Genomic DNA, 72,089 nt, shown 5'->3' with positions numbered 1-72,089 from the left:
TACATGTTAGAAAAGAGATGAGTTCATTTCCATAACTGTAACTGCTTGAGTCACATGTGAAACCAAATTTAAGCCCTGTACAGCTATTTTAAGGAAGTTCACTTTTTTATTCACATCATACTTGTAACAAGCATTGACACTGATTTTTGAATATTGTATGGAGAAAAAGATTTATCCGAACTTCACTAAAAGGCAAGCCAGGTATAGTAGGGGCAGCAGCACTCCTAGTTTGTGTGTAATACTGAGTGTGAGAGAATGTTTGTGTGTGAGAGTATGTTAGTGTGTAAGTGTATGTGTTATGCTTGCAAGTTTGTTGCTGGTCTTGCACACTGGATGTTATTCTTGCCTTATAGACAAGTGCACTAATGGCTTATGGATGTGAGGTGACCACACTTACTGGTTGTAAACCCTCTGATTTACCGAATTGTATGGTTTGCGACTAAAATGCTTTCGAACATCTGGCCCAAAGTTGTTTAAAGTGACCTTAGACTAGTCTGAGTGTCTCCAGTGGTTCTTTGAAGCTAAAATGAGGGCACTTCTTGGTGGAAACATCGAGAGTCTAAATGTCTGCCACATTATTGCAGGAGGAGCACATCCGTAGAGGCTGACTATGGTGTGCCGTAGGAGACCATAACCACTTCATGCGTGGAGCCAAATTTGAGAAGAAAAACAATTGCATATATTAAAATAAAGAAATAGAACAAGTTGGGTAATGGATTGCATAGTTCACCCCTGAGCTTTTTGTTTGCTGCAAATCTAGAGCTGTTAATGTTAATGGTAATCAAGCTATCGCCCTCGGAGAGTTGTACGTTGTGTGGAGTCTGTCTGATTCAGCTTTGTGGCTTGCTGTCCATAACCAATGTGAGGGATTAGTGTTTAGCACATTGAGCTGTGCCTGCTACAAACATAGTCCAAGGAGTACCATACATGGATCAGCATGTGTTCATTGTGCAGCCTATATAGGGAGTTGTTTCATGTCATGCGTCACCACCCGAGTTATGTTTTGTGTCTATGCATCTGCTTACATTTAAAGAGAAAATGAGAGATAAAAATACTTAACCATTAGATTGTAATTGAAGGACAGAAGCGTGTGAGTGCTATCTAGCCTAGGTTTGAAGTGTTTTGGTGTGTGGATATTGCTAAAACGGCTGAAACTGTGTCATAAACAAGTATGTAGCTGTGCTTACTCATGGGTGTAGGAAAAACATTTGACGATAGATGCGGTTGCAGTAGCCAATTGTAGAAGACCAAAGGTCTTAATAATCCAGAGACTCCAATGTAGAAATAGGAGTAAGTTTATTTCATAGGTTACAACCACAGGAGGAGCGCCTCATCAGCCCGGAGTCCGACAAGCAACTGACAAAGCCCATCGAACCCCAGACCACAGAAGGCTCCCTGCAATCAAAGTAATCGGTATTTACCGATTCGGTAAATACCGATTGCAGCAAGGGTGCAGGGGGTGTCACCTCTAGCACCCCAAATACAGGCATGTGTGCATGTGTGCCATGTGACACACAGACATGCCCTAAGGGCATGTCTGTCTAACACATGGCACAGGTGTACATGCACAGATGTGCATGTACACCTGTATTCGGTATTTTATCACCCAATAGGATTGGGTGGTAAAATACTGAATTCTGAAGGCCTGTAGCACTGTAAACTGTGCTACCTACATCTGGAATTTACCGAATCGGTAAAATTACCGATTCGGTATTTTACAGAATCAGTAAATTTACCGATTCGGTAAATTTACAGATTGTGCAAAATATTGCCTCCTACATCTCAATCACCAAATACCGGTCGGTAACGGCCGAATTCGGCCGTTACCGACCGGTATTTGGTGACCTACATCGGGCCCCAGATCTTTAAACAAAGAGTCCATCAGTCTTTAAAAGACGCTGGCTGCCGACGCTAACCCAAACGGGAGTCTCAAAAATTTTAAAGCGCCGAATGGGGTAACAAAGGTAGTTAGCTCCTGAGATTCTTTTGACAAGGGGACCTGATGGTAAGCTGACTTTAAATCCAATAGTGAAAACCATTTGGCCCCACCTAAATTTGCCAACAATTCATGGATCTTGGGAAGCGGATGACTGTCCACCTTTATATTTTTATTAACTCCTCTGAGATCCGCACATAATCTGATCTCATTATTCTTTTTTCGGGCCACGACGATGGGGGCGACCCATTCAGAGGTCTCAGAGGGTTCAATAATTTTATCCTTACACAAATCCTCAAGCATTTTTTTTAGTTCCGCTCTGACACTCAAAGGAACTGGACGTACCTTATGAAATACTGGAGTTGACCCAGGAATTAGTCTAATCTTGTGCTCAGCACCTTTCACTAAACCAATTTTATTGCTGAAAACATTCTTAAATTCATTTAAAAGATCTAAGTGATCTATTTTCGCGCCTTCAACAAAACAAACAGAAAACTCACGTACTTTAATAGGGTTCTCATCACCTGGAACAAGATACAAGCCCATCTTTGCTAGGTCCTTCCACCCCACAATATCTTTCCCTTTTATTGCTACGTAGATCTTTGTAACAATTGACCTTTTAAGAACTTGTAAATTTCCCATGAAAAAGCCCAACATATCGATATCTTTCTCCCCAAATGCTTTTGGATTTACATCCGTTTGTGTCAATTTGACATTTCTTCCCCACTTCTCAGAAAAAGTAGTATCCCGAAGGATAGTGATAGGCAACCCTGAATCTGCCATTACATGCACATCAATTTCATCAATAGAAGCATCGCATAAAGGACCCTTGATAAAGATTGCACCTTCATCTGCTTCCACCATCAATAAAAGATTGTCGAAGTTCTCACAACAATCTTCCATGTCCACATAGTTAACCTTAACTGGTTTCTTTTGAAACCTACAAACCTTCTGAAAATGACCAACCTTGTTACAAATGGTGCAGCGTTTATTAATAGCTGGACAACCGTTAAAATTCCACATGTGAAATTTACATCCAAACCTGAAACAGTAGTTCTGTTTGGCTTAATTTTGGTTTGGCTTCCTCGCCCATTTTTCCTTCCCACCGACAGCGTATAGACCCTCCTCCCCCATTTCTTCAGAGACCAAATTCACTTTAGGAGAGGGATCCGCCATCACTGCCTTTGTAGAAATTATAGATCTTTCAATACTAAGACTTAAATCTACAACTTCAGATAAAGAAGGATTTTTACAACTGAGAATCCTCTCTTTAACCTTAGGGGAAGCACAATTAAAAACAAACTGATCCTGTATATAGTTGTCAAGCAGGGGACCAAAATCACAAGTAATCGCTAAAACTCTCAATGCAGAAATATATTCATCAATCTTCTTGTCCTCTTTCTGCTTCCTTTTATCAAATTTATGCCTCTCTAACATAATGTTAGGTGATTCCTCAAATTGTTTTTTAGCTTTGCAATGGCCGCCACATAGACATTCCATTGCCTATCCCCTGATTGACCTGAAGGGGGAGGAATAGGTACTAAACTGTTAAAAATGCGTTGAGCGGCCAAACCCAAACTGCCAAACAATAAAGCAAATTTAAGAGGGGGGGAATAGTCAGCAGCATCAATAGCTACACTATGGTTTTCAAATAAACCAAACCACTCAGACCATAATAAAACTGGTTTTCCAGGTTTTTCTAAAAAAGGAGGAGGCTGTGTGCCCTCTCTCACTGCGGACATTTTGAAACAAAATAAAATAATACTCAGCACACAATATAAGTAAGCCCACTCCTCCAGAAATTAGAATGTAAAATAAAATTGACTTAACTAAATGTGCTTAACAATTAACTTCCAATTCAACACTGTTGCACTCCAATTACTGAGATGTGTGAATCACCGTCTCACCATTCGCACAATTAAAACTCTCTATATTTACCTAAAAAGGAATAAAAGATTACAACTAAAAGGTGTGCGAATCACCGGTAAATAAATCGCACAAAAGGTTCCTTAAGTCATAGGAGTGTTCCGCTGTTTCACCAAGTGACTGCCGAAGTACGTGACAACATTTAATGAAATACGCTGCACGTTCCGACGAAAGTCACTTCAAAGTTTTGCCAAAATGGCCGCCGAACAACGTGCCAGCGTCAAACGTCACACGCAGCTCACTCCCACAATGCAATGCGGAACGTCACAGCAGATAATGTCGAAGAGAACTTCGAGCAAAGCCGTGAGGAAGGTTCCGAAGTCGAATCTCCCTGGGGATGCTTACTTACAAAATGCAGGTGCGTGCTGGCTGCTGTTAAGGTCAACGATATTACAGCTCACCGCGCTAACTTGTATAAGCTTAAAACATGAACACCCATTTCGTAAAAGTCACGACAAATCCCACTTTCCGACGAAACACTTCCAAGACATAATCCAAAGAAGAACAGTTTAAATTTGACCTTCAGCTCCGATAATGATCAGATCAAATCCATGTATCAAACCAAATGAGCGAAGATCCCAGAGGAAACGCTTCCATTTACGATAACCTCAATGTAGGAAGGCAACAGGTAAAAGCTGTCCACAAACATGCCTTTCACTGTACTCACAGGAATTTCCACGGATTAAACAGAGTTAAATTATTTTCTGTTGCGTGGGTCGGTGGTTGAAACAAATCCCGATCGTCGCCAATATGTAGAAGACCAAAGGTCCTAATAATCCAGAGACTCCAATGTAGAAATAGGAGTAAGTTTATTTCATAAGTTACAACCACAGGAGGAGAGCATCATCAGCCCGTAGTCCGACAAGCAACTGACAAAGCCCATCGAACCCCAGACCACAGAAGGCTCCCTGCAATCAAAGTAATACATTCTATACATGACGTGTAATACATTCTAAACACCACAATTACATAACCACTACACCAATACTTGCCATCTGTGGAGTGGTCTATACATATACAGTTTGCACCAGATAGAATGCAGGGCTGAGAAAGTGCACAAAGGTGAAGGGAGCTATTCTTGGGAGGTGCAAACTCAGGGATTCATGAGGTAATGAGCAGGGCCGGACTGGGAAACACAACCGGCCCTGGCAAAATGCTCGACCGGCCCCTCCCTCCCCACTCGGGGGGTTGGAGGTGCCGCCGAGCTCTTTGCCGGGGACGGTTTTCGACCATTTTTGGTACACGGCCCTGTAACAAAAACAGCCCCCAGGGGCCCAAAACCGACCCCCACCCATGCGGCACACCGGGGGATTGCCCGGTGCCCGCTACGGCCAGTCCAGCCCTGGTAATGAGGCTTGAGAGTGCATTCAGTCATCCCCCAAACAGCCTCTGCGGAAGGAAAATCCGTATGGGCTTGGCAGAACAATGGGGCCTACAGAACCCACACTACACTTTGTTTAAGGCAACACCTGTGATCAGGAAAGAAGATTGGCTTTGGAGGACTGAGGTGTTAATAGGAATCAGTGATCAAACCTGATGGTACAATATTTTTGGGTTAATTTCTGTTAAATAGTGCCTGATTGTATGAATGTGCCCAAAGCACTGAGAAAATAAAACAAAGCAACATATCAATGATGTGGGTCCCTCAAGGGTTAGGAAAGTGCCATACAAATGACGATACAATACACTATCACTACTTCTTTCAGTTACATCCTGACTGGATTCCTGCAATCTCGGTGTTTTATTGAGTTTAAAGTGTACTGAAGTAACCCTGCTATGTATTTTTAAATGTAATGCATCTGATAAGTGGTCATTTCATTCCTGCTGATCGATTTCCTGGTACTTTAAGTAGCCCATCATGGCCCGTTTTCACGTTGTACAGTACCGAAGTGTGCAAACAGTAATAAGATGGTACTGTACGGTAAAACTCACTAGTATTGTGCAATTTTGAGCTAAAGTCCAAGGAATTTGGAATTACCTGTGGACCCGGATTTTACCAGAAAGGATTGCATATGTTATTCCTTTTTCCTTGAAGTTTAACACACATATTTACCACCTGCTTGATGCAGGTGATAAAAAGTGTGCAGGGGGGCGGATAACAGTGTGTAGAGGGCTGTTGTAAGGCAAGGGAGAGCAGAGGGGTTAGAAGGGTGGAAGAAGGTCTGGAGAATATTACTTGGTAAGTTGGAGCATGTAATACATCCCAGTACCTTGTCTGAGGTTCGAGTAGGGATTGTGAAAGGGGGTCCGAGCAGCAGCAGCGTCTACGTTATGGCGGAGGAGCATTGCCCCACTGCAAGAAAGCATGTCAATTAAATTATAATAAAGCAATTAATGAAACTGCTTTATTATCATTTTATTTTACAGTACGGAGCTGGAGCCGAGACTTGAGGGAGGAGCCATGCTTTGACAGCAGCAGGATTAGTGGTGGGCACAGGGCATTGCATTCGCACATGACATTTTGGCCGGCTGTCTTAGGATGGCCAAACCGACAAGTGCACATAGCTATCTAAATGCTGTCGCATGAAGAGCAGAAAGCACAGGCTCCCAGTGCTTGTTGGAGCATAAAATCAGCCCGCTCCGCCGAATCCCGGCGCTTCTCTCATGCTGGGTAGTACCAGCATGAGAACAGGGTTTGGATTGGTGCAGGGGAGCCTGAGAGCCTATGCATTGGGAGCTCGGCACAGAGGTGGCAGGTAAGTTTTCTTTTCTTTTTCTTACTTTTTGTCCCCTGTGCTGGCTCACCACTTTTCCCTGCTAGCAGCCGCCACTGGATCCAAGCAACAATGTAGCATTTTCTCAAAGTGATTTTACTGGATGGATTTTCTGGCCGGTCAAATAAGGCTTGCTGTTCTTGCGCCAAGTAAATTTGGGTGCTAGTATTCTGGACCTTTTATAAGTACATGTAATGAAATTCCATACAGGAATTCCTCTCAGCGTAATTTCCAATCGGGGCCTTTGCCTTTTCTGGGTGCCTTACAACTCTGATGATTTGGCAGAGAAAGCTCAACACCATGAGTCACAAAAAGGAATGGAAAAAAAACTGCACACTACCTGTAAATCGATTTTGGTGGTTGAAGTGGGCAGATCTTTTGGAAATTATATTCCCAACCCTTTTTAATTTTACAATAACAGTTTCCATACTTTTTGTTAAAAAACAATTGTTCCATTATGTATAAAGCTGACCCATAGCTGCCAAGTCTAAGCGTGATGTGCTGCTGAAGCCCAGGTTTTTTTCTTTGAATTCTGGGGCTTGTAGTCTCGTTTTATGGTATCAAAGAAAAAAAACCTGGACTGACGCACCACATCAGGGACGGACTTCCGATTCAATTTTATAAAATTACTAAAACACACACTGTCCCAATATTGGTAATTTGGATTTAATAAAGCTTTGCATCTGAGACATTCACCTTGTGATTTTTTAAGAGCTTGAATTGCAGTAATTCCTAAACCAGGTAAAGACCCCATAGAATGTTCTAGTTAGAGACCACTTTCATTGAGTAATTCAGATGTTAACATTCTAGCTAAAGTACTCGCACATCGCTTTGGTTCAGTAATCACCTCCTTGGATACATCTTTCTCAAGTTGGATTTGTCCTAGACTGATCCTCTACTAATTATCCTCACTCTATTTCGCATTTATAGTGGCGATTACGGAACGGCAAAGAAGCAAATGTTCTTATTTCATTAGATGCCGAAAAATATATGTACACAAAAGCACCTCCCACTCGACCAACACTGAATAAACTATGGCTAGTTAAAGCCCTATTGGGCGATCCCTAGGTTTTAGATCATCGCAAATAATGAACAAAAACATCAATACACATGTGTGTATTATTTTTTGATGTTTAGTTTTTCATCCTTTTTTTTTCTTTTTTTTTCTTTTCGGGGAATACATTTTTTCATGATAAAAAAAACCCATAGACTTTCTTCTTTTTTCATTTATACAATACAAAACTAGAATGAAGCAGCATTGATCCAATCCTTATTTAATGTGCAAATTTAAACAAATAATGCATTAAATGCATACATAGTGTCTAACTTAAACTTGCCCCATGCCATAATGACATTTGCAATCACCTTTCATACAATCATTGCATAACAAACATATTCATACTCACTACACAACACATACATTAATTTACAGCTACAGAATGGCTTGCAACTAAAGCACTCATGGGGAAATTTCTTCCTTAATTTCCATGGTTATGCCGCCAGCTGGAAAGGATCAGGCCGACGCACGTTTCAGTGGATACAAATTGATTCAATCCACCTTCATCAGGAACGCTTGCTTTCTTTTATTTAATGCAGCGGAGGTATACAAAGGGGATCAATAGGTTTGTACCTGGCTATTCTTCTCTTTTCTCAATGTCATGCCCATATGTCCTTCGAATGTTTCACTTAGGTAAAAACTCTGTCTTATAGTTACTAGTGCTCCAACATCTTGTATTTACTAGAACACTTTCGTTTTCTGTGTTGTCCTTTCTGTGGCAAATAAATTTGTCGTCACATTAATGGAGTGGGTGTTTTAAACAGCTATGCGTGGTCCTCAGTTGTGTTTCAACTCTCTTATTTATACACTATCTTGTTTTATGTGGTATGTAACGTTATCCGGACTCCTGACTGTCTGCTGACCCATTTGCCAGGAACTAGATGCTGAAAAAGCCTTTGACAGAGTAGAATGGGGATATTTATTTCATGATTGAAAGGATGGGCAATCTGCAAACGCTCTAATTTCACAATTAAACACATTTTCAACATTTTCTGGTTATAAAATGATTTGAACTAAGTGCGAAGCCATATCACTAACTCATGTTACTACGGATGTATGTCATTACTACGCATGGTTTTACAACGCATGCCTTTACCACGCAGGTTTTACAACGCAAGTCGTTACAACGACTTGCGTTGGGGGGCGCTGGATAGGGAATAGTTTAATTTACTATTCCAACTCCAGTCCCCGTGGATAGTAGGGAGGGTTTTGGATAGTAAATTAAACTATTCCTTATCCTACAGCGCCCCCCAGCGCAAGTCGTTGTAACGACTTGCGTTGTAAAAGTTGCGTGGTAAAGGTACTGCGTGGTAAAAGTTGCGTTGTAAACGCTGTTTACCGTTACCACTATAGCCTCTATTGTCGCATTGCCATTTAAGTGGCTACATTCGAAATGAAAATATATGGGGATTTTCCTTAATAGCGGACTCAAAAATATGATTCTGGATAATGTCAATCTCATAATTGATTAAACTGAAAGACATTTTCAGTGTTGGACACTTTCAAACTTATCCTTCTGGGGAAGGATACAGATTATAACAAGCATTGGAAATGCAATAGGTCTCGCATTAGGAAAGTTTGAGTTATTGGTTTTATAAATGACTTTTTTTTAATTTATGTGTTCTTTTTTAAAATATCTAAATTAATAGCTTTGTCATTTACAATGCCAATAGTTTTAACTTTCGCAAATGTGACACCTATAACAGTGGGGAAGAAAGCAATGCAAGAAAGTGAGAACAACAAAAGAAAGGAGACTGGGAGAAAGGGAAGAGAGAGAAAGAGGAATAGTGAGAGATAGGCAAAAAGAGAACTGGAGAGTGAGAATAAGGATGTAGGGACAGGTGCAAAGGAGAGAAGTAAAGAGAGGTACACAAGAGAGTGAAGACAGTGCGGACACTAGTGAAAGAGAAAGTAAAATAAAAACGGAACACGATGTGGAAGGTATGGGAAACACCGAGCCAAAAAATAAATGGGGGCACGGAAAAGGAGAAAAAAGACTTATCAAGAACAATCCATAGGGTGCCTCTATGTCACCTTGACAGCATGCTTCCTGTATGCAAATGCTATCTAACATATCAGCGCATTCTGGGAGATGTAGTCTTTCCTTGGTTGAAAGGAAACCATACGATTTAACGAACCTTGTAATGATGCCACCTAAAAAGGAAAGGCCAGGGCTGCGACAACGTTGGCCCCTTGGCGTGTTGCTATCCGGGCACCCTAAACATACCTGCACTGAGTCATGCGTGTAGAACTGGAGGCAGGCGGTGCCCTTTGATGCAAGGCATGCGATAAAAAAAATAAGGCTGTGGTTTGGAATGCCAATAAAGTTTACCAAAATGGATCAATTTGTTTGCTTTGGAATTCCCAAAAGTCGACGTAATGCATCCCTCGCTTCAAAGAAAAGTGCACTCACAGTGGGAGAGCTGAGGGACTCACAATAAGATACAGCGTGCCAAATTATAATAAATAACAAGATGGAGGGAAGGCAGAGAAGGGGAGGGGGGAGGAGCGCCTGGAGAACAGGAAGAAAGAAACGACTGCGAGGCACCGGGTAAGAGAGGAACGAACCGCTTGTTGTATGCGTCTGTTTTGCCTGCATTTGGAAAAAAGTCCGATACTGAGTGCCTGGAAGCGAGTAATAGCGCCCCGTATAACAGTGTACCAACACTGCCTATTTTCTCTCACTTAAAAACTGAATGTGTTACCAACGACATAAAGAAATAAATAACAAGACGGAGGGAAGGCAGAGAAGGGGAGGGGGGAGGAGCGCCTGTTGAACAGGAAGAAAGAAACGACTGCGAGGCACCGGGTAAGAGAGGAACGAACCGCTTGTTGTATGCGTCTGTTTTGCCTGCATTTGGAAAAAAGTCCGATACCGAGTGCCTGGAAGCGAGTTATAGCGCCCGTATAACAGTGTACCAACACTGCCTATTTTCTCTCACTTAAAAACTGAATGTGTTACCAACGACATAAAGAAAAAACTTGCCAAATTGAATAAACAGTGCACTCACAGTGGGAGAGCTGAGGGACTCACAATAAGCTACAGCGTGTCAAATTATAATAAATAACAAGACGGAGGGAAGGCAGAGAAGGGGAGGGGGAGGAAAAATGTGACACGGCGGGCAGGCAGGGGAGTGGGCGGAGCGGGGAGAGCGGCGATGAGGGTGTGAAGCAGCAGGGGCCTTTGAAGTGAAGCTAAGCTTCACTTCAAAGGTGTGGGAGGAGTGCTGCTGGGGAATAGATGGCAATTTGATGATGTGCACGCGCACGGGCACAGCACCAAATCGCCAGTTGGGATACTAGTTGGGTAAAGTCTGTTTAAGTCGCTATAGTCTCGCTCTGCTCAATGCGTATGCGCATTGAGAGGCGAGACCTAAAAAGCAGTGTGACAGGCCACCTACTAATCAGAGCACAGAGATTAATTTGTGCCGGTGACTACGGGTTGTGGACACCTGCACTTATTTTAAGGACAAGAAATTATTTTTTACATTCAGAAATTCACTCAGAGCAAGACAGAGAAAGGTAAAAAAAAAACATTAAATGAGAGGGCATCTCACGCCAGTGAAATAGTAATTCAATTTGATTAAGTTGCTACACGAGGGTTGACAGGTGGCGTTTAAAGGGACATTTTTTATCCAATCACACCACTCCTGCAAAAGATGGGGTAGTTTGGCTTAACGTATAGAACCTGCCCAGTGATGGAGCAATAACTTGCAAGGGACACATGGGAGAGACTGGGGACATACAGCGAAGGAAAAATGCCCTTCTGAGAACAGATCCGCACAGAGACGTTTTAAGGCATAGGCAAAGTGGGTAATTGCTCAGGGCCCCACTTTTTGTAAGGGCCCCTGATAGTGATCATCCTCCCACTCTGTCTATCAGAAACTCCCTTGGCCTATCTCTGCTTCTCACTTTCACTACCAACTGTAAATTGTTCGGAATTTTTTGATGCGCCAGGAAAAACTTCCAGCTGTTTTTTGTATGAAAGTTATAGTACAATTCAATACTGTTTGGAATTAATTAGGCTTGAATTAGCAGAAAATTGGTAATAAAATTCATATTTCATCCCTAACTAGAGGTCCCAAAATATGTCTTACCCAGCGCCCTGAAAATTCTTTAGATGACACTGGGTCTGACATCGCTGTGCTTTGAAGTCCTAATTCTGAAACACCAATAGAATCTAGGGGCGATCTGGACTCTTCACCTTTCAAATTTCCCATCTGCTGTCAGAATCATGTAATCGCGCAAACCATTTTGGAGATACCATTTCGAACGACCCAGAATGAAGGTTTAAGTGGAAAAATAAGAATGCTCTATTGAGAGGCAAATGCAATAGTGGCCTCTGAGGCTAACAGAGCCTGGCTTTGTATACACCTCCTGAGATCCCTTCAACTGCAGCGTAGCTTGTGCTCTGTTCAGTTGGTGCTACAATCTACATATATTTACAATTTTAGACAGAAACTGCCTCTCCCCGTTTTAGCAATCCATATCTACACATTGAGGACCAATGGGTTCAGTCTGGTGTCCTTTTTTCAGTTTCCAGAGTCCAAGTCACCCAAAGATGGCCTGATGACTCATTGAGGTAAGCGGTATGTGACTATGCAATAATGAAATATCAGAAGATAAGAAAGTTCTTATCTGAAAGATAATGTAGTCTAGCCAATCGCATGAGGCTCCCTGTCACACTCATTCTGAAACCTGCTTCTAGTTGGGGTCAGTCTGAAGATGGTAGCAAAGATCAATCACTCTTCCTTGGAGAAAGGAACCTCACAAAATGTCTGTGCATCAAAGCAAACTTGTAGGCACCATTGATTGGTCAATCCCAGCTAAGGTTCTTTAGATTTAGTAGGAGTTCAGAGAACAATGCTGGGCACTCTTGTACCAGAGGGAGTATGACCTAGCACGTCATGATCTGCATAAATCATCAAAGATTTGGGGGAAATCCCAAAGATGATACATCAAAAGTAATACACAAGGATGTATGAAAACCTCGAGTACTGTTAAACAAGCAAATAAAGATATTAATTTCTCAAGTTTGTTAGAAGTGGGAAACTGTCCTAGAAAACTGCCCAAAACTTCACAAAGCAAGGATCACAGATGTCAATTAGCTTGTTGATAACACACCCGGCCTGTACGATGCTTGAAGAAAGACTTGGGTTTAGGACTTGCTTTTGTAACTAGATAAAACAATCCATCTATTCCCCTTCTTAACAGCTGCTCAAAAGGAATGACACCATTATTGAATAGCCCAATAACATGTTCAGCAGGGTCCAGGCTGACTTTGCTTCCACTGCGTTAATATTTTTGCATCATTATTTCATATTACATAGGGTTGAGCAAAACTTGGGTTAATGGTTGTCCAATCAAATTGATATTTCGGGCATGGTTTACTCTAATTACGCAATTTGGCAAATCATTAGTGTCAATCATGAAGCTGCAGCTACATAAAGCTGGCTTTGTGGGTACATGCAATGACACATTTGCATATGAGAAACAATGTTCCATTGCTATCCGAGTGCGAATAAGTGCACTATTTGGACTGCAATTCGAGGCACTATTGAATATCTCAAGAGAGCGCTACTAGCTACGTTTAAAGAAAGGCATTAGCACTGCTCGCAGGTTGAGCATTGCATTTTTCACTTAAACGCCAAAGTAGGTAAAAAAAGTGCGATTTAACATTCTGGGGACTCTTACTACATGCTAAATCGGGAAGAAGTTAATCTCTCGGCAATGAATATGAAATTATGATACGTATATGTCACTAAACAACAAAAGGCGAGAAGAAAATACGGAATGAGCAAAATATAAAAGTAGACTTAAGAAACATGCACGTGTGCAAGCAAGTAACTTGAAAACATTTGTAAAACAAGTACCTGGAAATCGCTTGAGTTCCTGGCAAGCCACCGGCCCGATCTGGCGCGAAATCCGGAAGTCCAGCAGCGTCATGCTTGCTGTGGGGCGGGACTTCCGCCATAAGCTCGTGCACGAAGTGACTCGCCGAGATGGAAGTGGTGACGCGGGGCTCCCATGCCGGAGGGGGAGCCCGGCGGTGGCGGCAGAAAAGTGGTGAGCCACGTCAATGGAGGCGGAGGAGATGACACCCGGTGAGTGGGACTTGGTGCCTTGGGGGCTCGTGCACAGGCTCGGGCGACTGGTGCGTGTGTGCGCGCCCAGGACGGCTGGTGCGTGTGTGGGCAGCTGGTGCGTGTGTGCGGGGCTGGGGTCGGCTGGTGCGTGTGTGGGCAGCTGGTGCGTGTGTGCGGGGCTGGGGGCGGCTGGTGCGTGTGTGGGCAGCTGGTGCGTGTGTGCGTGGCTGGGGGTGGCTGGTGCGTGTATGGGCAGCTGGTGTGCGCGCACGCGCGACTGAGAGGCATGGCTGACTACCTGAGATGTGCACGGCTCGGGAGGCGGGGCTGGGCATGCGCGTCCACGAGGTGCAATCGGCGCTTGTGCCCCGGTCTGTGGTCCCTTCAGAGCTGACTAGGCAGCAATAGGTCTTTCGCTAACGCGAGACCTAACAATAGGTCTTTCGCTAACGCGAGACCTAAAAATGAATATGACTCCCAAATTTAACTATGTTTTTGGAATGATTCCACTCTCCATTCCTAGAAATATCTTCAAATCATTGACATCTATGATTTCCGTTTTGTATGGGGTGATGTCAGACCTTGATTAAGAGGTTACAAATGACACTCTTCTTCAGCGAAGGGGGGCCTGAATCTTCCTCATTTGGAATTTTACTGGGTTTCACCACAATTGGCTCACTCTATTTACATGCTCTTCACTCAGGAATATTCTGTTATGGGTTACGATGGAATGATCCATCTTTCGATCTGATTTGAATTTAGCAATCTATTACACCAAAAGATTGACATTCACGAACTCCACTAATCCTATTATTCATTCTTCGCAACTAGCCTGGCAGAAAGCACATAAACTTACGAATGCTCACCCTCGCCTCCATTATGAAGCTCCATTATGGGATAATGCTGACGTTCTGTATAAGGGATCTGAACTCAATGGGCCTCTCTGGATTAAACATAATATACATAGGATTTCGGATGTATTCATGCCATCTCATTCTATCAAGTAATTTTCCAGTTTACAACAGAAATTTGATTTTCCTTTATCACACTTTAACAGATTAATTCAACTTAATTCAGCCCTTGCTTTGCGTATGACAAAAAGTCCTGACATAACATCTCACTCTCCAATTGCAGGTTATATTCAGACTTGGAAGCACCTCAGGGTGCAGCCTTCGATCCATATGCCATTCTAATGGATTCTTCCTTTTCCACTGAAACTTCCCATAATTTAAAGTCATGGTGGTCCACATGTTTGAATATAGATTCTGAAGAGGAGGATTGGGATACTATCCTAGACAGCTGTAACAATGGGCTAAGGGACTCTCACATTAAATGTAACTATTTAAAAAATACTGCATTGTTGGCACTGGTCCCTGTCTAAATTATATTCAGCTAAACTCAGTCCTGACTCTCTTTGTTGTCCATGTGGGACTTCAGACTGTGATGTTGTTAACATATTGTGAGAATGCTTCACTATTTGTACATTTAGGCTTCAGATTGGAAACTATTTGAAAACATATTATTTGACTGATGTTTCTTTTTCAAACCGTTAGTCGCTGTTACATTATATTTCAGAATTGCCACCCATGCCCGCTTATGTCTTTAAGAGGCTTTCTTCGGCTTTTAGTTTAGCAAAAATTAACATTGTATGTTTTTGGAGGTCCAATGTTATTCCAATTGTTCATTGTTGGCTCGAAGATATGTTTGATGTGGTTAATTCTGAAAAAAGGATTTACAAATTGAATGATAATTTGGTTTATTTCAACCATAAATGGGGTCCTTTTATAAACTCCAGCTGATTTTGAGTAGGTTTTGTACTTTTGATGACATTGGGTTTTCACTAATGATTTTAATCCTGAATGTATATATTTCTCTATTTTCTGTGAATACACTGTTTTTATTTTTGTTGTATTATTCACTTTATCAATGTTTGATACAGTGATTATGGCATTCATTTTTTTTTTGCTTTTTATTACTGCATATTTCATTCATGAACAAAATGTTTTTCTGTTTTTGGACTGATTTGTGAAAGGTATTCCATGTTTATGTACTTTTAGAAAATGTAATAAAGAATTGTGAATAAAAAAGAAGCACCACATCATGCATGGACCTAGGAAACTTCATAGCTCATCACGGCCACGTTTTCCAGGTCTATGCGTGACTTGTTGCTTCAGTCCAGGCTTTTAAATTGAATTCTGGGACTTCTAGTCCTGTTTTATAAAGGAATAAACAAGACTACAAATCCTACAATTCAAACAAAAAACATGGTCAGGAGCAACACAACACTGGAAAAGTTGTCAGGACTGCGACCTTCAGGTGCCTCTGGCTGAAAAGAAAAGGAGAAGTGTCTTCTGTTTAGGTCTCGCCTAGGCAACGCTTGCGCTGTCTCTTCGAGACAAACTGTATTCAGGTATGGACGTGTAGCTCCGCCTATCTTTTCAATTGGCTCCTGTTACTGTCCTTTCTAAATGGTTGATTTTGATTCATGAATAGGCTTTGTAGTCCCTCCTTTTCTCCTTTTGAAACCTCCCATGAGGACTGGCCCCTTTATGTGTGTTGTTTCTCTGTGTGTTTTAATCAAAGTCTGTGAGCAATATTTTCTTAAATTACTTTCTCCTATTGCACACACAACATGCTTTCCTGCAGTGGAGCACTTTTTAACTCTCTGCTGACTGTCTGCTCCTCATCGCCCGGGTGCCACGCTCAATGTTTCAGCTTGGCGTCCGCTTTATTATTAACAACAAATATTAACCACAACACAGGCGCCATACTTATTATTTTAGCAGGCACCCGCTTTTATAAAGCTCTGCGGCACGTGTAGGTTCAGGCCCTAGGCCCTCATGCTGGTAATGACTGCAGACACAGGACACACTGGATACATGGTGCAACTGGCCCAGAGCACATGCGCTCTGCCACTTTCATTAGAGCTGTATCACCTGACCAGTGACATCAGTGGTGGGTGGGTGTTTAGTGTAATTACATTGTTAGCACTAGAATGCTAACTGACTCTGAGTCCTTACATCCCTCCCAAAATTGATGAAAATCAAACCAAACGGAAAAAGTCCAAAACCCTGCGGGGAAGGAAAAGATACCAAAATACCATTTGGACTTCTGATTATCAAAGAGTCTCTTTGACTGCTAGCAGGCCGCAGGCAGTGTAGTTCCTGTATCTAGGACCACCAGTTCTCTGTGGCACGGCTCGCAGTTGTTCGGCGGGTTCATTCTTTGTCTGTGCCGTCTGGATGTTGTTTTCAGCTCTGCCTTTTGCTTTGCTCTCTTGGTGATGATGAATAGTTAGATAGAGAGATGGATGGCATGGGTGTTGTTGGTCTTCTGGCTTCTTTTCTCCATGCTTGTTCCGTGATGTTTCCGGGCAGGCTTCAGTGTGTCTCTTGGCAGGTGAAGAGAGTAGGTGCAAACATCCCTCTCACTAGGATGCCCCTTTCGCCGGTGTTCTTCTCTCACAAGACGTCCGGGAGGACCTCTTTACCAGTTTTCCACTGGACTGGTGTTTTCGGTCGCGTTGCTCCACCATAGCCTTCGGGCTGTGAGCAGGGCGCTCCACGAGCCTCACCGTTGTGTCCTAGTTCCGCCTGAAGGTTGGGTTGTCGAGTCTTTTCCTTGCTCACGAGGCTTTTATCCCCGTGGCTTCTGCAGACGCGCAATTGTGGATCTGTCTCCCGGCCGGGACTTGCTGCCACCAGAGTCCCTTGAGGCCTCTGCTTCCTGGGTGGCCACTGGCTGGTGTGAGGTGGTCAGTTCCTCGGCTTCCGGAGGCCTGAGCAGTCTCGCCATCCAATCTTCCGCTCAACCCCAGAGGTAGATGTCTCCAACAGTCTGGCTTGCTCTCTTCTGCGATTGCCATGTGGATGGCTCGTAGGTAGCTGTCTTTGATCTGTGCTGCCAGAGCTCTTGCCAGGCCTTGTCTCCAATGCACTCAGATGTTCCAGTTCCTGTCACCTTTCTTCTTTTCGCAGGGGCGGCTTCTTCTTGCGGTGGCAGCGTGCCACTCTGATTTCTCCTCCCTTCTTCTTGCAGTGGCAGTGTGCCACTCTGACTTCTCCTTCCTTCTTCTTCCAGTGGCGGTGGCCACTCTGATTTCTCCTTCCTTCATCATGCAGTGGCAGTGTGCCACTCTGGTTTCTTCTTCCTTCTTTTCTCAGTGGCAGTGGCCACTCTTCTTCTCTTCGCGACGTAACCTGGCCCGATCTTCTTCATCTTTCCTGGCCAGGCTTCCCCTTGCAGGGCATGCACTCTGCACGTGTCTTCCTGGTCTTGTCCCAGTCCTAGGACACTATCTTCTTGTCACTCAACTGACAGGGGTAGCGTCGCGACCTTCACTTCCTCTTTCTGTCGCCTCCATTAATTGTGAGGTTGAAGTTCGTTGGTCCATGTCCACGGACTGCACCTTGGCTGAACTTCTTGGACCTCGTGCTGGTCCCTTCTGCCGAGGTCTGGCAGGTAGGCTTCGTGGTGCGACCATCTGGCTGGTCGGATTCATGCTTTGTGACCAGGCTGAGTGGTCAGGTTGCTCTTGTGCTGAGTCTTCCATGCTGCAGGTTGTCGGCGCAACCATTTTTCTTTCATCGCAGTTTGATTGCTTTGGTGCGCAACTGGGTGCGCTCTTAGGGTGTTCCCTTGTGACTTGCTGCTTTGGGCCAGTGCTGTCTGCACAGCTGCCCATTTGTGTCATGCGGCTTTGCCCTTCTTGGTGCCGGGTTCCAGAACCATTGTCGGTTCGTGAGGTGGGTGCTCCTACTTTCACCATATTGCTGCAGCGATGACCTGTGGCCACTAGGTATCGCTGCGTTTTCTTCCGGCGTGGCGTAGGTGCTTCTTGGGTGTTGCATTTGGAGGGTTGCGTCACCACTCCGTTGACCTTCTTCTGGTCTTGCTTCTCTTGGTCATTGCTGGTTGCGATCCTTTTGAACTTCTCTGGGTGCACTTGCTGCGTGCTTTTGGGTGTCTGCTGAGGAGTTCTTGCACTCCTGGTCCTGGGGTGTTCTTTGTGCTTCTGTTTCTTCGGATGCTTGCTGCACACCTTTCCTCAGTGGCTTCCTCCGTTCCATGCGCTAACGTGTACTCTCCGCGTCCTGGGTACACCTGCGCACTGTTGGGGGGGGAACTCGTTCCCTTCGTATAGCCGCTGTAGTCTTCCTGTCTGCTGCCGGGTGCTGCTCGTGTGTACTAGATGCAGGGGCAAGCACTGTTCATTGTTAACGCGGGTAGGCTCCGCTTGGTGCACTTACACCTGGGGCAATTTGCTACCAGTACTTTTGAGGCACTACAGCGCTTCCCTCCGTCTGAGAAACTTCACTCGCGCTGCCATTTCAGCCCCTTGCTTTGGCAGTGGGGGCGCATGCCGTCTTTTGATGTTCTCGGCCCCTCGCTGGGGGGGGTCTCTCTGGTCAGTCACAGGCCGCTCGCCGTCTTTCTCACGGCCGCTCCGGGATCACAAGACCCGACGGAGCCTTTCATTTGGTTCACCCCTGTGGGCACTTGCACACTCTCCTCGTCTCCCTCCCCCGCCGCGGCAGCCACACGCTGTTTATTTAATTGCGTGCGCGGGGAGAGGGGGGGCGCTGTAGCCGGCATCAGAAACTGCTTTAATAGTCTCGGGGCCCGGCAGCTCTCCTCACGCTGGGGGCGCTCTTCTTTCAAGTTTATTCACCCCGCCGCCGCACTTCACACATGCTGCGCGGCGGGGGACGCTGCAGGCAGGCCGCGGGTGGGCTCCGCTGGTCTTGTCGTACTAGCAGGGGCAGTAGCTGGCGTCGCTCGCACTCCTGGGGTAACGCTTCTAGTTCATAGCAGGTGGGCTCCGCTTTATGCGTGTCCCGGGCGGCGCTAGCAGGCGGCCGCCATTATAACTGTTGTGACCGTTGCGGGTGGGCTCCGCTTTCGGTGCCGGTCATCTGCATGGCTCACCTTCGGCCAACGGGCCTATTCAACCACGCGGGTGGGCTCCGCGCTGGTTCCTCCGTGGCGGGGGTCAGTGGCGGCCGACGCGAGTGGGCTCCGGTCGGTCCGCTTATCTACTCGGGGCACCGCCACAGCAGGGCGGACCACGGCAGGCCGGAGAGGTGCAGGGTGGGCTCCCAGTCACCTTCTCATTTCCATCCAGGCCCGGGGCTTGTCGCACGCCCCATGGGCCTCTCGGCGACCGGCTCCTCGGCTGTTGAATACACACCCACCTCAACAGGTCCCACCAGCACCTAATTGCCTCTGTTGAATACAGGGTGCAATCTTCTAATTACGGTATAGGTTCACGGAAACCTACAGTGCCTTTGTACAAATGGTATGGTTACAATTGGCAGCTTAGCATCAATGAAGACAGACGGTACTGCAGCCCTTTTTGTCATGTCGGGAAAAATACTGCAACACATCTGACAGACATACGTCATTTTATGACAGACACACTTAACAATCTGACTCATACACGTAACTCTCACAGGCATCCTGTATGTTGCACAGGGCAATGGTATGCTGTAGTAGAGAGGCATGGTACACAGCACAGTGGTGTGCAGTCACGTACACCCATAGTGTACAGTGCACACAGGCATCCTGTATGTTGCACAGCGTAATGGTGCACAGTCATACATAGGCATAGTGCACAGTACAGTGGTGTGCAGTAACTTACCGGCATAGTGTACAGTGCACACAGGCATCCTGTACGTTGCACAGTGCAATGATGCACAGTCGTACAGAGGCATACTGCACAGAACAATGGTGTGCAGTCACGTACATTTGCAATTTTTTCTGTTTGTATCTTTTATGCAACGCATGTAATCCTTAGTCCTTATGTTTTGCAACGGGTTCTTATGTAAAGCGCTCTGACACCTTCGGGTAAAGTTTGCGCTATATAAAATCGCATTAAATAAAATAACATTTTTTTTAAAAGTATAGGCATGCCCAGAGCGGGGGCAGCAACCTAGCATATAACAGCCCTGTGGCACCAGTACACATTTCCAACTCGTCTCTAATACCCCTGCCCTGGCTTCATGGCGTGACTAAAATTGGGTGATTCTTTGAAACAGTGCTTTATCTTAATATCCTTTGGGTTCCTTCTTCTAAGCACTCTGAAGCAGACTGAACTCAAGTAATTTGTTCCATGTAAAAGAAACAAGCATTTGCAATGCAACAGGTCTTGCATTACAAAACGTTTGAGCTATTGGAGGCAATAGCTCAAACGTTCAGTAATGCGAGTCCTATTACATTGCAGATGCTTGTTTAGAGGATGGCGAGAGACTGAAAGTTGGACAGACTTCCGCCAGATGTCTTGCTCTGCCTCAAATTGATATCCTCTTGAACCCTCAACCTGAAACAGCTTTCATGTGGCTTCTGCTTGCCACCCAGGCACAGAGAATGAATGCAAACAAAACAGCAGTGACTTTTCACGTGAAAAATAGAGCAAGGAAGAGGCATTCGACTAGTGGTTGAGATGCAGAGTGTGAAACCAGAAAACCCGGAATCGCCCCGGTTGCCTTGACTTTAAAACTGCAGCGTCACACTCTGCACGTGCTGCGTGTTGTATAACCTGCCTGCGTGGTACTATAGGCACGCGAGAAGCGCAAGATCACGGTTTGAAGAGAAAGCCCCCGGCGGGGGCGAATCCCACTACAATAAACACTCTTCCTTTGTCGGGGTGCAGCAGAAAGCATGGGGCGGGTCCGAGATGTGCCTGGTCATGGTGAGAAAGGTGACAGTCGAGTCTGTGCAGAATGCCTGTCAGGGAGGGGTGACTTTAGGACGCGTCGGACCTGTATAAAGCTGCAGAGACTCCCCGGCCTGGCATCAGCGGCTGCTCTCCCTCCTCTCCGTGGCGGTGCTCCAGGTTTCCAACGAGGACGAACTTTGAAGAACAAGTGAAATGTCGGCCAAGAAGGTGATCACCGTGTTTGGGGCGACAGGTAAGACGAACCGGCAGGAGGGAAAAGTGGACGCGAGCTGGGGACAGCTTTAGAGCTACATTGAAACGTACAAGATAAAGGGAGGGGGGGGGGGTATTTAATTAACAGTTCTAAAATGGCATTTGGCCATGCCAAAACAAGCATTGGCAAAGCCAACAGGTCTCGCCTTCAAATGGGAAGTGCGGACTTATTGGCTATGCCATTGTGTTTTTGCATCGGAGATCCTTGCATATATATATATATATATATATATATATATATATATATATATATATATATATATATATATATATATATATATATAATTAAAGGTTCTAAAATGGCATTTGGCCATGTCAAAACAGTACATTAAATAAAAATTAAAAAACGCAAAACTGCTGCCAGTTTGTTACATTAGCAATGACGGTAAATTGCACATTTAAATTCTTTTCTGCACTTTGAGTAATAATCTTTACTGGGCACTGTCCTTGTACTACACGTACGGCATAAACAAAGTTCATTTCGCATTTTGAACTTCAGAATTCCCACGGCATATACAGGGGTCGCTCTAGACATCTTGCTGGAGTGTTTACAAATTTACGGCTTAAGGTTGTGGACCCGTCCTACAATATACAACACGGGGAAAGGCTTTGCTGACCGTAAACTGTCTGATTTGGGTCAATGTATTTTAGTGAAACCGAAACCGTAACAAGCAAAGAGCCACTCTACTAAAACTGAAAAGGCAACATTAGGACGCCATTAATTTCAGCATCTGACCTCGATCTATTCAGGCAGAGCACATGTCCTAAATTAAGAAGTGGGGGGACTAACCTAGATAATCAGAATGAGAGTGGAATCGCGGCGCGTGACATCACAACGCGTGACATCCCCGGAACTGGCACCACAGGAAGTGGCATCACAAGAAGTGACATCGGATCTGAATCCCTCACATACACGTTTAACATGACTATCATGAGTACTTAATAGGAACGCATTTCGAATGTACAGGGAAACACTCCTGATTCATGCAGAAGATTCACACTTTTGTAAGCTACACACAAAACAAGGTTGCCTTTTGTCAGCTTAAACTTCATCTGCACATAGTGCTTTACAAGAAAAAATAGTGGTACTTAAATTATTTCAACACCAATTCAGAGGTAGTAAGTGCTATTTAAATTGGGGTAGTAAGTGCTATTCAAATTAAATTTATTTTGTTTAAATACTGGGAAAGACCAACACATCCGACATTCTTACAGTCCATGCATATCCAGTAAACAGAGACTAAACAAAGTAAAAAGCTGCCTCTCTTAAGTATGTGGGAGGTGCTAACAAGGTGTGAACATTCGTTTGCTTCTAGGTGTGAGGACCCTGACTGCTCCTAGCCAAGAGACTTGAACAAAAGGAGGTCTGATGAAAAAATAATAGTCTCCCAAACCGAACACAGATAGAAGCGTAAATGTACTAGTAATTTAGTGGTGCTCGTGGGACGAAACAAAATGCAACAAGCATTGGCAAATTCAATATTTGGCAATGTGTTTTTGTGATGTTGTACTCTAGGGTTGGGTGGATTGGGTTGAGTGGATTGAATTGTGGTGGATTCGAGTAGGGTGAATTGGAATGGAATGGGGTGGATTGTAGTGGAATGGGCTGAATGTATTGGGGTGGTGGCGTGTGACCTGGAGTGGGCTGGTTTTTATTCGAGTAGAGTGGGGTGGGGTGGATTAAAGTGGGGTTGACTGGATTGAATTGGCGTTGGGTGGATTAGATAGGGTTGGGGTGTTCTGGAGTGGGTTGTATTGGAGTGGGATGGGGTGGGTTGGATTGGGGCGAGGTGGGGTGGATTGGAGTGGTGTTGACTGGATTGGAATGGGGTGGATTGGAGAGAGGTGGACTGAAGTGGGGTGAGATGGGGTGGATTGCATTAAGGTGAGGTGGACTGGAGTGGATTGGGTTGGGTTGGGTTGGAATGGGTGGCTTTTGAGTGGAGTCAATTTCTTTGGAGTGAGTTGCAGTGGGTGGATTGGACTGGACTTGAGTGGGGTGGATTGCGGTGGATTAGAGTGGAGTGAACTGAATTGAAGTGTTGCGGATTGGATTGGAGTGGGGTAAATTGGATTGAGCGATATGGATAAGATGAAGTGGAGTGAGGTGGAGTGTACTGAATTTGAGTAGACTAGACTGAATGGGATAGGGCAGATTGGAGTGGGGCAGATTAGTGGGGCAGATTAATTTTGACTGCTGGAATGGAGTGGAGCAGATTGACTGGAGTGGGGCAGATTGTTTTTGACTGGAGTGGAGCAGGTTGATTGGAGTGGGGCAGGTTGATTTGGACAGGAAAGGGGCAGATTGTTTGAAGTGGGGCAGATTGACTTTGACTGCTGGAATGGAGTGGGGCAGATTGATTGGAGACGGGCAGATTGATTTTGACTGCTGGATTGGAGTGGGGCTGATTGTTTGGGCTGGGGCTGATTGATTGGAGTGGAGCTGATTGATTGGAGTGGAGCTGATTGATTGGAGTGGAGCTGATTGATTGGAGTGGGGCAGATTGATTGTTGTCGGGCAGATTGATTGGAGTGGGGGAGATTGTTTTGGATGGGAGTGGGGCAGATTGATTGGAGTGGAGCAGATTGCTTTGGCCGGGAGTGGGGCAGATTGACTGGAGTGGGGCAGATTGACTGGAGTGGGCCAGATTGACTGGAGTGGGCCAGATTTTTTTTGACGAGTGGAGCAGATTGTTTTTGACTGGAGTGGAGCAGGTTGATTTGGACAGGAGTGGGGCAGATTGTTTGGAGTGGGGCAGATTGTTTGGAGTGGGGCAGATTGTTTGGAGTGGGGCAGATTGTTTGGAGTGGGGCAGATTGATTGGAGTGGGGCAGATTGATTGGAGTGTGGTAGAGTGATTGGATTGGGGCAGAGTGATTGGAGTGGGGTAGATTGATTAGAGTGGGGCAGATTGTTTTTCATTCGAATTGGGGCAGACTTTTTTGGATGGGAGTGGGGCAAATTGTTTTGGATGGGAGCAGATAGAGTGGTGTGGGTTCTGAAGGATTGGAGTGAATTGGGGTGCGTGGCGTGGACCGGTCTAGGTCGTATTTGATTGAGTGGGGTGGTTTCGATGGTGTGGGGTGAGGTGGGGTGCATTGGACTGTGGTGGATTGCAGTGGGGTGGATTGGGGCGTACTGCACTGCATAATTAAAAAAATCACACATACGAAATAAACCATGTCGCTTTGCAATGTATAAAACAAGATACTTGTCGTCTTTTGAGAACAGCGCCCATGAGCAAAAACAAAACCAATCCAAACATGAGCTTCACGGTGAAGGAAATGTCACTGGGTTCCAGAATCCGAAAAGCTGTGACCGGCCATGGCTTATTTTGGATGAGCACTTTCCTTCCTGCCTGACTCCCTGCAAAGGGGCACATACTCTTAGAAGCAGAGTCTTACCGAGGATCTCTCGGGGGTCCGATGAGATCATCCCCCATGGGTAGATGCATGCTGCAAACACTGGGCAGGTTCCAGTTGTGCGGAGTTGAAGATGGGGGAACTACCGGCAGACATTGGGGCATCGTTCTGACCCTTTGATAACTGGACAGAGAGGAATATCTCCCATTAGGCAGAGTTTGGAATTCTCACTTTTGCTCTTGGAGAAAAGTCTTCTAATTGTTTGACTAAAACATGATGTAACGCAAGCATTTGTGAGATAGTTACTTGTTTGAAGAGGCGCGGGGGAGAACTTCCGCATCTCCAAAAGGGAAAGGAACGTACGAGCTGAAGACTGCAAGGACAAGTGTGCACTCCAGCACAGCATGGATGGTAAGGAGGAGGGCAAGCACTGTAACACGTCCATTGTGTGCCAAGGGGCAGGCTCCATTCCGCCCACTCATGGCCGGCTCTAGGGCGGTGCGACCTGTGCCACCGCACCGGGTGCTGACTTCACATGGGGGCGCTTGTTTGGTTAACAGCTCCTCCTGCAGCGTTCCTGGCCTCCAGCAATTTTCAGTCAACAATTAAAATGCCAAGAAAACTCCAGTGATTAATGTTCTTCCTGGCAAGATGGAGTTTTGTCAAGTAGAAGTTTTGACTCGTGAAAGTTTTGAAGGTAGCGTAGAGGGTTAATATGCCAGCTGCACAGAACATGTACCATGCAGCTAACAAAGTGATAATAATGTAAACAGGTCAGTGGGTTACTGATTTGGCAGAGACTTCCTTTTGGTAGTTGCAGTATACAGTGCGCTATTAACTGTCATCAAAGAACTGCATGCAGACTTCAAGGTATAGTTTAGAGCGTATGGATTTTGTTCCCCAGACTTTCATTACTGTACTGTTGCATAAAGGGTACATTTGGGTACAAATCATTTCTTGTTATTAAAGAGAGCCCCAATCAATTGTGTTACATTTTAAATTCAGAGTTTGTGCTTTTCCAGACCAAGTACTCTTCAACTATACTGCCTACCAATATGGATGACATGTGAATTCACCCCTTGTTGTCCTCTGTTTTATGTAACATTTACTATACACTGATTTACACACCTATGATTGATTGTCTCTGTGTAATGCGTGTGTTATCTAAAGTGCTCTGACACCCTTCGCTGTTATGAGTGACGCTATAAAATTAATGTAATGCATCTGAGAGAGAGTGGTTATGGAGACTGTTAAAGGGTGGTAGTGAGGGGATCCGTGACTGAGGTGGTCGTTGGGAGCGCCCAAAAACATTGTTGCCCTGGGCGCCACCCGTGCTAATGCTGGCCCTGGGTCCACAGTGTCTAAAACCACCGTCTCTAGCCATAGTTTCGATAAGTAGGAACTAACCGGCCCGCTCGCCTAGGGCAACATGATAAAAACGTTGTGGGTAGTTAGGAACCCCGCCCCCTCTAGCCGATCTCGAGTGGAAGAGGTTCGTCCCTGCATCTGGGACATCACAGAAGAGACCTTCTTCAAGGAAAGAGGTGCAGCCCTTTCTCTGCCACAGGAAACAAGCTGTTAGACCGCCGAATGGAGTTAAAAATAAAATGCTGCGCTCTTGCTTGCTCGTGGACAGGGAGAGTCTGCAGAGTTCACACCGAGGACTTCGACAGACAGCAAAACGGGCTAGGCTGCCTGTCAGTACTAAACACAATATTGTGGATGAATGTATGAATGCAAAGTTTCGTCTTGACCAGCGCTGAGAATATATAGTTCCCACCTCCCCCACAACTATTGATTGCTTCTCACGCAGTACACGGTTGTGGTGATCCTCAAGCTACCCTACCAGACAAGGTGAGTTGACGTTTCCTGTTCTGAACAGTCTTTGCAGCCGGGTTGCTACGTTGTTTGGCAACATATTATTATTCACAGGCCGAATTGGCTTTTCAAGACCCTGGTCTCTGCAGTGCAGCCTGTGTAGATGCCACAGGAGAATGCCGGCCCTTCACGTAGTGGAACTGGCGAACAACTGGTAAAATGGGCCAGTGAAGTCCACATGTGTGAGTGTGTGTGTTTAAGAGGGGGCGGCATGGGGGCTTTGGGATATGTGAAGACAGGCTGGGGGGACCAAGCGGTGGACACGGGCGTATGTAGTACCCCTTCTTTTTTAACAGAGGGGGTTCATCCTCTTTATCTGGGTCCAACGAACAGCTTGGATTTGTGCCTTTTAAGACAAACTGCAGACTCGTTGCATCATCTTGATTGTTGTGTCCCATCACTGTGGCAAAGGTCAGATACACTCGAAGTCCGACCTCCACAGACAACACCCTCATCTCCTTAGCCTTGAGAATGGCACAGGCGGGGGTGGGGGTGGAGGGGTGGTTAGAAGAAGGGAGTGCCCACTATTGGCACTATTGCCCTCTATTGGCACGGGGAGACCTCCACATGGTGTTGGGCCACTCGAACTCTGGCCTTGGGCGACGGGTGTAGAGTGGTGCAGACTCGCGGATTTGGCCGGAGCCAGAGTCTATGGGTGAACAAATCTGGTGTTCACTGGAGACAAAGTCTTTTCTTTGGAAGGCAGGGCAGGTCCTCAGGGTTCTTGAGGTTGCTGGCTGCAGGACACACCGGTGTTTCGCTTCTGCAGGTTGGCACCCTCCTCTTCTTAGCTTCAGAACTACTGTTCGGTCCTTCTTCAACAGGCTCTCAACCCAGGGGTCCAGAAACATGTCTGGTGGTAGCAGCTGGTGAGCAGCCACTCCGCCTGGGCACGAGTGTTAAGTTGTTTTTCAGGAGGCATCTCTAAGATGCCCTCTGTGTGCATTTTTCATTAAATCCCACACTGACATCAGTGATAACAAACTCCCAGCACCGTATACTCTTAATGGCATTACTGCACAATGTCTAAGAATTGACTTAGACAATGTAGAGGTACAGGGCTCATGAACTTGTACCCTCATCACTGGTACAGTGCACCAAGCTAGAGGGGTGGCTGATGTATGCCAGGACATAGGGTTGTAGGCATGGCACACAGAGGTGTGTGCCATGTCAACTCTTCACTTTGTTCTGCACCAAAACACGCAGCCTGCAAAGGCTGTATGTGTGTGTAGAGGTACAGGGCCTCTAAAGGTGGCACAATAAGTGCTGAAGCCTTTATAGGCCTTCCCCTTCCATAGTGCCCTTGGTACCTGTGGTACCATATACAAGGGACTGACCTGTGGCCAAAGAGTGCCAATCGGGATTTGTTTTCAGTACAGTTTTAGGGAAAGAACATAGGCCCTGAGTACTTGTTTGGCAGGAGCCCAGGACATACTCAGTCAAAGCACAGCAAAAAGTGGGGACTACCATGCAAAAAGAGGGTACTTTCTTAAAGTATACTGCTGTCAAGCCTCAGTTTACCACTGTGATGTCTTCCCAAACCGCTTCTGCGGTACCACAGCCTGCCCATGCACCTACCCTTGTTATTGTCTGCCAAAATACATGATGTTTGTGCAATAACATATTCTTAGGTGCGGCCTATACGTTTTTTAATGTTGAAACACAATTTAAATCTCTACACCATGTCTTTTCTGTACACCTAGGTGCTCAGGGCGGGTCGGTTGCGCGAGCCCTCTTGCAGAGACCTGAGTTTGCAGTGAGAGCTGTTACTCGTGATGTTAACCGGCCAGCATCACTGGCCCTTCGTGACTTGGGAGCCACGGTGGTGAAAGGAGACCTGGACAACCAGAAGAGTGTGGAGGAGGCCATGAATGGGGCTTATGGCACATTTTTGGTGACCAAATACTTTGACAGTTCCAGCAAGGAGAAGGAAGTACAGCAGGTAAGACCAGAAAGTCTTCCTTTGATCATCGTGCAACATGCCAGATATTGCCCTTTAGTTCTTCAGCGTGGCTGCCTCTATGAATCCTTGAAGGCCCAAGAGCTGCTTTTCACAACTTGTTCTTTGCTTTTGTCCTCATCTGGGACCCACACCCATCGCCCCTACTCCTGTCCTTCCTGTTCTGGCTTCACTCGCTACGCTCCCCCCCCCCCAACTCGCTCCTCCGCTGGCTTTGCTGCTCCCTTTTGTTCCTCAACTTCACCCTTGGTCATAGCTCTATCCTGGTCCTGCTGTAGTTGCTCTTGTGCCTTACACCTTAACCCCTTCCGCGCTCATGACGAGCTGAGCTCGTCATGAGTTGTGCCGCTCGCACGCTCATGACGAGCTCAGCTCGTCAAGTAACGCGGCTTTTTGAAAAAAGCAGCGCAGCGCGAAAATAGCCGCGGCACGCATGCGGTTAAGGGGCTTCTGGCCAGAGATGAGCTTTTCCACCTAAGGGTGTCCCCGCCCCACTCTCTATCCTCTCCCTGCATGTTTGCCCCCTCCTTTCCCTTGCTTCATTCTACCATAGCAGCCATTACTGATGATGCTCTGATGAAATACAGGGTTGCCAACAGGCTTTGCTGTCCCCTCTCACTTTCCATCGTTTTTGCTGCCTGCCTCCACCAGTGTTTAATTTGTATTTTTTTTTAAAGTGCCAGGGCTCTCATTTGGAGGTCACTGCAGCTTGCACCACACATTGCCGCTGCGATGCTGCCAGTGATCGCACCAACACAACTACTAACCATCACACTCCTACACGTGTAACAATTCATATCAGAATGGCTTGGGAGGCAGTTAATAGTTATTTTTATGCATACAGAATTATAAATTAACTGTTGTTGTACTCTTCTCTAAATTAGTCAGACAGAGCCACTTTGTGGCAGATTGTCACAAACACTGGTGCTGACCATTAAGTGCCAGTGCCTAGCGCTGGAAACCACTGGCTCAAGTTAAGCACTGGCCTACACGCTCACATTTGTGACAGATTCGAGGGCGCAGGGGCGGGGGTGTTTTCTTCCTGTGCCTCTGCATCTGGAAGAGATGTGTCTGCTAAGACAGAGCATGCAGAGCTGATGTTACACTTTGTAGTTTGCTGCTTTTGTACAAGAACGTGCGTTGGATTTTGTTTTGGTCCCTAGCCCATTTGGAGATTATGATGATGCATGTGGTACTGTAGTCAAAAGACCTGTTGCCTTGTCTTCTGTTTTCACAGGGAAGAGATGTGCCTTCAGAGATGATGCATTCTCTGCTGATACTGCAAGAGTGGCTGCTTTGTCTTTGGTGTTTGTATAGGGGAGGGGCGTTTGCGGAGATGATGTGTGTAGTGCTGGTACTGCGGGAGTTGCTGTCTTGCAGTCAGTGTTTTTATAGGGCAGAGGTACGACTGTAAAAAAGATGCATGCTGTGCTGGACTGCAAGAATTGATGCCTTGTCTTATGTGTTTGTATATGGCAGGTGTCTCCAACCAGTCGATCGTGAGCTCCCAGATACCTTCAGAGCAGCTCACAGCCTTGAGTTTATTTCTAAATTAGCACAGGGTCACATTTTCCTTTTTAAGTTAAGGGAAGGCTGTGATTTTTACATTATTATCATCAAGCTTCAGATAGCAGGGCCTGATAATGAGCAGTGCTCTGGCAGATTTATGACCCAGGCTGGGGCATGGGGGTGAAGAAATGAAGCATTGAGGTATTTTACTCTTAAATAAAAGTCCTGGACAACTCCATATTGGAGGTGAGAACAAAATGATGTTTTTACATGGGAGAAAATTAAACTTAACTTAATGATTAAGTTAACTGTTCAATTTAAAGTTCTCCCATTTTAAGGTGTTGCATTTACAAACGGCAGGCTTCTTGCTTCTAATGGCTAGTAGGCACTGTGCCATATGAAGAACTGAAAATAGTAATTTTTTAAATGGGAGAAATTTAAAGTGCAACAAAATGGTCATTGAACACTTTTGCACAACATCTTTCTGCACTTTAAATTTCTTTCATTTTAAAAAGTGGTTCTATGTTTGCGTTGTACATGTAACTGTGCCACATATGGTGAAAGAAATGTTCTTTGCCACAAGTACATGTGACACAGGCTCACAGTTACATGTTCGTACATCCCCAAAGATCTCACACTCACTGACACACATGGCAGCCCCGTCACAGTACCCCTAGTCAAATTTGTTATCTTCTTCTCCAAACTAAAGTATCTGGCTCTATGGACATTAGCTTTCAACTCAATGAAGATGAGGGCATCTGGTAACAATGGGGGAGTAGTTTAGCCTTCATTAGTTCATGATGATTTTCACTGATCAGAAGTAGCACTCTCTATAGAAAAGGTTGGAGACTCTTGATATATAGAGAGGTGTTTGCGGAGGTGATGCATTCAGTGCTGGTACTGCAAGAGTTCTGCCTTCTATTCAGCATTTGCATAGGGGGAAGTGTGCTTGCATAGAAGTTGCTTACAGTCAGTGCATTAAATGAAAATATGGCAGTGCAGCTACTCACTATTAAGAGTACCTGATTGCACCTGGGAAGGGCGGTACCTGCCCATTAAAAGCACTGCTGGCAGGGCTGATACTGTGTGAGCTGCCGCCTCATCTTGTGTTTTTTGTTTGAGGAGATGTGATTGCGGAGGCGATGCATGAAGTGCTGATTCTGTGAAAGGTGTTTTCTTGTCTTCTGTCTTTCTACAGGGGAGAGGTATGGCTGCAGAGATGATGCATAGTTGATGCTCTAAAATGTATATCTGTGAGTCTTCTTTGTAGAAGGGCCAAGAGTTCCAAATGGTTGACAAGACTCTAAAGTTGTCATACTTCTCCTAGAGGGAGTGAAACATGTGCAATTACTTTTCGTAACTTAAAGGAAGAAATGCTTTTCTATACACATGCATGCTGGAGATGGTGTATAATATGTTCTCTGACAGAAGCAATGTCTTCTTTCTTCCACAGGGCAAAGTGGTGGCTGATGTAGCGAAGCGACTGGGCACGAAGCACGTGGTCTTTAGTGGGCTGGAGAACGTGAAGGCGCTCACAGGCGGGAAGCTGGAAGTGCCTCATTTTGACAGCAAGGGCGAGGTGGAGCAGTACTTTTGGGACCTAGGGGTGCCCATGACAAGTGTCCGCGTCAGCTGCTACTTTGAGAACTTCATCACTGTCATGAAGCCAATGAAGGCAAAGGATGGCGACCATTACAACCTAGGTACGTCCCACACATGGTCCAGGTTGTAGAGCGTATCTGGGCAGCACCTACATAGTTCTGAGCTCAAGGGAAGGTTGAGCATTCACATTCACGTTACCCACAGCTCTCAACTGTGGGGGCATGCAGGAGCAGCTCCTCCGCTAAGGCGGAGGAGCGTCGCCCCACTGCTCTTAGAGTAGTGAAAACTTGAAAAATAAAATGATAATAACAACGCTATTACAATTTTATTTTTCGTTACTGTGGGGCTGTGTTAGGGCGGGGCTTGTGGCTCAGGGAGAGGGAGTGGTTTGTGCACACTTAAGTGCGCACGACTGCGCGGCCAGCCGTCTTGACCCGGCCAAACAGTCATGCGCACTTTGCATGTTCCCCACCAGGCTGTATTGCACAGTCTGGTGGGGAATATGTACAGGTTCCCTGTTCCTGTCTGAGCGCCGATCCACGGTGCTCAAATCAATCATAACACTGCATTGCAGCGTTGTGATTGGCTCAGGGGAGCCTGTGTGTCTGTGTGCTTCCTGCTGCTTCTTTCGGACTGGAGTCAGGAAGAGAAGCGAAGAAGGAGGAGAGGTGGTGGAAAAGGTAAGTTGGTTTAAAAAAAATATTTTCATACCCCCCGTCGCGCCTGCCGCGCCACCTCATTCCCTACCAGCCGCCACTGGGTGCTTGAACCCCTGAAGTATCTAACTAACCAGTATGTATAACATGGTGCAGATTGTGAGCAGCCTTATTAGGATGCCTCCAGCTGTGGTTACCATCGTTTCAGATGAAGAATACATCTGGATCCTGCCCGGGAGGTGGTTTTGTGGTACTCTGAGCCAGACACATATGCAGTAACATGAGCTGGCTCCAGCCCCCTTAATGTCAGAGTTGTTGTTATAAATCCGGCACCCACATTGCATTTTATTATATCAATTAGTATCTATCTCATCTCACGCTAGAAGAATGAACAGCTGCTTTGATTTCCCCCGAAGTAAAGCCTTAACTCGCTGAGCTATCTCACGGCCAGTACTCTGCAGAAGAAGAGAGCTGTCACCCCAGCCAAGTGTACAAAAGTCCACTCTGGTTGTAACTGTATGAAGCGTGTTAGAACCGGCTATTTCTGGTAGGCTAAGGCTGATGCCAAAGCCAGGCAGAAACCACCATTCTAGTCAGGGCAAGGAAGTCACACGCCAAGATAACCCCTGCTCACCCTCTAGGTAGCTTGGCACGAGCAGTCTAGGCTAAACTCGGAGGCGATGTGTAAAGCATTTGCGTCAGCACACAACAGCAACAACATACTAGGCACACCACAAAAGGAACTCCACACAAGGTTATATTAAAATAACTTTTGTATTGTCAAAACATATCAGATAGAAATCACACATGTACATTGTGCCAACTGGCACGGCAATATTCACAAGGGATTATTTACACAGGACAGGGCCACATGGGCCACTGTCATAATCAGCACTTTTAGAAATAGAAATAGTACTTATAGAACTTAGAATAAAAGTGTATAAAATCACTGTAACACAAAGTAACAGTTATAGATCACATCCAGTAACTACTCGGGACAGGTAAGTACCACCTACGCAACCCTAATCCTTAGGAGACTGTCACGCAGGGGACCAGGACCTCACTAGGACCACCTGTACTAAAAAGAACAACCACCTAAGTATCACACAGCATTTAGGGGTCTAAGGAAGAACACATTACCCAGGATGCATAAAACACATTCAGAGGAGTAGTAAAGGGAAACCACCTAAGTATCACATAGCGTTTAGGGGTCTAAGAAAGAACACATTACCCACGATGCATAAATATACATTCAGAGGAGTAGGAAAGAGAAACACATAATGTATAAACCTACACATTTAGCGGTGTTAAGAATAAAGCACATGATGCAATAAAAATACATTCAGAGGTACCAGAATAATACAGTAGCGCAAAAGTCACATGATGTCTAAAAACATTCAGAGGTGCAGGAATAACATATGATGCAAGGAAATACATTCAGAGGTGCAATAACCATACAATTGCGCAAACCTACATAAGCCACCACCTGTGGCAGTCCCTAGGCCAACTGGCCTTGTTGGGGCTATGTTATGTTATGTTATGTTATGTTAAATTAATTTGTTGAGCGCGCTAACACCATTAGGTTCCTTGGCGCTATACGGAGAGAGCAAGAAGGAGAGACAGGAAATAACATAACAGATAAAAACAGCTAATAATACGCTTCAGTGAAGAGGTGCGTTTTAAGGGAAGATCTGAATCTGGAATAGGGGGAGGACAGCCTAAGAGGAAGAGGTAAAGAGTTCCAGAAGGACGGGGCTAAAAATGAAAACCTGAGGCCACCGTGTTTCTTCCGCTTGAATCTAGGGACAGACAGTAGAGCCATCTGAGATGACCGGAGAGTGCGGGAAGGGACATACTGATGAAGCAAGGAAGAGATGAAGAAGGGACTATGGCCAGTGAGAGATTTGGAAATGATGCAACCAAGCTTAAATTTACAGCGAGCAGAAACCGGTAGCCAGTGGAGACTTTTTAGAAGGGGTTGAACATGTTGATCTCTGGGTTGATGATATATCAGGCGGGCAGCCTGATTTTGGATCAACTGGAGTCTCCTGAGTTGGTATGCGGGAATGCCTACGTATAGTGCGTTAGCATAGTCAAGCCTAGACATAACTAACGCAAGCAAGGCCAAAATAAGGGCGTCGGTGGTAAGTAGGCGAGAAATTTTACGTATTTTCCTGAGCTGGAAGTGGCTGGAGGAAACTACAGCGCTGATCTGGGGTGTCATAGATAGGTCGTTACTGATGACAACTCCCAGACTTTTTGCTGAGTTGACGGGACAGGGGGGGCTGCCAAGAGTGGCAGGCCAAAAAGAAGAGTGCCAGGGATTGGAGGGTCCCCCGACAAGCACCAGCTCGGTCTTGTCGGGGTTCAGTTTCAGGTGGTTTGTGCCCATCCAATCGCTGATAAAACAGAGGGTGTTTTGGAAAGTGGAAATGGATTCATCCCCGGAGTCAATAGTGAAGACCAGTTGAATGTCATCCGCGTAGTTAAACGCGGAGACATTAAATCGACGGAGGGAACGAATTAACGGGGCCAGGTACAAATTAAAAAGGAGAGGGGATAAAGAAGAGCCTTGTGGGACGCCACAGGTCAACTCGACTTGAGGAGCAGAAAACTGGGACAGCCTGACAGCTTGATGGCGGTGGGTCAGAAAGGAACGTACCCAGTCCAGGGCAGTGCCCTGGATGCCAGCCTCTCTGACACGGTCGACCAAAATGCCATGGTCGACCGTGTCAAAGGCGGCCGACAAGTCCAGAAGGACCAGAGCCTGACAGATGTTAGAGTCGGCGCCCCTGCGTAGTTCGTCCATCACAGAGAGGATGACTGCTTCTGTGGAATGCGCAGGTCTGAACCCGGCCTGTTGGGGGTCCAGGACACAAGAATCTTCTACAAACGAGGTGAGGGTTTGCGTAACATGGGACTCTAGGACTTTGCTAAGGAAGGGAAGGAGAGAAATTGGGCGATAGTTGCTCATGGTGGACGGATCAGCCGTAGGTTTTTTCAGGATGGCAACCACCTCTGCCCGTTTGAAGGAACCCGGGACCACCCCCGTGGTCAAAGAGCTGTTTAAGAGGGCTAGAGGGGGATCCGGGCAGGAAGTGAAAGCTTCTCGCAGGGCCGATGGGGGGCAACAGTCGCTGGTAGAACCAGAAGAAATTTTGAGCAAGAGAGAAAGAAACTTATCTTTTGAAATGAGGGGGAACTGGGTTAGGGTGTGAGTGTGGTGAGGATAGGGGGGATTGGGGGGGGAGGAAGCAGATGAGGCATGAACAGAAATGCTAGTTTTGATTTTAACAATTTTGTCCACGAAGATTTGATTCAAGGAATCGCACAGGAGCTGGGAGGGGAAGGGAGCAATGGTGACTCTCGCCGGGTTGGATAATTCCTCAACAATAGAGAAAATATCTTTGGACTTGTTGGTGGAATTCAAGATCTTGTTGGAAAAGTAGCTGGATTTAGCCCGGGCTATAGCAGACTTGTATTCCCTCAATTGAGAGGAGAAGACAGCTTTTGTCTGGGGGGTATATTCTCGACGCCAGCGTCTTTCGGCCTGACGGAGGCTGAGTTTCAGTGCCTTAAGTTCCTCGGTGAACCACCTGTGGGCGTCGTGACTACGCCGCGTCTTAACAGGTTTTAAAGGTGCCTCTGAGTCAGCGGCGGAGACAAGCCATTGGATAAGGTTATCGGACTGAGAGTCAATGGAGAGGGTGGGTCCCGTGACAGAAGGGGCAGATGAGCTCAGGAGGGAGGTAAATTTATTGAGATCGGCCTTGTTCCAATTACGTGCCAGAAAATTGGAATCTCGGATAATATTAGCAGGAGGGGGCTTGGCAAGGGAAAAGGTGATGAGTAGATGGTCGGACCAAAGACAGGGGAGAACGAGGGGAGTGGAAATGTCTAAAGAAGAAGTCCATACTTGGTCCAGAGTATGACCTTTGACATGCGTGGGTGTGTGGATATGTTGGGTACAATTGAGACCCAGCATAAGGTCAGAAAAGGCATGTGAGTCAGAGGTTTCATGAGGGTCCGATGGCCAATAATTAAAGTCACAAAGGACCAGAACATTGGTGTTGTTAATGGTCAGCTGCGAAATAAGCTCACCAAACTGGGCTGAGAAGTTTGGCATAAGTTGGGGAGGGCGATAAACTAGGACACATATAAGAGAGGACCCAGGTTGCTCCAGCCTGAGTGCCAGACAGTCAGTCATGGGGATGCTGGGAATAGACACAGGGGAAAACCGAATTGGGTGCCTAATGATGGCTGCGACCCCGCCGCCCACTTTGCCAGAGGGGCGGTTGGCTTGCAGTATGTAGTATCCCGGGGGGATGGCCGCCAGGATGTCAGGGGAGGAGTCATCTGTGAGCCAGGTCTCGGACAGGAATAGGATATCAGGCTGTTCCGACCCTAAGAGATAGAAGATGTCAGATTGATGGCTGACCAGAGACCGGGTGTTAAGGTACATCACAGATAGGGGGGGGTTAGGGGCAAGTCCCGAGGTGGAAGAGCGAGACTTGCCAGCCAGGTCCGAGGGCCTGTGAGTGGGAGATGGAAGAATGATCTCGGGGAATGTTGTCCTAGGTGCGGACAAGCCGCATACAGCGTGCTTAACAGAGGGCTCGGGGGGAGGGAGAACGGAATCGTGAAGAGAAATAATGAATGAACGGGGATGAGTAAGGCAGGGGGCAGAATGATATGCCCCATGCCCCAGCCTGCCGCGGACGGGCGCAGACGGGCTTAACTCAGGCGCAACTCCGGCGCGCCTACGTCGCGCCCGCTGCGCTCGTCCGCTGCGCTGACACATATTGGTCGTTTAAATAGGGGCGGGACGAGGGAGGAGTGTCAGGGAAGCTTCATGCAGATTGGAGCCCAGGCAAAGATGGCGCCCGCTGCCGCTGGGAGCCCGCGATAACAACCAGCCCCCAGCCAGCCGCTCCCCTCTGAAGTGGAAACGGAGGTTAATTACCTGCACAATTTGAAAGGTAGGATTAAATATGCAATTTTAAAAACAGTGCGCTAATAAGACGCCGCCGCTCGCAATCAGCGGGGCGAGATGCAGAAAATACAAAGAGAGGCTCTCTCTCGCTCTCGACTCTCACAATGTCGGCAAAACAAGCCCACTGCCACCGGGCTGTCTGCCAAACACCGATAGAGGAGTAAAGCGCGCTCCTAAATAGGGGCGGGACAAGGGAGGATTGTCAGGGAAGCTTCATGCAGATTGGAGCCCAGGCAAAGATGGCGCCCGCTGCCGCTGGGAGCCCGCGATAACAAACAGCCCCCATCCAGCCGCTCCCCTCTGAAAGTGGAAACGGAGGTTAATTACCTGCACAATTTGAAAGGTAGGATTAAATATGCAATTTTAAAAACAGTGCGCTAATAAGACGCCGCCGCTCGCAATCAGCGGGGCGAGATGCAGAAAATACAAAGAGAGGCTCTCTCTCGCTCTCGACTCTCACAATGTCGGCAAAACAAGCCCACTGCCACCGGGCTGTCTGCCAAACACCGATAGAGGAGTAAAGCGCGCTCCTAAATAGGGGCGGGACGAGGGAGGAGTGTCAGGGAAGCTTCATGCAGATTGGAGCCCAGGCAAAGATGGCGCCCGCTGCCGCTGGGAGCCCGCGATAACAAACAGCCCCCAGCCAGCCGCTCCCCTCTGAAAGTGGAAACGGAGGTTAATTACCTGCACAACGCTAGAACGCCCTGAGTCTCAATGTCAGGGGCCTAAACGATGCAGGTGCCCATTACTTGCTGGGCACCTGGGAACACTCACAAGGGCCTAAACGCTGCAGCTGGCACTAAGTGCTGCGCAGCTGTGACTGGCCGGGCACCTCGTGCCATCTCTATCCCTCTCAGGGACTCACTCTCCATCTTGCGCCTAAACGGTGCAGCTGCCCACTAATTGCTGGGCAGCTGGAGAATCATCAAAACTGCGCCAGGGCCCTCACTGGCCCTCAGGCGCAAACTGCGCCACGCTGGAGCCACACAGGCTCTACAAACACCTATGTCCACGTTGGAGCCACACAGGCTCTGGGCCTCACATGCCCCCCATGCGGGAGCCACACAGGCTCTGCGTCCCGTTGGGGCGACCCGCTGCCAGCCGGGGCCGCCCTTGAAGCCCTCGGGGCTTCAGACTGACGATCAGCGCGCTCGCGCTACGGGGGGGAAGGGCGGACACCGACAATGTGTCCCGGCGCCCCTCCCTTGCGTCTGCACACTCACTAGAGTCCTCCACTGAGGACTCGAAATCGCCACATGCCCGTGGAGCACTCTGCTCCTAAACTACGTATGCGCTCAGGGAGCCTCTCGGGGCTCTAGATATCGTTGGGGCGACCCGCTGCCAATCGGGACCGCCCGGCTCGCACCAACTAGGCCCCCCTAGATAGAGGGTAGGACACGGGCCATCGAGAGAGCCTACGGGGCTCTCAACCACATCGCGGGAAGAAGAGAGGAGCGGCCCGCTGCCTCGATCAGGCACTGCCGTCCGCAGAGCTCCCCGCCTACCCCCAGCCCTTCAAACACTCACCGGGCTGGTCGAGGGGGCTCTGCCTCCCACACGGCTTCCTCTGCTGGGCTCTCCTTCGCCGGCGCTGCTCTCTCGGCTCCTCTCCTCAGACTTCCTGTCTCTGCAGGGCTCCCTCGGCACACGGGAGCCCTGTTAACCGGCCGCCACGTTTCTTCCTCGACGCCTCGTCTCCTCGGGGCTCCCTCAGCCCAGAGGAGCCCCGCGAACGGCCGCCATCTCCCGGGGGTCTTCACACCACCTCCTTCAGCTTCCAGGAGCCAGCCAACCACAGCGCGGCTCCTGGACCAGGCCCCCTTCAGATGACCAATCAGAGCACGGCTCTCCTTGGGTCTCGGCCAATCCGGTCGCGGCCCCTTCATGGTGCTTTTCTCCGCGGAAAATCGAGGTGGGCACTCGTAAATACTAAAATAAATACGGGCATGAAACCTCAGCGCGTCCAGCGCTATCAGCGGCCATAAAGCGCTCCTAAGCGCTAGAAAAGTCCAGAGAAAGCGCTCTCAAGCGCTTGGGGGAAATGAAGCGCTCCAAAGCGCTAGACAACAGGCAGAGCGCTCCCAGGCGCTCAGGGGGAAGCTCAGCGCCTCCAGGCGCTAGAAATACAGCTCCAGCGCTCTTCCACAGGAAAATGCAGCTTCTCCATGCTGCCAAGGCCCCGGAGCTTCCCAGGGGGCAAAGCCAAGTCCTCCCATCAGCCCAGGCAGGGCAGAGGGGTCCCCAGGAGTCCAGGAATCCAGCAGAGTCCATCAGGAGTCCTCCAGGCATCCAGGGGCTGGGCAGCGCCCGCCCCCGGTAGATTCAAGTCAGCAACAAGAACAAGACAAGAACATTTTGGAAGGGGACACAGCCCCTTCTTATACACAGAAAAGGCTTTGAAGTCCTTTGAAGTCTTTGTGCTAGCGGGCCCTGAGCCCTGGGTGTATCTGGTTTCCCTCTCCTGTCAGCCTCAGGTCAGAGGTGACAGTGGGCCATCAGGAGGGAGAGCCAGCATGGTGGTCAGGCAGGCACAGCCCGGCACAACCAGACGCTATTTCCTCCCATCCCTGACAGCAGATGGGGCCTTTCATCTACGGCTGACTCAGACCCCCTCCTCCGGGGCCCTGCAGACCCTGTCCTACTCAAACCAGACAGTCCATCCACCAGCAGGCCCAGGCACTCCTGGGCCAGGCTCACCAGCCAATCACGTGCCAGCAGACTCACTACACAAATATGCCAACTTCCAAAAGTGGCGCTTCTAGACTAGACACAACCATGCCGCATATACCATTCTGCAGCATTCATTCTCACGAGTTCACACATATCAAACTCGACCCTGCACTCCCCACGCATCAGGAATCTACCATGGGCATACATATTCCCCATTCATTCCAATGGGAGGGCAGGTCACTCACCACACATACACAGAGAGCACACGCACGTTACACTGTACCACAGTGAAAAAGTGCGCAGAGGCCTAAAATCACCAACCCAGGTTCCAGAAACAGGCTAGGAAAAAGCAAAAAAAGTCTCGGGGGGAACCTGCCCAAAGGACCGGGTCCAACAAAGCGCCTTTGCTACGTATTAACAGTACCTAGCTCTGGATGAGGTGGGCTGACACTCATCTGGAAAAGATCAATAATTCTTTGATTTAGTATATTTAGCTTAGATGCCAGACAAGAAAGGCAGAGGTGACCACAGACAGTAACTTTAAGGTAACTCATGCAGGAGGAAATGCATAAGGGAGGCAACAAGATAAAGCACTTTATAAAAAAAAGTTATGAATAAATAAATGTCCCCCATTATAACTTTGATTCAGACTTCCTCATGTTCATTCCCTAACATTGTACCTCTGTCACCTTGGCCTCTTCAGAGTTCTAGAGCAGAAGAGGAAGCAAGTCAATGAAAGTTCTGAACAGCAGGGGTATAGTGCAATGACTGAGTGGATATGAACTCATGGGGTGGAATGTTCTAATAGCCTTGTACCCTGTTGAGGTGGGCTATACCAGCCATTAAAGGTCCGCTACCTTGTAATATATAATGCTACAGCGGGCCGTTAATGGCCATTAAAGCCATCTATGGGAGGGGAGCAGGGCTAACTTGAAGCATCGGCAAGGAATCAAATAAAGTTCAAGAGACAGGCTTGTATTTATCAATATTTGTTATACTGATGACCTTTTTTCGAAAAATTTAATTGTATCCTAAAAATCTTATTAACCGCAGCAAATGCATTTTCATTATTTTTCTATTTTATTTGGTGTCATTTATCAGACTCCAACTTTTAATTAGGTAGAATATGGCAGCCCATAGCAAAAGAAAAGTCTGTCACACATGCAGAAATGCAGAAGCATATTTGTACGTTTACAGAAAAGAGGCACATGAATTACTTTGAAGAAGGTGAGAGGGATATGAAGGGTGCGAAGGCAAAAAGGGTGATTAGTTCAAGGGATGAAGATGACACTCTCCATCAAGCACTATAAGGAGGGAACAAGCCTCAGGTGCCTACAAGATTATTCCTGTAGCCTGGGAATCATAATCAAGAGAAGGCCTGTTTGCTAGTGCTTTCTGAAATTTTTGACAATCAGATCTGGCTATCCTGAAACTATAAAATACACCTCTAGAGGATTTATGTATTTGAATAACCTAAGAAAGCCAGCGGGCTCACCAGGTACCAAATGGAAGTTCAAGTGTGACCATCGCTTGTGTCCTCCAAAAGGGATGCAGTTCGGGCCATCTGAAATTGTGTGATACCAACATGTGGACCTGTTAAGTACATGATGGCGTCACTTGTTTTGGTGGCACGAGTGTTCTTCAAGTCTCACTTGTAAGTCCACATTTTGATTACTGGGAGGTGAGGTGCAAAGGACCAGCCATCTTTGCAGTGCGCTGGTAGAGGTGACACTACCTGTCTGTACCTTCAAGAAGAAAACTGAGGCACTGGGAAGAAATTAATGAGCTCGGATGATCCTCTGGGTCTATGACATTTGCAAGTTTTCTGGTGAGTATAGAAGAAGATGACATTTTTATGCATTTGTGATGAGACCTATGGAGTGGAAGGAGGTGAGGCTATAATAGCAAAACCAATAACCAACATAGGTGTTTCCTTCCAAACAGGAGAGTTTTGTTTCCCTTCTTCTCCCCACTCATCTTGCTTAATTAGTCTCTGTTAACACTTCACCTCTCTTCTCTTTTCTACATTAGTGCTGCCCATGGCAGACATTCCAATGGATGGGATATCCGTGGCCGACATCGGACCAGTCGTGGCAAGCATCTTCCAATCCCCTGAATGTTACCTGGGCAAGGCCATTGGACTGAGCGCTGAACGCCTGACAGCCCAGCAGTACGCAGAGATACTGTCCAAGCACATGGGGAAGACAGTGCTAGATTCCAAGGTGAGAAGCAGGCTGTGTGCAAATAAAACGTAAGAGTAAAATAAGAGGATGTTTTGTAGCCATGTGCTAACTGCAGGTGCAAAATCAACCCAGTGCAAAAATCATCTACTCGAGTATGGGATTCCTTTCCTCTCCAGAGTTAAAATAGAGTAATGCATGCTAACAGTGTCTGTTGTGAGCATGTGCATTACCTATGTATTGTGTTTGGTGCACCAGTTGGTAGTGGCCAAGCAATACTAAAGCCAGCACAATTTGCTTCGAGCTCCTTACATGCACTGATGCAGAAACAGGGACTGATACCATTTCTGCCTATACTAGCCCTACCACCCTGCTCTAAATGACCTCCTAAACGAGCAGTTACTTTATTGTTTGGAATTTATTGGATGTAACAATTATCACCTATTACTAGTTTTGCCCATGAAAGGGGAATAGCCTCTCATGGGCCAAACGAACTCATAAGTCTTAAAAGGTTGAAGATTGGTACTGATTAATCAGGTTCTAGCTCCTAAAGAAAATGTATACGAAAAGCTCTATTTTGGTCATTTCCTGGAGCTTGGGCTCTAGTTCAAAAGGATGGCATCAGTGACTGCCTCACTTCTACTCTACCATCTGAGCCCATTATCTGACCACTCTGTTTACTCCAAGTGAGTAAATCCAGACTGGGCTCCATTTTCTAGAGTAACAAAGTGTTCGGAGCAGCAAGGACTCACGGTTTGGTTTTTTTAAGCATTGTGCACCCGCCAAAAAAAGGACTTCTGTAGTTGTCCCATGGCGGGAATAGAATGTATCCAGTCCTTTTTTTATTTTGAATGTTGGCGTAGCAAGACCACTGACTTATTGTCAGTAAAATTGCTCTCCCACCCTTGCAGCTCCACCATCAAGTGAGGCTATCCTGAGCCCCTGCACTCTCAGTGCTGGTGTTCGAGGCCCTCCTCCACTCGCAGGCTATACCTGCGCCTCATCCCTGGTGGTCTATTGTACCTCTCATTCTCTCTCTTGCTTCGTTTTTCTGCTTGTTTTTTCCTTTTCCTTTAACCTATTTTTTTCACCCTTTTACTGTCACTCTCTTTCTATCACTTTCCTTCCTCCTTTCACTTTTCACTTCTTTCTGCGCACCTCTCACCCGTTACTTTTCCTGCCGCTGCTGCCCCCGCAGCCCCTCCCCCAGCGCGACCAACCCATGCATGTTTCCCCTACCGCCTCCCTGCTGTCCAGCCCTCCCCAACCTAATGGTGGCCACGCAGCGGGTGCACCGCTGACGCTCCAAAGGCAAGCCCGTCTGCACCAGAACGCGACCAGTGCCAGTAACCCTGGCCCTCTGAACAGCCAACGCTACAACCCAGCGGAACTCTACACACTCAATCCAGGTCGCAACAACGAAGGCAAGCTAGCTTCACCAGCCGACACCCTTCAGCTGTCAACGCTGACACTACTCCTGCAGCACCGTCAAGACCACGGATCAAGCACAACCCGCCCGCAACAACGGGACCACACCAAAGACCCTGCAAGGCATCCTCCTCCACCTCTGATCCCGCCTCAAATACGCCACTGAAATCTGGGACCTCCTCGACGTCACCACCCCGAACGTCGCATTCTTCACTGAAACCTGGACCAACACCACCTTGGCACCTGACATCGCCATTGACATTCCCCAAGTATATAAGATCTCCCGGAAGGACCGCTCCATCTGTCCTGGGGGAGGGAGGGGATCGCCATCATCCACAAATCCACCCTCCGGCTGAGCACACTCCCCTACGAGTCCACAGACCTGATGGAACACCTACATTTTAAGATACAAGCAAGCCCTAACACCACCCTCCGGGAACCCTCATCTACCGGCCCCCCGGATCGCACAGACCATTCACCAACTTCATCCTGGACAACATCGCCCCGCATGCCATCGCTTCCACCAACACTACAACTTGCTGGAGGACCTCATCAACTAACAAGACCCCAACACCACATCCATCCTGGACAACCTCCACAACATAGGACTCCGCCAAATTGTGACTGAGCCCATGCACTCAGCAGGACACACTCCTCTATTCCATCTTCACCACAGGAAACTCCATCACTTTCAGCCACACCACGAGCTCCCATGGACAGAACCTCGGTGCATCCATTTCACCTTCAGAACACCCACCATCCACAGAACCCAGCACCTGCTCCCACGCCAAAATTGGACTAAACTCACCGACAACCAGCTCACCAGCTCACTCGGCAACTCCACCCCAAACATCGCGGACGACAACCCCAACACCGCAGCCCGAACCTTGCACAGATGGATCTCCGACTGTGCCAACACATTAGCCCCTCTGAAGAAGAACAACACACATGCCAGGAAAGCCAGATGGTTCACCACCGAACTCAGAGAGTCCAGACGCACATGCAGCTGCCTCCAAAAGGCCAGGAGGAACTCCAAATTTACAGAAGCCCACAACAACGTCAGAGCCACCACCAACGACCACCACCAACTCGTCAGAAATACAAGAAAGAAATCGTTCAAAGACAGAATTTTCACGCACGCCCACAACAGCAAAGAACTCTTCAGCATCATCAAGGAGTTCGCCCAACCCATCAGAGAGTCGAAAGACATCCCTCCCTCACAAGACCTCTGCGACAAACTCAGCACTTTCTTTCACCACAAAATCAAGAACATTTACTACAATTTTGACGAAGACAGCCAACACACAGAACCCTTATCAACCACCCCGGACACCTTGAAGCCAACGATCGAAAGCTGGTCAGCCCTGCCATTGAAGACACACTGAAGATGAAGTCAGTCCTCTCTGGGGCCCCCATGGACCCGTGCCCCCACCACATCTGCAACAGAGCAACGAACACCATTGCCCCATGCTTCGCCACACCATCAACCACTCCCTCACAAATACCTCCTTCCCCTACGAATGAAAGCACCCCGAGATCAACCCCCTCCTGAAGAAACCCTCAGTGGACCCCACTGACCTAAAAAACTACAGTCCCATCTCCCTGCGCCCGTTTCAAGCGAAAGTTATCGAGAAAGCCATCAACACCCAACTCGCCACTTTCATCGAAGAGCACAACATCCTTGACTCCTCCCAATCTGGCTTCAGAAAGAACCACAGCATAGAAACCGCCTTCCTCGCCACAAGAGACATCTGTCCCTCATGAGTCAAATGCAAAAGCATTGAAATTATTACATCAAGATGCAGTTCAACTAGTCGTTGCTAGGAGTCCCTCAAGTCAAATGCTTTTGCATTTGACTCATGAGGGACACCTAGTAACGACTAGAGGAACTGCAGTTTGATGTAATATTTTCACAGCGTTTGCATTTGACTCGTGAGGGACACCTAGTAGCAGCTCTTTGTAGAATTATTTTGATATTGGAGACTATCAGGTAGATGCATCAAGCATTTTTGCGAGCGCTAACGGTGCAAATCGCAAAATTCGGCAGGGAGTGCCCGCAAAAATGGCATTTGAGATGCATCAAGGGTTCATGCACTCGCAATTTAAAAATTCACAAATAATTGCGAGTTCTCAAATTGCGATTGCATTTAACGAATCGCAATTTGCGATTCCTTAAATGCAATGCATGAACCATTCCTAGATTGCGAATTGGCAATCTGGGGCCGCTATTTACCGCGAAGTCAAACTACGTGGTAAATAGCAAAAACTTAGAAATATGCACTTTAGTGCATTTTTCCAAGTTGTATGTTAAACACACACATGTCCTTGGGACATGTGTGTGCGCAACACCAGTGAACATTACCATTTCAGGGGTGCAACAGGGTGTCCTTTGGACACCCTGGCACCCTTGAAATTGCCGCACATTTGCGATTAGCTAATTGCTAATCGCAAATAAGGAATGACTCACCATTCATTCCTATGGGCCTTTAGGCCCATAGGAATGAATGGGAAAGCCATTCCTTATTTGCAATTAGCAATTAGCTAATCGCAAATTAGGAATCAGTAGGAATCGCAAATAATATTGCGATTCCTACATGCATCCCGTTTTGCGAGTCTTTAATAGCGAATCCTTAAAATTCGCTATTAAGGACTCGCAAAACATAACTTTGATGCATCTGGGGGTTGATTATTTACTGCCCACTACTAATCCCGTCCCATAATGCTTTGCAGGGCCTTTGGTTGGGATTGTATTTTTGCCCATACCTGTGCTTGGGGTGGTCCTAAGAGGATGGGACCACCACCGAATCGTTCAGCAAGATGTGCTCTTTGTTTTCGAGGCATCTGCTTAGTTCTCTCCCTAGGTTAGGGAGGATCCCAAAATCATCACCTCTCTCACTGCTTGTTAAATTTTCATTTTCACTTTTGTGAAATGACTATATTCATTTTAGCATGTAAAGACAGAGATACTTGTTATTTTACCAAAAGTATATGAGGTTTCTGTTTCATTAATTGGGAGTCAGATGGAACAAAGTTGCAGAATTATTGGAGCTTATGTTCAACTTTGTGGAATTCTGGGGAGTAGTACTCCGCCAACTACGCCCACCCTTATTGAGGATGTTTTTTCTTCTATGAAGGAGGCTGTTGATGGCTTTTTTCGATGACTTTCATAGGGTACGGGAGTAAGGAGATTGGTCTGAGGTTTTTTAGGTCAGTGGGGTCCGGCGACGTTTTTTTCAGGAGAGGGTTGATCTCTGCGTGTTTCCAGTCGTCAGGGAAGGAGGCGGTCTTGAAGGAGCTGTTGATTCGTTGAAGCTCGGGTCTGTTAGAAGCGGCTGTCTCTAGTTGGCAGAGGTATACACTTCTGACAAATAGGGACACACCTTTTCTAGTCAGGGCAAGGAGATCACACACTTAGATAACCCCTGCTCACCCCCTTGGTAGCTTGGCAAAGCAGACAGGCTTATCTCAGAGGCAGTGCGTTAAGCATTTATGACCACATACAGTAATAAAGTGAATACACTACAAATGGACACGACACAGTAGTATTATAAAAATAAGTATTTTTATATAAGGTTTAGCACAAGACCAAATAACGACAAAAATATACCACAGTCTTAATAAATACTCTTGGAAGGAAAAATAATAGTTCAAGCACGGTTTCTTCTTAGCACAAAGTCTTTAGTATCAAAAGCAACTCTTCTTCTCTAAAACACAGTTCTTGGCAACAATGTAACCCACACGGGAGTCACACGACGTCGAGGCAAAGTTAATCCAAAGGTTCGGCGTCGACCGCGAGGAGCGCTACGTCGAGCCCGGAGTCGCACAGACCCCAACAACACAGTACCTTGGAAAAGTGAAGCACTCGATGATCAGCGGCGTCGAGATGTCCGGCGTCGCGTCTTCGGCGTCGATCGGGCCTCGGAGTCGGGGCGATCTGCAGCGGCGTCGACCGAAGTCAGGCGGGAGCAGCGCTCACGGGATGAAGCAGGATACGACGTCGTCGATGTCGATGTTGCAAGAGTGAGCAGCGCTCACGGCGTCGAGAGGGCTCGAAGTCGATGCGATCAGCAGCGGTGCAGACACGGGGTCACTTGGAGCTGGAGCCGAACTCACTACTCACTGGCGTTGCTGCTGGCGTCGATCGGGCCCGGCGGCCGGCGTCGAGGAAGCGGGACACTGGAGCCGTTACTCACGATGTCGAGCCGGATTCGGCGGCGTCCGTCGGCGTCGAGATTGCTGGATTCTTTCAGAGGTGCTGGGTTCACAAACCCCAGCAAATAGCACTTTAAGCAGATGAAGTCCTTTAGCCCAGTGACTTCAACAGGAGACTGGCACTCTTCCAGCCCTTGGAGATTTTCTCAGCAAAGAGTGAGAGTACACACAAAGTTCCTCTCTCCTGGTCCCTTGGCAAAAATAAAGAAGCAATGCAGGATTCCCCCAACAAACAGCACTCTGGCAGAAGGGGTAGGCAGTCCTTAGATCAGCAGGCTTCTTGTCCTTGGTTCAGGTTTCCTTGTCAGAAGTGATCTGATTTCTTGGTTCAGGGGTCCTTCTCTTATACCCCTTTTTGGCTTTGATCCCTTTGTCCATGCAGGGGAATTTCCCCCCATCCTGGGTTTGTTGTGGGTGTTGCCAGGCCAGAGCACCTGGCCTATTCACTGGGCAGGGCAGAGTCCTCAGCCGCTCAGCAGGAGCGGAGCCAGCATTGTTACTGGCAGGGGCAGGGCCATCAGCTGCCCGGCAGGAGGCGGGCCAGGAAAGTCCCAGGCAAGCACAGAGTCATCAGTCGCCTGGCAGGGGGGCGGAGCCAACATTGTATCAGGCAGGGCAGGCTATCAAGAGCTACTCTTCCCCTACTCTCAATGCAAATGCCCCACTCATCCCACACTGACTCATTCAGACTCTCTGGAGCCACCCAGCTCCTGTCACACACACACCAGAACCAGCAGAGACCGGTAGACAGTTAGACAAGAAAATAGCTACTTTCTAAAAGTGCTATTTTCAAACACAGAGTCCAAAAACCATCCACACAAACGGATGCGTTATTAAACCCTGAGTTCAGGGATACCAAACTCGACATTGCACCATGCTCCCCGAGCCCGCTAGGATTATAACATTAATAATCCTGGCAGCCCATTCTAACTGATGGAGAGCAGGCTACCTTACAATAGTGAAAAACGACTATGGATGTAATTCACTATTAGGACATGCCAACCTTGTCAGGCTTGTCCTACCTTATGCTTACAATGCACCCTGCCCGTGGGCCTACCATAGGGGTGACTAACATGAAGTTAAGGGAAGGTTTAGGGACTGGCAAGTAGGTGTACTTGCGCAGTCCTCGTGACAGTCAGACTGCACGTGGTCTGGCAATGGCAGACCTTCAGACATACTTTTACTAGGCCGCTCTTGTGGGTGGCACAACATGTGCTGCAGGCCCACTAGCAGCATTTGTATTTACAAGCCCTGGCACTCCTGGTGCACTCTACTAGGGACTGATAGTAAACCAAATAAGCCAAAACATGGAAGTCAATCAATACAGCAATTTCACATAGGGAGCACTTGCACTGTGGCACTGATCAGCAGTGGCACAGTGCCCAAAGCATATACCAGCAAAAACATCGTAAACAGAGGAGGCAAACAGAAAAAATGGAGGAGAGACTCATGCCAATGATGCCAGGTCTAACACGTGTCCCCTCCAGCTGAAATGTGGGGAGAACTACCCTTACCCTAGGGAGTCCTCATCACTAAGGCGGAAAAATCTGGACAGACCATCAGCATTGGCGTGATCTGTGCCAGGGCGGTGTTCCACCGTGAAGTCCATCCCCTGTAGGGAAATGGACCACCTCAACAGCTTTGGATTCTCACCCCTCATCTGCATCAACCATCTGAGGGGCCTGTGGTCTGTCTGCACCCGGAAGTGAGTCCCAAACAGGTAGGGTCTCAGCTTTTTCAGTGCCCAGACCACAGCAAATGCTTCTCTTTCTATCGCACTCCACCTCTGTTCCCTGGGAAGTAACCTCCTGCTGATGAAGGCTACAGGTAAGTCTCGGCCCTCTTCATTCACCTGAGCTAGAACAGCCCCCACGCCATGCTCTGAAGCGTCCGTCTGGACAACAAATTCTTTAGAAAAGTCGGGTGCCTGGAGTATGGGTGCTGTGCACATTGCAGTTTTCAGGGTGTCAAAGGCCGTCTGACAGGCGTCAGTCCAGTTCACAAGTCGTGGCTGCTTCCTGGAAGTCAGCGAAGTCAAGGGGTGCACAATGTTACCATAATCCTTGACAAACCTCCTGTAGTAACCCGTGAGACCCAGGAAGGCTCTCACCTGAGTCTGGGTTTTGGGCGGTGCCCATGCCAGGATGGTATCAATCTTGGGTTGTAGGGGGGCCACCTTGCCGCTCCCTACTTGGTGCCCCAAGTACACCACTGAACCCTGCCCAATCTGGCACTTACTGGCTTTGATTGTGAGGCCTGCTCTGCGCAGGGCCAACAACACTTCCTGGAGGTGGCACAAGTGTTCCTCCCAGCTTGCGCTGAACACTGCGATGTCGTCCAGGTAGGCGGCACTGAAATCCTCCAGTCCAGCCAAGACCTGGTTGACCAACCTCTGGAAGGTGGCAGGGGCATTCTTCATCCCAAAGGGCATAACCCGGAACTGGTAGTGCCCATCTGGTGTGGAGAATGCTGACCTCTCTTTTGCCCCATCGGTCAAGGCGATCTGCCAGTACCCAGACGTTAGATCAAACGTACTAAGGTACCGGGCAGCCCCTAACCGATCGATGAGCTCATCAGCTCTGGGGATGGGGTGCGCGTCAGTCTTGGTGACTGAATTGAGTCCTCGGTAATCCACACAGAACCGAAGTTCCGGTGAAGCACCAGGCGCTGCAGCCTTTGGAACCAAGACCACGGGGCTGGCCCAAGGACTGCTAGAGGACTCAACCACCCCTAGGGCAAACATCTTGGAGACCTCCTCCTTGATGTATGCTCTGACCTTGTCAGTCACTCTGTAAGCCTTGTGCTTGACAGGAGTGCTGTCCCCGGTGTCTACATCATGGACACACCACTGAGTAACACCAGGAATCAAGGAGAACAGATCAGGGAATTGCCCCAACAAATGGCGACAATCCTGCTGCTGTTCAGGGGTCAGTGTGTCAGAGAGGACAACACCATCCACTGACCCATCTTGCTCTTTTGCATACAGGAGGTCAGGAAGAGGCTCACTCTCCTCCTCCATTCCAGCATCTGTAGCTAGGAGCATGCCCACCTCGGACCTTTCTAAGTGGGGCTTCAAACGGTTGACATGCAGGACCCGCAAGGGGTTCCTGGGAGACTTTAAATCCACCAGGTAGGTGACATCGCTCTTCTTCTCCACAACCTCGAATGGTCCAGTCCACCTGTCCTTGAGCGCACAAGGTTCCACAGGGGACATGACCCAAACTTTCTGTCCAGGCTGAAGCTCTACCAGAGTGGCCCTCTGGTCGTACCACCGCTTCATCTCCTCCTGGCTGGCCTCCAGATTTGCCTGAGCAAGATCCCTGAAGCGCCTAGTCTGGTTCCTAAAGGCCAGCATGTAACTGTATACATCCTGGGGAGGTTTCCTGGGAGATTGCTCCCAGCCTTCTTTGACCAGACTTAAAGGTCCTCTTACCGGGTGACCATACAAAAGCTCAAAGGGGCTGAACCCTAGAGACTTCTGTGGCACCTCACGGTAAGCAAACAACAGGCATGGCAAGAGGACGTCCCATTTACGCCTCATTGGTTCTTCAAGACCCATAATCATGCCTTTAAGGGTACGGTTGAATCTTTCAACCAACCCATTACCTTGAGGGTGGTAAGGAGTGGTGAACTTATAAGTTACCCCACACTCCTTCCACAGGGACTTCATATAGTTGGAAATGAAGTTGGTGCCCCGGTCTGACACCACCTCTCTGGGGAACCCCATTCGGGAGAAAACACCCATTAGTGCCCGTCCCACCACGGGGGCAGTCACTGTTCTGAGAGGGATGGCTTCCGGGTACCGTGTGGCATGGTCCACCAAGACCAGGATGAACCTGTTGCCCAGGGCTGTCTTGGGGTCCAGTGGCCCAACAATGTCAATCCCCACCCGGTCAAAGGGGGTACTGACCACGGGAAAAGGTTGGAGGGGAGCCTTCTGCTTCCGCCCGCTTTTCCCACTTGCCTGGCAAGTCTGACAGGTCTTGCACTGGATGTCTACATCCCTTCGCATCTGAGGCCAATAGAAATGGGTGACAAGCCTGTCATAGGTCTTGTCCTGCCCCAGATGTCCAGCTAAAGGAACGTCATGAGCCAAACCCAGTAGGAAGGCTCTGAAGCGCTGGGGTACCACCAGCACACGGGCTGACCCAGGCTCAGCAGCCTTAGGCTCGCTATACAGGAGGTCGTTCTCCCAGTACACAAAATGTGACCCTGACTGATCACCTGAGGTTTGGGCTGAGGCCTGCTGCCTCATACCCACAAGAGAAGGGCACACTTTCTGTTCTGCACAGAATTCCTCCCTGGAGGGACCACCATCCTGCTGCCAATGGGTCAGCTCGGGCAGGTCTCCCAGTTCGGCAACTTGTTCACCTGTGGGTTCCAGGGCATCCCCCTCGAGGTCTGCCTCCTCCTGGACCACGGGAACTACGGGGGACGGTTTCCCGCGCCCCCTGCCTCTTCTCTTCACAGCTGGGTCCTGGGCCATACTTTCAGGCTCCAGAACCCCATCAACACCCTTACTTGCTGTCATGGATCGAGTGGTTGCACACACCCACTCTGGCACACCCAACATTTTCAAATGTGTCTCCCTCTCCACCTTAGCCCAAGGGGAGTCTTCTAAATCGTTGCCCAGGAGACAATCAACAGGCATGGCGGGCCTCACAGCAACCTGAAGAGTACCTGAAACTCCCCCCCATTCAAAGGAAACTTGAGCTACCTCACACTCTTTCTGGGAGTTGTCAGCAGCTATCACAGGGTAGAATGCGTGGGGAACAACCTGCTCTCTGGACACCAAGTGACACTTGACAGCTGTCACACTCGCTCCGGTGTCTCTGAGAGCTTCCACTCTATGGCCATTAATGGTCACCCACTGCCTATATTTCTTAGTGTTACTAGGCAGAGGGGGTGGAGGGACCAATTCCATGTCTCCTAGAGAGACCAGGGACATCTCCGCGGGACCCTCCCCACCATGGGCAACCATCTCCTCCCCTCCCAGAGCTACACTAGCCAACTGACGGGGTGGTGCACTGGGTAGTGCACCAGACTTCTTCAAGGGACACTGAGGGTCATAAAAACGGTGTCCTACCTGCTTACAAACGAAGCAGGTCAGGGGGCCCCTATGACCAGGTTTACCTGGCGGGGCCTCTGATTTCTTCACAGGGGGAGGCTGGGAACCTTTCCCTTGGTTCCCTTGGGGATTACTTTGGGGCCCTTTCTGGGACTCCTTCTGTTTACCCTTGTCCCCCCCACTCTTCTGCTGGGGACCCTGCCCACCTTTGGCTGAGTCTCCCACTGGACCCTTGTGGACCCTGGTACTGACCCAGCGGTCCGCCTCTTCAGCAAGTTTTCTAGGGTTAGATATCTTGCTATCAATAAGGTGCTGGCGCAGCTCTGGAAAACAGTTATTAGACAAGTGCTCCCAAGCAAACAAATCATAAAGAGCATCATAACTTTCCACTTTGCTGCCTTTTACCCAACCATCCATGGCTCTGCAAAAATATGACACATACTCCACCCACGTGGTACCAGGCAACTTCTTACATTCTCTAAAGGCCTGTCTGTACTTTTCTGGGGTTAGGCCATACCTTAACGTTAAAGCATCTTTCATATGAGCATAAGACGTCCTATTCTCAACAGGCATGTCTAACAGGGTATCTCTTCCCTCATTCACAAAGCGACCCCACAACCCCGCTCCCCAATCCTTCTCAGGGACCCGGTGGGCCAACAATGCTAACTCATATGCTTTAAACCACTGACCAATATCCTCATTCTTCTGAAAATCTTTGATCACATCTTTGGGAAAATAAAACCTACTTTCTGCAGGCACAGATGGGACGCTGCCACCAGAGGGATTCAATTCTAACTCCTTAGCTTTGAGCTCCATGTCCCTCACCATTCTCTCACGCTCAAAAGCTAACTTCTCTCTTTCAAACTCTAATCTTTTGATCTCCAAATCAGCTTCTCTCCTGCCTCTTGCATTCTCTATCTCCAACTGCCCATTTATCTTAAGTTTTGCCATTTCCACGTTGTAGGCTCGCTCCTTCGCCCTTTCTTCTCTTTCTTCAGGGGAAAGACCTTTGGAGGAAACACTGCTGCCAGGAGGGGATACAGGCCCAGTCACGGGCACTTCCTCCTCCCCTTCCTCTGTCGGTACCACCACCGGGGCAGAGGGGTCTCTGGCCTCTAACCAGGCCTCCAATGCTTTGGAATAGTCTCCTTTCCGGGAGATGCCTTTGGTAGGAACTTGAAACTGCTTGCAAAAGTATTGCAGTTGCTTCTTTTCGTATGTCCCTATCTTGGCTCTATCAAATTCCTCCACAACAACAACAAGGGGAGTGACTCCGGTATCACTCATGGTTAAAACTGGCAGTTTCAAAAATCAAGCTTCAGGAAAAGCGGAGAACAAAAATAGAATATCCAACCAAAACAGATTGTGGCTGCGCTATGGTCTGCTTTCACTATGTAGCGCACACTAATCACTGCACATGGGTCATAAATGCAAAGTTCAAAATCCCACCGCTGACCCACCAATGTTAGAAGCGGCTGTCTCTAGTTGGCAGAGGTATACACTTCTGACAAATAGGGACACACCTTTTCTAGTCAGGGCAAGGAGATCACACACTTAGATAACCCCTGCTCACCCCCTTGGTAGCTTGGCAAAGCAGACAGGCTTATCTCAGAGGCAGTGCGTTAAGCATTTATGACCACATACAGTAATAAAGTGAATACACTACAAATGGACACGACACAGTAGTATTATAAAAATAAGTATTTTTATATAAGGTTTAGCACAAGACCAAATAACGACAAAAATATACCACAGTCTTAATAAATACTCTTGGAAGGAAAAATAATAGTTCAAGCACGGTTTCTTCTTAGCACAAAGTCTTTAGTATCAAAAGCAACTCTTCTTCTCTAAAACACAGTTCTTGGCAACAATGTAACCCACACGGGAGTCACACGACGTCGAGGCAAAGTTAATCCAAAGGTTCGGCGTCGACCGCGAGGAGCGCTACGTCGAGCCCGGAGTCGCACAGACCCCAACAACACAGTACCTTGGAAAAGTGAAGCACTCGATGATCAGCGGCGTCGAGATGTCCGGCGTCGCGTCTTCGGCGTCGATCGGGCCTCGGAGTCGGGGCGATCTGCAGCGGCGTCGACCGAAGTCAGGCGGGAGCAGCGCTCACGGGATGAAGCAGGATACGACGTCGTCGATGTCGATGTTGCAAGAGTGAGCAGCGCTCACGGCGTCGAGAGGGCTCGAAGTCGATGCGATCAGCAGCGGTGCAGACACGGGGTCACTTGGAGCTGGAGCCGAACTCACTACTCACTGGCGTTGCTGCTGGCGTCGATCGGGCCCGGCGGCCGGCGTCGAGGAAGCGGGACACTGGAGCCGTTACTCACGATGTCGAGCCGGATTCGGCGGCGTCCGTCGGCGTCGAGATTGCTGGATTCTTTCAGAGGTGCTGGGTTCACAAACCCCAGCAAATAGCACTTTAAGCAGATGAAGTCCTTTAGCCCAGTGACTTCAACAGGAGACTGGCACTCTTCCAGCCCTTGGAGATTTTCTCAGCAAAGAGTGAGAGTACACACAAAGTTCCTCTCTCCTGGTCCCTTGGCAAAAATAAAGAAGCAATGCAGGATTCCCCCAACAAACAGCACTCTGGCAGAAGGGGTAGGCAGTCCTTAGATCAGCAGGCTTCTTGTCCTTGGTTCAGGTTTCCTTGTCAGAAGTGATCTGATTTCTTGGTTCAGGGGTCCTTCTCTTATACCCCTTTTTGGCTTTGATCCCTTTGTCCATGCAGGGGAATTTCCCCCCATCCTGGGTTTGTTGTGGGTGTTGCCAGGCCAGAGCACCTGGCCTATTCACTGGGCAGGGCAGAGTCCTCAGCCGCTCAGCAGGAGCGGAGCCAGCATTGTTACTGGCAGGGGCAGGGCCATCAGCTGCCCGGCAGGAGGCGGGCCAGGAAAGTCCCAGGCAAGCACAGAGTCATCAGTCGCCTGGCAGGGGGGCGGAGCCAACATTGTATCAGGCAGGGCAGGCTATCAAGAGCTACTCTTCCCCTACTCTCAATGCAAATGCCCCACTCATCCCACACTGACTCATTCAGACTCTCTGGAGCCACCCAGCTCCTGTCACACACACACCAGAACCAGCAGAGACCGGTAGACAGTTAGACAAGAAAATAGCTACTTTCTAAAAGTGCTATTTTCAAACACAGAGTCCAAAAACCATCCACACAAACGGATGCGTTATTAAACCCTGAGTTCAGGGATACCAAACTCGACATTGCACCATGCTCCCCGAGCCCGCTAGGATTATAACATTAATAATCCTGGCAGCCCATTCTAACTGATGGAGAGCAGGCTACCTTACAATAGTGAAAAACGACTATGGATGTAATTCACTATTAGGACATGCCAACCTTGTCAGGCTTGTCCTACCTTATGCTTACAATGCACCCTGCCCGTGGGCCTACCATAGGGGTGACTAACATGAAGTTAAGGGAAGGTTTAGGGACTGGCAAGTAGGTGTACTTGCGCAGTCCTCGTGACAGTCAGACTGCACGTGGTCTGGCAATGGCAGACCTTCAGACATACTTTTACTAGGCCGCTCTTGTGGGTGGCACAACATGTGCTGCAGGCCCACTAGCAGCATTTGTATTTACAAGCCCTGGCACTCCTGGTGCACTCTACTAGGGACTGATAGTAAACCAAATAAGCCAAAACATGGAAGTCAATCAATACAGCAATTTCACATAGGGAGCACTTGCACTGTGGCACTGATCAGCAGTGGCACAGTGCCCAAAGCATATACCAGCAAAAACATCGTAAACAGAGGAGGCAAACAGAAAAAATGGAGGAGAGACTCATGCCAATGATGCCAGGTCTAACAGGGTCAAATATGTCCACGGCTCTGTGGTAGATGTGGTGTGGGCAGGGGTCCGTGGGAGCCCCGGAGGAGGTTGACTTGTTGGTCTTCAGGGTGTCTTAGATGGAGAGGGCAGTCCAGCTGTCCAGTGTAGACTGCATAGGGTAGGGAATGGTGGGTGTGGGTTCCGCGTGTAGGTTGTCGAAGTTGTCATAGGGAATGGTGGGTGTGGGTTTCACGTGTAGGTTGCAGTCGTCGAAGTTGTCAAAGGTGGTCTTGATTTTGTGATGGAAGAAGGCGCTGAGTCGGTCGCAGAGGTCCCGGGAGGGGGGGTATGTTTTTGTCTCACTGATGGGTTGGGCGAACTCTTTGATGATGCCGAAAAGTTCCTTGCTGTTGTGTGTGTGTGTGTGAGTGGTCATTCTGTCCTGGAGCGCTTTCTTCCTTGTGTATCTGGTAAGCTTGTGGTGGGAGGTGATGACTTCTATGAAGTTGTCAAGGTCTGCTGTGGTTTGGTCGAGAAACAGCTGGCTCTCTTGGCATGTGGGTTGGTAGTTTACTTGAGGGGGGCGATGGTGTTGGCACATTCGGTGATCCAATTGTGCAGGGTACAGGCGGAGGTGGTTGGGTCGTCGTCCGTGGTGGTGACAGTGGAGCTGCTGAGGGAGGCAGTGAGCTGGTCGTCGGAGATCTTGTTCCAATTCCTGCGTTGGAGCCAGTGTGGACGTTTGCCGGTGATGGATGTTTTGAATGTGAAGTGGATGCAGCAGTGGTCCGTCCATGGGAGTTCGGAGGTGTGGCTGAAGGTGATGGTGTTTCCTGCTGTGAAGATGGGGTCTAGGATGTGTCCTGCTGTGTGTGGGGGTTCTGGTATGATCTGTTTGAGTCTGATGTTGAGGAGGTTGTCCAGGCGGGAGGTGGAGTTGGGGTCTTGGAGGTTGTCGAGGTGGAAGTTGAGGTCTCCCAGCAGGGTGTAGTCAGTGGAGGTGATGGCTTGCAGGGTGATGATGCTGGTGATTGAGTTGCAGAAAGGTGCGTGGGGTCCCTGGGGTCTGTAGATGAGGGTGCCTTGGAGGGTGGTGGTCGGGTTGGTCTGTATCTTGAAGTGAAGGTGCTCCATCAGGTCTGGGGGCCGTCAGTGTGGGTGCTCAGTCGGAGGTTGGATTTATGGATGATAGCGATGCCTCCTCTGGGGCGTTTGGCGCAGTATTTTCGGTGATCTTATAGCCTTCTGGGATGGCAATGGCGATGTCTGGTCCCGAGGTGCCGTTCGTCCAGGTTTCTGCGAAGAAGTCTACATCGGGGTGGTGCTGTCGAGGAGGTCCCAGATTTCCGTGGCGTGTCAGTGGGGGGAGCAACTTTGAGGAGGATGCATTGCAGGGCCTGGGGTGCGGTGGATTTGTGTGTGTGAGGGGGAGGGGGGGTTGAGGTGAGGCCTTGGTCTCGCCAAAGGAGAAGGAGTGGTGACAGTGGTGGTAGGTGAAGGGTCTGTGGGTGTCAATAGGTGAAGCAAGCTTGCAGTTGTTGTCCTTGTCGGTGTTGAGTGCGTAGAGAGTCGAGGAGGTGTAGTGCCAGCGGGTAGGAGGACCAGGGTCCCTGGCGCTGGTCGCAGTCGGGCCGCACACAGGCTTGCTTTTGGCACGCCTTCGGCCGCACAGCAGACACCATTAATTAGAGGTCGGTTGAGAGGGCGGGGCATCTGGGAGGGGGGCGCATGAACAGGCGGGGGAGGGCCACGGGGCAGCAGTGGCGGGAAAATGGGTAAGAGGGAGCAGGGAAAAAAGGAAGAGCAAAAGGCTGAGAAAAAGGAAAGGAAAAAAAGCAATAAGGCTAAAAGAAAGGAAGAGACAGAAGGCAAACATGGCAAGAAGGAAAAGAGCAAAAGACAGAAGGAAGATGAAGAAAAAATAAAAGGGCAAGAAGAGGCAGAGAAGGCAAACCGCGAGGTCAGGAGCGAGCCAAGGCACCGGGCCTCGAACACTGGTCAGTGGCAGCGCTGGGGCAGAGGCACTCACGACGGAGCTGCATGAGGGGACAGCAGTTTCCTGACTAGGACATCAGAGGTCTTGCTCACCCCATTGCGCACCAGCCGCCATTAAGTAAGGGTTGGGGGGAGGGCGCGACATCTGGGATGTGGGAGCATAATGGCACTCCACTCCATTCCTACACAGCTAATAGACTTCAGATGGGTGAGACCTATTGGCTTTGACAGCTTAGCTGATACACTTGGAGTGAAGAGCATGCTGAATAACTCATGCTTAGTGATCCTCACCGTGTACCGTCCCCCAAACTCCGCTTCAGTTTTTAATGATTTGTTTGCTCCGATTATGTCGGATTTATGCACTAGATATCAAAAAATTGTGGTGACACGAGATTTTACCATGCATTGGGATAAAGTTAAAAAAGACCTGCCAACTAGACGTCTGGAGAACACTATGTCCTCATTGGGGATCAGACAGCTTGTGGATGCCCCGACGCACGTCAAGGGGCACATCCTAGACCTCATCTGGACATCAGACCCAAGGGTAAACCTTGTGGACATCGTACCTTGTATTTGATCGGACCACTACCTGGTGAACTGTGAGATCCAGATTGAAAGCTATTTGTCCCAAAAAAAAACTAAATCGAAAAAAGTCCGGCAGTGGACAAAAGTGGATTCACAAGCCTTGACCTGTAGCCTTCCTGACCGTGTCCAAACATTAGTCTTAAAAGGAGATTTAGACCAGGACTATAAGGATTTAATGCGGAATCTGAGTCAGGCAATCAACCAGATAGCACCTGAGAAACTACAAAAAGTAAAAGGAATAGTAAAAGGCACCCCATGGTTTACCCCGCTTTTGAGGGACCATAAAAAGAGACTCAGGTGTGTAGAAAGGATCTGGAGGAGAACTAAAGACGGGACAGATAGGGAACAATACAGAATCTCACTTAAGTCATATAAGAAATTGATTAGGGCTACAAAAGCAGATTTTTATGAAACTCGTATAAGTCAAGCGGACAATATTCAGAAGGAAACATTTAAAATCTTAACTGAGCTGAGCAAAAAATCAGAAACGTCGGAAATAACAATAACTGCCGATAGTTTTCAAAGCTTCTTTCTCGAGAACGTGGAAATTATCCTTTCTGAGATCAAGATTAGTGTCCTGAAGGGCCCCTGTCCGTCACAGGAAGCTCAGTTTTCCCCCGAAGTATATCTTTCTAAGTTTCCTGAATTGGACTCTCTAAGCCTTGAGCAGATTATGAACAACATTAAGTCAGGCTCCCCAGCGGACCCGTGTCCCCCTAGGGTCTTTCGTTTAGCGCGCCCTATCCTGGAAAATCACATTATCTCCCATCTTAACAGCTCAATGGAGACCGGTCATCTACCATCAAGTCTTAAGGAGGCACGTGTGAGGCCTCTGTTAAAAAAAGCCTGGAGCCGACCCGGCCATTTTAAAAAACTATAGGCCGATATCCCAACTGCCCTTTCTGTCCAAGATTTTAGAGCAACATGTGCTGAGGTCCCTCTCCTCATTCCTGGAATCGCACCATCTTCTCCAGGAGCGTCAGGCGGGATTTCGTGCACATCACAGCACAGAGTTGGTGATGCTATCGGTGCTGGATGAGTTGAGAGGTATGGCTGACAGTAAGAAACCGAGCGCCCTGATACTCTTAGACCTATCAGCGGCGTTCGATACTGTCAGCCATTCCCTGCTATTGGACAGGTTGGCTGCGTTTGGGATAAGGGGTCAGGTCCATCAGTGGCTCCAATCTTTTTTGACCGGTAGGACCCAGAGGATCCAACTGGGGGATGCCATTTCTAAAGTGGGTATTCTGGAGTGCGGAGTCCCTCAGGGTTCCGCACTATCCCCACTGCTTTTTAACCTGTACCTCCAGCCGTTGATTGACTCTCTAGCTAACATGGGTTGCCACGTATTTAATTACGCTGACGACACCCAGCTGTTGCTGAGTATTGATAATACCATCTTGGCACAAACTAATGCTCAGAATATCCTCAGACATACGGTTAGCTGGATGACGGCCAATCTGTTGAAAATAAATCCGGAAAAAACGGAAGTATTGGTGGTCTCCACCTTAGCCTCGCCTTGGAGTGATCTCTACTGGCCCCAGGAACTAGGGCCCTCACCGACAACGAGTGACAAAGTAAAAAGTCTCGGAATTAAGATTGACAATGAGTATTCTATGGCCAATCAGATCTCCTCAGTAGTAGGGATGTGTACTGGCTTGATCAGACAGTTACGAAAGTTGGCCCCTCTTCTTTCCTTTTCCGCACTCCGTATGGTAGTCTCTGCCACCATCGTTTCGAGGCTAGATTATGGGAACGCCCTTTATTTAGGCCTACCTAAAATCTTGATTAACAGATTGCAGGTGGTCCTGAATGACGCGGCGCGTCTGATCTTCAAGTTACCTAGAAGATCCCATGCCTCTGCTTTACTACTCAAGTTACACTGGCTCCCCATTGAACAGAGGGTGGAGTTTAAGAGCCTGTGCACAGCCCACAAGGCCATCTATGGGCAAGCTCCTGTGTATATCAAAGATTGCTTGGAGTTATATACCCCCAAGCGAGTCTTGCGGTCCGCCGAATCCCAGCTTTTGGTCTGCCCTCGTTATAAGTTAAAAACCAAAGGCGGCAGGTCTTTCTCGGTTTTGGTTCCGCAGATCTGGTACAATCTACCAGAATCACTTTGGAAAGAAGCGAATCTCCTGCGTTTTAGGAAGTTGTTAAAAACCTTTTTATTTAGGGAGGCACTTGATCCAGCTAAATAAATTTTATTATAGGTCCCTGGCTTTCTTCCTTCCTCATGCATTGTTGTTTGCTGTTTGTTTTAAGCGCCTAGAGACCTGTTGGTGAGTTGGCGCTATAAAAGACTAAGTTAACAATAACAATAACAATAACAATAACAATGCTTCTTATGAAGTCTGTTATGTCACTAATATTCATTGAAAGGATAGAGAAGACTTTAAGACTTTCGTATTGCTGAAGACATTAACTAACTTCCTCCAACAAAGTTGTGTAGCACAATAGTGGGAATAGAAAATGAACAAAAACAGGATCACGACAGACCAAAAAAACGCCTTGATATGGCCAGTCGACCAAGAATACTTTAGACTGGCTATTTAGGGGAAAGCCAGTTCAGCAAACTCACCTGTCATGTCTTGATGGTCTGTGGGGTTAGTAGTGTTTTTCTTGATGCAAAGTGTCCATCGTTGATAAATTGAGCGAGTCTAGTGCCTTTTTCCAGAGAATAAGGGTCCTCATATTCTTTGGTCTTCCCATCAGTCGTTATCAGCATTGTGGTAGATAAGTACGCCCAAGCGAATGTCTCACTTTCACAGTTTGTGGCCTGAAGAGTAAACATTTCTTCCGCTTTAGATTGGTTGCAGGTGAGAACTTGTGTGAGATATATTTTGTGGTTTTCAAAGGAAATGGAACCATGTTTTGTAGCCACAATCATTTGACGTGCCTTTTATTGTATCAAAAAATATCCAATCATTTGACTTGGCCCCTGTCTCTTGTTGCAGTCTCTGGATCTAATTCGAGGCACTCTCTGAAAATTGAGGGGCGGGCCGAAGGGTGAAGAAACCATATCTTTTTTTTTTCCATCATCTACTGAACTCCTGGGAAAAAGACATTAGCATTTTGGTTTCTGTCGTCCATCTCAGTCAGTTTTTAGTGTAAGCTGCAATAGCCCTGCCCTCTTTCAGTTTATTTTGCCCGTTTCTGTTCCACTGATGCCAGTATGTTTTTTAGCTGCAAGCGAGTTTCAACATGGCTAAATCATTTCTAATAGAAACCATTTTATTAGTAGTTTTCACAGTATTTTACGCAACTGAGCACCAGGAAGCTTTATCAATGACAGCTCACTCAAAATTGTTTCTAGTGTGACCTCAAGATTCTCCAAAGTCATCCTTGAGGGCTGGATCCATGCCAGATTTTTAAATGTCCAGTATTTGTAAAGCGCGAACAATTACCCGAAGGTGTCAAGGCGCTGGGGGCCATCGGGAAGATTAAGCGAGCTATTGCCCAGAGTCACATGGTGCTGGGCAGACAGACCCCTGCCGCCGGAGCGGGGGATCGAACCGTGATCCCCAGCGTCCAGCGTCAGTCGCCCGGGCCACTGCGCCACTCCTCTTCCACACTTCATTTATCTAAATGGGAATATTCTAAAAATCTGACATGGATCCAGCCCTCCAGGACCGACTTTGGAGAACGCTGTGGTAGATGATGGGTCTTTAGTTGACTTCAGCTGCTTATCCACAACTACTTCAACAAAGAGAAGTTATCTGGAAGGTTTCGAGGCACACATCTGTTAAGGTGCTGGTATGTCGTGCCTGACCAGACTTTGTTTGTGTGAGGTAGCTACCTTATTAGAAACCCACACAGAACCAGTCCTGTCTCTCTCATAGATAAGCTAAAAGCTCATTGGGTTGGGTATCTCATAGGCTATCCATTATTAGTAATCTGGGCCAGAAGCAGTTGCATGGGAGGACCAGTGTTCCCCCAAGTCCATTCCACATCTGCTGTCATTTTTATATGCCAGATATTGCCATAGGGTTATCAGCTTGGGCCATGGAGGAGAGGCTGGCTCTTGGATCACCCATTTGTTTGATTTATTCCGAACTATAAGAGGGCCGTCTCAACATTTCCTAGGGAACATTCGATCTTCCACCCCCTATACTCGCATCTTCCATCCTCTCTGCCTTATTTATCCTGATGAATACCTTTCGATTACAGTTGATGCTATAGTGACTTCTAAAAATTCTGTTTTCAGAGGTCCTCTTCCATGCACAGATGTTCTGCTGCAGATTATACTAGAGGTTACGCATTTTTTTACTGCTGTGCACACAGCACAGGCTCTTCACCCAACACCCTGTAGGCAAAAATATCAAAACATGCCTAAAGATTGGGGCAGACATGAAGAAAGGCATACCACCAGCTTATTTAAAACTATCTATAAAACTTCAAATCAGGTGGGGTAATGACACCTGCCATTAAAATTGCCATTAAAATAAAAAATACAAAAACACAGACAAAGAAAATGGTGGGAATCAGAGACACAGAGGAGGCCAACACAACATTGTCCAAAATAAAAATGAGACTTATCTCAAGTTCATCTTTTTCAGGACATTAGTACCAATAACAACTTCCTGCCCAGTGGAGCAGGATTGTGGGAGTTGTAGTGTTCTTGTGCTGTACAAAATACAGCAAGAAGATAGACTGCATAATAGAGGCTCCTATCTTGTAATACAAATATAGTCAAGTTGCTTAGCCTTCTGGAATGACCACTTTGAGAGACCGTGCAGTTAGTCTCCTTACACACAGACACGTCATGAGCCATTGCAGAGAATTACACCGGATGACCTCTTGCAGTCTTTTGCTATGGTCTTATTTTGGTGATCTAAACGCCTTTTAAGAAACTGCCCTGAAAGATGTAACTGGCTATTGCAACTAAATATTTGACTAATTGTATGTTTTTGCCATCTGCTATCTTTTACTAGATTTCTCCTGAAAGTTATGAGAAGCTGGGATTCCCTGGGGCCAAGGAATTTGCTGACATGTTCCGATTCTACCATACAAAGATAGACCGTAACATCGAACTAACACACCAGCTCAACCCAAATGTTAAGAGCTTTGACCAGTTCCTCTCCGAGAACAAAGAGGCATTAAAATGTTAATTGGAAGGAATGTTGTTTTTGTTATTTTGGATTGGGGTCAGGTATTAATAAAGATTTTTGTAGCTGATTACTTGTTTTGCAAGAAAGTATATTTTGTCATCTCATTATTTTGTTTTCCGTCTTGTCTTTTGTTCAGTCCATCCTCTTCCTTCCTGGTGCTCACCCCATTCTTTCATCTTCCTAGACGTCCTCATTTTCCTACGCATAATACATTCTTCCATAATTCCAAATCAGTTGTGGACTTTGTGTAAACAAAGGAGAAGTCCCATCCATCAGCTAGCTTCAGCCAGGTGCAACTGACTTACTAGCCAATTACCAGCATTCCAATGTCATGGAGCTAATCAAACAATAACTTGAGCATGCAAAGTAAATGAGCACTATGTTACACATCTTCCCTCCACACACAGAACAACAACAACAACAAAATGAATGAAAATGATTAAAAAAGGGGGTTCAATAGTTCATGTTAAAATCCTTGAACCTGGAAGGTATGATACTTGTACTCATTCTACGTTCCCTTTGAGAAGAGTTAGGAGTGTCAGTAGATGTAGTTAACTGAGGTATATCTTTGTCACACTTCGAGTCCTTTTTTTTAACACAACCACCCTATTGAGATTCCAGATACGAGAATCTTCTATTATTATATTTTTAGAAGCTTGACAACTTTTTGAGGTCTAAGAAACAGACCTGAAGCTTTCCTTCCCAAAGGTGCTCTTACCATGACAAGATCACCAACATTGACAACAGTAGTTTTTACTGCTTTCCTGGCATCACATTTATTCTCCTAGCAATCACTTTTTCTTCTTCATTGAATTTACACACGAGCTGAGAATAACTTTTTTTTCAGACTCAGCAACATTCACCCAGAAAGGTGCTACAAGGGTATAAGGATGTCTATTTTTTTAGTAAATTAAATGATGTACAGCCAGTTGTTGCATGTGGAGTGAATATATACTTCAAGCTTTTTGTTCAGTTCATCTTTCCAATCAAGTCCATTTTGTTTAGACCTAGAGATGATCCCTTTAAGTACACGTATAAAGCGTTCTACCATACCATTAATTTCCAGATGATAAAGAGCACATTGTTTGTGACCAATAGAACAGCGTTGTAGAAAATCTTCCATTTCACCTGACACAAACTGCTCTCATTATCAGTCGGGAGAGACCCAGGCAAACCTTAAAGTGTGAAAATTTCTTTGAGAAAGGCAATTACATGTTTTGTGTCAATGTTTTTAGTAAACTTGATTTCAGGCCACCTTGAGAACATATCAATCAGGACAAAAACATAAGTCTCATCACCATTACCAGATACTGGACACAAAATATCAAGAGCTAGTTCCTGCCATGGACCTTTGGGGCGCTCTCTTATGACCATCGGTTGGACTCTTGGTTTGAGACATTTCTCGCTTAGAATACAAGGCATACAATCTCTAACCATCCTCTCAATCTGAAGATCCATACCTGGCCACAAGTAGTTGAGTCTAAGTCTTTCTTTAGTTTTAGACATTCCCTGGTGACTATCATGGGCTAATTTGATCAACTCTTCACGAAACACCTTCGGAGGAATTAATCTAGAACCTCTGAAGATTAAGCCAAAACATACATAAAGTTCATCCCTAACATTCCAATAATTGTCAACATTGCCAAGCGATTTGTTCGACCACCCCTTGTTAATCAGAGAACGTAATTCCATAAACTCAACATCTGAATTACACGCTTCTCGCCATTTGTCCTCTTTTATACCATAATGCTCAATATTTCAAGCCCATTCATTCATTTCTTCACCCTCAACGTTCACATTATATTTCTCATGATGAACTAGTCTGGAGAGGTTGTCAGCCATGCAATTACGCACACCAGGTAGGTATTCAACTTTAAAATCATAGGCTTGAAGACCCACAATCCATTTTGAGATTCTGCTAGAAATAGCATCAAAGCCTTTTTTGTTGAACACCTCACACAAAGGTTTATGATCACTCCTCAGCGTGAATTTTGTACCCTGAAGTACATTTTTATGCTTCTTAATGGCCCAATGAACAGCCAGAGCTTCTCTCTCTATTACTGAATATCTGAGTTCAGCACCCCTTAAGCTACGAGAGAGAAACGTAATTACGTTGACAGTTTCGCCATTCTTCTGTTGTAAAACAGCACCATGACACTTCATGCTGGCGTCGGTGATCAGGACAGAGTTCAACGAGGGATCAAAGCTTCTGAGTTTTGGCGTTTTCTTGAGAGAATTTTTTAAATCAACAAATTCATTTTCACACAAATCAGACCACTTGAAATCAACACCTTTGCACAGCAAACCCCTTATGTTAGCAGTTTTTTCCGCAAAAACTTTCAAAAATTTACTATAGTACTCAGTCATCCCAAGAAACTTCATTACTTCTTCCTTATTGGTGTGAGAGACTAAGTTCTGTATGGTCTCAATCAACTCACTTTTGGGTTCTACACCGTTACCTGATATTGTGTGCCCTAAATAGTCAATAGAGGATTTCTTGAATTTACATTTTTCTAATCTGACCGTGAGATTATGCTGACTGAATCTTTCTAGTAACTGTTTAAGCCTTGCATCATGCTACACATCATCATGTGCAAACATTAAGACATCTTCCTGATAAATCTTTACTCAAGGTAATCGCTGTAAAACTTTCTCTAGATCTCTCTGAAAGACCGAGGCTGCTGATACTAACCCAAATGGCAATCTGAGAAATCTAAAAGTCCCGAAAGGAGTAATGAAAGCAATGAAATCTTTAGATCCTTCCTCTAACTTGATCTGATGGTAAGCAGATTTGAGGTCTACCGTAAAAAAAACTTTAGCATCCTTTAATAACATAAGCATATCATAGATTTTCGGGAGAGGGTATCTGTCAACTAGGACTTGTTTATTGAGGGAGCGCAAGTCTATGTATAAACGCAAGCTGTCATCAGACTTACGAGCTGCGACCACGGGCGCCAACCACCGTGTGCCTTCAACCTCTTCAATAATGCTTTCCTTTTTTAACTTATCTAATTGGCACTTCATCTCCTCACGTACAGAAAAAGGAAACCTGCGAACCTTACAAGCAACCGGTTCAGCTCCAGGTACTAAATTAATTTTGTGTGTATAATCACGAAGACCACCCAATTTATTGTTGAAAACACTGGGAAAAGAACTTTTAAGATATTCACTGTACAAAGCATCACCAGCATTACTACTGATTTCATGTACATGAAAATTATCTTTTAACAAAATGGGGGGATTTCTGTTAGGATCCAAAATGACAACTAGATCTTTCTGGTGAAACCAGCTTAAGATACTATCCCCTCTATGAGAAACATAGACTTTCACAGAAACGGCCACAGTCAAATTCTGATTCAGAATCACTTTCTGAGATTACCTGTTGAGAAACAGAGCACACGTTCACCCTATGTTTTTTTGCACGGCAGGTCGACGTGAAGTGACCAACCTTTTTACATTTGTTGCATGTAGCTTTCAAAGCAGGACACTTCTTGTCATTAGCCGAATGACCAAGATTCCTGCAACGAAAACATTTGGGTTGAAAACTAGATTTGTTAGATGAATGTGAACCACTACTTTCTGGTTTAAAACCTTTTTTAGAACCCTTCCCATTGGAATAAACCTTTACCTCATGTACTGTTTCTCCTTTGTTTTCATGTTTGGTGATAATCTCCACACACTTTTGTGAGTGTTCAATCTGCTTTGCAATGTTGATGACTTCTTCCAGAGAAGGATCATCCTTTTGCCAGATCTCTAACTTTTTGTACATTGCAACCCAGTATGAACTGGTCCCTAATTCTTTCTTCCAACAAAGCGTCAAATTTACAAGATGAGCCTAATTTTCTCAAAACTGTAATGTAATTTTCAACAGTTTCACCTTCATTTTGAGTCCTGCGTCCAAAATGGTATCTTTCAAGGATGGTACTTACTTTCGGTAAATAGTGTCTGTCTAATTTTAAAATACAGATTTCATTTTCGTTTAAGGTTTGGTCATCTACATTAGGAAGGTGATCAAAAACTTCCTGTCCTTCGGATCCTAAGCAAGGTAAAAGAAGAGCAGTTCTTCTTTCAGCACTTAAATTGGTACCACACACCTTAGCATACCTTTCAAAGACCTTTTTCCACTTTTGCCACCTTATTGGGGGATCCCCTGGTGTTGACAGAAAGAAAGGTGGTGTGGCAACATTCTGCATTTTGAATATCAGAAGTGGTTAAAAAGTGTTAAAAATAAACTTCTAAAAGATGATACACATCAAATGTTATGTTGAAATATCAGGAGTGGTTACAAAGTGTTAAATATGAACTGCTCACAGATGGTAGACACCAAATATTATGGTGACCTTCCTGAGGAGTGATTAAGTTAGAGTGTAACAATTTCCTGTAAAGAAAGAAGACGTTAATTAAGAATAAAAAAATGTTGTAATGAAAGGTTAGGATTGTATCTCACTCTAAGGAGAAAGAAAACCAAAAACAAAACAAATAAATAATTAATACCGCAAACAAGTCCACGATAATCCTGTAAGTCAAAAATCACATAAAGATGTTAAGGAGATCATGGTGATGACCGGAATGGTTTACTTCTGCTTTAAATTTTGCACTTAGAAACCCACATATGACGATCGTCAGGCTGAAGCTACAGTTCCTTAGAGGCTGTATGTAATTGCCGAGGAAACGGAAATTAATACGTGGAAGGCAAAGTCAAAATGCAAAGTTACAAGTTTACCGTATGGTCGTCACGTTCTGTAGCTTAAAGTGCACAATGACGTGAGACCAAGTGAATAGAGTGAAGTTAGCATTCTATGCTTAAGGGAGCTCTGGCGTGCAAAAACCTAAATGTCTGCACGTTGCGGAGCGCTACGCATGCAATGACGTGAGGCCGCGTGATCACAATGAAGGAGGCGCTTTACATGAAGACGCGAGAACACACACAACCTCCAAGGCTCCAACGGTGACGTCTGCAAATGTTCCCGGTGAGAATGAATACAGAGCTGTTTTTATTTGAAGTTTGAAGAAGCGTTCTGGTAACAACCAGAGCCGACTTCAACAGACGTAAAAAATAAACATGTAGCATGTCACCTTGAGGAATAAAGTTGCGACTTTCAAACAGATAAGAATGAGAATGTTTCGCAAGTCACTCAGTGTGATATCCGTTCCTAGCTCCTAGAGAGAGTAAACGTACATAAATTAAATGTTTCAGAAAAAGACAAGCACAGTCTTAATCTCTGCACATTAGAAACCCAAAGCAAGCATTGTGACTCCTGAATTCTTCTGCTTTTCACCTTATAAGCGAAACAGGCACACCAGCACCATCTTAAACTTTGTAAGTAGAACGTTTCAATCAGCAGATGTCCTCCTCCCAATCATTTTTTTTTTTTTTTTTTTTTAGTCCTCATATGCCGTAAGGATATTCTCAAAGTCAGTGTTTCCAACCACCCTCTGCAAGAATGCAGAGGGGTCCCTTTTTAGACTCTGACGATCCTTATAGGTGCGCTTTCTGCAGATACCCAAGTGCGTCCATAGCAAAACTGCACTATACCGGCTCAATTCAGTTCTACCGAGTATCGAGGCCCATGAAATGATCTTAGGGTAACTCCGTCTGCAAAAAGGCATAATCATTGGACAAGGTTATTTACATCCTATCCAACCAATTAATACATAGGTTCCAGAAATGCTTCCTTCTTTTCCATACAACCTTATCTAAATTAAGTGTATGTCTGATTGCCCTAATCCAATCAATATACAAAGGTGATTTATCACTCACCCAAAGTTTACATATTTCTCTGCGAGCAAGAATTATTAAATAAAGAGACAGTTTGTTGGTATCTTGAGAGAGTTCATCATAATTACCAAATAATCCAAAGAAAACTAGTAATATACTGACCTGTATATCAAAATTAAAAAGGGATTTCATACCTTCTTCAATCTCGGCCCAAAAAATCTTTAAATTAGGACAGGTTAAAAACATATGGAGATCGTCCGCCTTCTCCAACTTACACTTTGGACAGCATGGAATAGAGCCTTTAGAAAACTTAGCCAATCTAGCCGGAGACCAATAGACTCTATGAAGGGAAAAGAGATGGTTTCGCTTTAAATTGGCAGGTGAGACTGTCAGATATAGTAAGTCAAAAGATACTTGCCATATAGTCTGCAAGTCGACATCTAGGTCATGATTTTTCCAAAGATGCTCCGGTAGGCTAAACTCCCCATCCTCTGCTTCTAAGATTGTCCAATAAAGCACCGATGTTTTAATTTTCCTTGCTTTATTCAATAAGAGTTCTTCCAAAGGAGAGTTTACACCAATCTGAGTCAACTTATCCTGAGCCCAACTTTTGATTTGTAAGTATTTAAACTTGGATAAGTTATTGTCAGTAAGCGTGAGGATCTCCTCCCAACTCAAAAGAACTCCTTCCGGAATTATCTGGCCCCATGCATTCAAATCAGCTGCCCGTAGAGGCAATGCTAAAGAATCTTTAGTCCATTCTGGCGAGCCTGGTGAATCCCAGATTGGAGCCATCGCAGAGTAATATGAAATATTCAACGCCCTTCTCATTCTTGCCCATACATAGGCCATATCTCTAAGGACTTTTAACCGAACTTTTTTGAAAAAACGGACATCACCGAACTTAAACAAAAATCCATGAGTTCCTTCCTGGAGCTCAGAAAGCATAATCTGGAACATATTATCTGTTTCTGTCATTGTTGGAGAGTCGAATAGCCTGATTCCTGCCTTGATCAGTAAAGTCCAGGAATAGAGTTTCAGATCCGGTGCACATAGTCCGCCTTTACATTTACGTCTACGTAACTTCTTCCATGCGATTCTTATGCCCTTTGAGGCCCAAATAAAAGTGTTCCATTTAGCTTGAATTTTATTTAGCTGGGCTTCACTAAAGGCAAGTGGAACGTTCTGAAAAATAAAGATTAATTTAGGTAACAACATCATTTTGATCATATTAACCCTACCAATCAAGGTCAAAGGAAGAAGTGCCCAACCTTTCAATGCTTCCTCACATTCCCGCTCTACTTTTATAAGATTTTTTTCCGCTATTAGGTTTATATCCTGCGTAATTTGAATTCCCAAATATCTTATTTCCTGCTTTAAAATTGGAATATTTGGTAAAGTTCTGACATTCCAAAACATGCATTCTGTTTTGGCCTGATTGATTTGATAACCTGAAATTTGACCAAAATGAGACGCGGCACTATAAATAAAAGAAATAGCATTAATTGGATCTGCTGTATATATCATCATATCGTCAGCATATAAAGAAACTTTTTTTTCCCAATTATTAAATTTAAATGGTAAGATGCGCTGGTCTTGTCTTATATTTTCTGCCAATGACTCAATATATAGGTCAAAAAGCAAGGGTGAAAGCGGACAACCCTGTCTTGTGCCTCTGTTAATTTTTATGGGAGAAGATAGATTTCCATTAATTAATACTC

General features: G+C 46.8%; 1 protein-coding gene across 1 annotated transcript; it reads left to right on the top strand.

Annotated features, from left to right (window-relative positions):
• Positions 1–21,472: 21,472 nt before the first annotated feature.
• On the top strand, positions 21,473–64,716 carry LOC144827081 (nmrA-like family domain-containing protein 1). Its single transcript, XM_078685526.1, has 5 exons — positions 21,473–21,629; positions 28,594–28,832; positions 31,813–32,062; positions 42,312–42,502; positions 64,473–64,716. The coding sequence occupies exons 1-5, from the start codon at positions 21,590–21,592 to the stop codon at positions 64,647–64,649; spliced, it is 897 nt and encodes a 298-aa protein (XP_078541652.1). The 5' UTR covers positions 21,473–21,589; the 3' UTR covers positions 64,650–64,716.
• The last annotated feature ends 7,373 nt before the right edge of the window (positions 64,717–72,089 follow it).

The sequence above is a fragment of the Lissotriton helveticus genome, chromosome 4_1 (genome assembly GCF_964261635.1).
Source record: "Lissotriton helveticus chromosome 4_1, aLisHel1.1, whole genome shotgun sequence".
NCBI classification, from domain to species: domain Eukaryota; kingdom Metazoa; phylum Chordata; class Amphibia; order Caudata; family Salamandridae; genus Lissotriton; species Lissotriton helveticus.
The sequence above is the reverse complement of the archived record's forward strand: the minus strand, read 5'-3'. Positions and strand labels throughout refer to the sequence as shown.

Coding starts and splice junctions, on each gene's coding strand:
- LOC144827081 (XM_078685526.1), top strand. CDS start 21,590: ATGTCGGCCAAGAAGGTGATCACCGTGTTTGGGGCGACAG. Junction 28,833..31,812: donor AGGAGAAGGAAGTACAGCAG/GTAAGACCAGAA, acceptor TTTCTTCCACAG/GGCAAAGTGGTGGCTGATGT. Junction 42,503..64,472: donor AGACAGTGCTAGATTCCAAG/GTGAGAAGCAGG, acceptor ATCTTTTACTAG/ATTTCTCCTGAAAGTTATGA.